The sequence below is a fragment of the Pomacea canaliculata genome, linkage group LG9 (genome assembly GCF_003073045.1).
Source record: "Pomacea canaliculata isolate SZHN2017 linkage group LG9, ASM307304v1, whole genome shotgun sequence".
In the NCBI taxonomy this organism is placed as follows: Eukaryota; Metazoa; Mollusca; class Gastropoda; order Architaenioglossa; family Ampullariidae; genus Pomacea; species Pomacea canaliculata.
Window position 1 is genome coordinate 22,067,627 of NC_037598.1, and position 70,286 is coordinate 22,137,912.

Below are 70,286 nucleotides of genomic sequence, written 5' to 3' on the forward strand. Positions count from 1 at the left end.
GGACTTGAACATTGCGGCGAAAGCATGTTAGCCACACGGCTCTTGCACATCACCGGCAACAAGTACCAGACGCCGGAGGCCATCTTGGAAGTGCGGTTAGTGATGTTGGCAGTGGGACTAGTGAGTGAAAGGATGGTTAGTAATCTGGTGATTGGGGTTAGTGATCTGGGTATTGTAATTAGTGATCTTGGATATTAATGATCTTAGAAGTGTGACTTTGTAGTGATCAGATGAGGACACACACACTCTCTCTCCCTCTTACATTCACTCACTCACCTCAAGCTTTTTGTAAATTTTTATATATATATATATTTATTTATTTTTTTTTGTGCAAAAGTTCTTGAATCGATGGATTGATTTTTCCTTCCTGTGCTTACATAAAGCTTATCAGGGTGGAGGTATCGGCTTCACGCCCTCCCTTTCTCTCCCTTTCTCTTCCTCTCTGCTCATTCGAGAGCCGGTCTTCTACCTCAGCTCCAGCACGACTCAATGAGCTGCTGATGCGAACACTGCTCACCAGCCGTGGTTTCTGTGGAATGAGGCGGTTGTTGATTTACAGTTGTCCGTGACAAGGGGACATCACTGGCGCTCTTCTCTAAGCCTTGACTTTTGAGAGTTCGTGCTTAGATGTCGCGAAGAACAAATCTCGTTATTATGGGATTTTTTAACTTGATTTATTTTAATATGTAATTAACTGCCAATAGCACATAACGTATGATGTTTTGCAGTTTTGTTTTAGCAATTTATCTGAAAAAGTAACTCTTTGTGTGTGAGCGAGTGCGCACGCATGTGTGAGTGTGTGAGTGTGCGCGCACGTGTGTTTGTGAGTAAATGTTATCCTTGCTACATAATGATGCTAGTCTGGACTATGGAATCACAATATCACTACCAGCTGCTTTGTTTTGGTGTATCTATATCATGGATTTCTACACAAAACAAACACACACGCGCGCGCGCACGCAAGTACTTTTACATTTACATTGACAGTCCCCCTCTCTAGGTCAAGCATTTTGATTAAACCTGAGGTGAAAAAAATCAGCTTTAATGTTTTTAGATAGCATCACTAATTCCCTAGCAATATTCAGAGAAAAGACAACGACTACATAAATCTTCAGATGCACTTTTATGATCTGTATCTTCACTACCATCAAAAGTTTTAAAGAAAATTTACAATGAGATTCAAGATAAGAATTGTGACCTCTTCTTCTTGCGTGATTGTCTCATCTACTCCTTTCCTTCCTTTTCTTTTCTTTGCTTAGTCCTCGGTAAGATGGCCGTGGCACGACATTTTAAGGTTTTTGTTTCTTTCACTCAGACTCAAGAAACACTAGCTATACATTAAAAGTTGAGATTATAATATTCGAAGGCTTCGCTTACACAACTTTGTAAGGGTTTCACCACATACCGAACGAAACTGGTTTTTTTCAAATACGTTGAGTTGATGGAGCATCCTTTATATTTTTTTCCAAAGATAGTTACAATGGTCGAGCAGACAGAACCGTCTTATTTTTATAATAAGTTCAAAGTCTCTTGCTTCAGAACTTCGGCTTCAAGACACGGAGGATGAACTCTGGAGAGCCGCGGAGTCTCCTGCTCAGAACTCAATTCCGGTTGCAATCTGCGAGGAGTTGACGAGGTCAGCGGTGGAGGTTGCCTTCTGATAATCCCGCAGAGACAGTGTGTACCACGTGACCCCTCCGTCTACACTGCGCATGCGCGCCAGGCCGTTGTTGGAGACGCCGTACAAAGTTCCGGTGTTGACATCGCGATAGAGAATGGCTCCGACCACCGGGGTGAGCGCTGCAAGCAAAGAAGCGGGACGGAAGTGACGTTTGGCTGATAACCCAATCGGGGCCGATGAACTCTTGCAGGCTGGGAAGGAATCGATTGACCAACCATGACTACGTTGAATGAAAAAAAGTTTGCGACGACGACGATGATGAGGATGATGATGATGATGATGGGATTTGCTCTTTGACAGATAGAGTTAAGCAGAGGAAGAGAGAGTTTAAAGAAAAAATCAAAATAAAGAATGGATTTCCAGAACAAATAAAAGGGATAGCAAGGGAGCGAACTAAGGCAGTACACAAGTTAACGATTTCAATCTTGAAGCAGATTATTTTTAAATCCAAGCAAACATATTGAATCAATCTTCCTTCTACTATAGTCTTTCATTCCTAACAAGATTTCTTTTAATCTTTGCAGTTATTTACATTTCTCCCTTCGCTGTCTCTCTCACTATTATTCTGTCTCAGTCTCTTCCTCTCGCGCTTTCCATTCACTGTCACTGCTCTCCTCTCTCTCTCCTCTCGCTTGTCGTCTTCTTTTTTCTTAACTCCTTCCTCCCAAATCCTTGCATCTTAAAAAGGGATTAGAAGAGATATCATCCTTCACCAAAAAAAAAAAGAAGCCGAAGTTAGATTCATTTTACTGTAGGCTGCTCATCTTCCGTTGATTTTTCTTTCTTCTCTTCTTTTCCGCAATCAATATTTCCCTCGAGCTAACAACCGATCACACACATTCATCAGAAAATTCTTAAGGCAAGCCAACAGTCGACACTGTACTCCAGCAAAACTTTGAGGGATTGATGAAGAGAACAAAGTTAGGTGGCATAGTTATCAAGAAAGAGAAAAAAAATCAAGACTATAAAAGCAAACAACTTACATATCATTACAAAAAGAAACCTTGGGCCTAGTGCATGAGGTGGGTTTATGATGTGGAAAACAGATCGATATCACGACATTATTAGGTTATTACGAGCGTTTGCAAGTAGAAGTTTGCTCCACATCATTATTAGGCAACACTTGACAACATCACCAAGGACACACGACCCCTGGTAGTGTACCCTTTAGAGTTACTCTGTGTCTCGGACACAGCTGGGGTCTACAAGGTGGCTTTGTAGTGGGAACACACCAGAGCTACATTTTGTGTCTGCCACAAACCCTGGACTAACTCTCCACAAACCCTGGACCAATTCCCCATAAACCCTGGACCGATTCCCCACAAACCCTGGACGACTTCCCCAAAACCCTGTACTAATTCCTCACAAACCCTGACCAATTCCGCACAAACTCTGGACCAATTCCCCACAAACCCTGGACCAATTCCCCCTCTCCTGAGAGCCCTGAACCAATTTTCTCCCCTCACATATGAGCCCTGGACCAATTGTCCCACAAACGATGGACCAATATCTACGCACGTTCCTAGAACCAATGGCCAGTATGAGTCCTGGACCAATCGACCCCACGAGTACTGGACTAATTTACCTCCTCACCCATACGAATATCATATTACACACTTTTTAGCCGAAACCAATACCTGTCCAGTTCCAGGTGTTGTCAGGAAGATGGCCTTTCTCGTAACATGAGATCCCAGAAGTCCATGGTCTAGAAATAACAAAATGTTATAAATACAAACATGAGTAAATCCTGATTAAAAGAAATTTGAGACAAAATTTCTTTTTTCATACATTTCTATCATTTCTATCATATCTACTTACAAACTTATTCTTCCTCAGGTGAACAATGAAACTTGTTGATAGTTCTAGAGTTTGCACCAAAAGAATCTGAGCTAGGAAATGCGAAACTTAATTTAAAGAGAGATCTTAGTATCAAACTTGTTTTTGTGCATCAACAGACAAGGAAGCTGAAAGTTATTTTTAGAAACATGTATGAGGTACAGTTATTGACGAGGTGAGAAAATGTTTAAACAATGGAAAAGATCGCCAACGTTAAGGCCTGGTGAAACTTTATGGGTGACATTTAGAAGTCTGTGAAGTATGTGAAGCAGGAACTCTTGAATACTTAACTCTTTCACCTGTCAGACTCAGTATCCGACACCCTAAGTGTGTGTGTGTGTGTGCGACAAGGGAAATATTGTCATTTTACAAAGTTAACTTTCTTTTGATGTCATAGATTCTTCTAGTATTTCATAGTTTGTTGACGTCGCTTGCTTTTGAAGTGAGTCATAAATAAACAATCTACCATCAACATCCGGGTATATTTTTGCACGGCTTGAAATAAAGCTAACAGTGTTTATCCTGAAAAGTTAATTTGAGTAGTCCTTGTCGTTGAAGGTAAATACCTGTCTGACGACACACAAAATACCTGTAACGGTGGAAGGGATCGCAAACGATGGAGGAGACCCCGTCAGTGAGTGTAAGTTCTGAGATAGTATCGAAACCTGGAAATAAAAGTTAACAATTCATCATAATTGATGGTGATTAATGACAAAGCATGGTCATTGTGTGTGCGTGCATTGGTTCGTGTGTGTGTGTGGTACAGAGAGAACGAGGGAATGAAACAATAAGGATACAAAAAGCAACTACTAAAACGAGGCATGATACTACAAAGCTTCCGGTTTAGCAACATTTATTGTTTAGGCTCGCCGAGACTAACAACGGAGAACTTCGCAAAGAGGCTAAGCGTTGGTCTCGGCAGACAGCAGTCCACCTATAGACATCCATGTTTGCCTTCACTTGCCTGGCAGGAAGGGTTGGCAGTAATGTGGATGCTGACAGGGCACGCACTGATTGGGGTTGACCTCTCCGCACTGGCATGCCCCTGCCACGCAACACGCGCAATCGGACCGAGTGACGTCATGGTTGCAGGTGCACTGACCTGAGGTCCGCCAGGATACGTGTCCACCTGCAGCAGGTCAATGCAGAGGAGGAAGCGGACCAGATGAGGAATCAATGTAGACAAAAATAAATAAAAATGGAAAATGGAGACAACTGCTTGGGAATGGGAGGGGAATTGTGACGTCGACACGAAATATGCTGTGACTGAAAGACATGACATGACATGGTGTCATATCACAAGAAGTAATAAATGTCATCATGACACGTCGACATGAGCAAATATAAAAACAAAAGCAATATTAAGCACATTTCTATCCGTCCACCCCAGTCATCGTCGCTGATAACTCTCTTAATCATTTTCTGCTGAGCAGATAGGCATGATGGGAAGGGGGGGGAAAGGTGAGTAGGGAGGGGAAGGAATCGCCGAAGACCACGAAGCATCGATCCTCTGAGCCACAGTCGGATTTGAGTTCTTTCTCCCCACACTCTCCTCTACCCATCCGATCCACATTCACCAAAATAAAATAAAAAAGTTCAGAAGGGTTAAACGGCGTGAACGCTCACTGCACTGTTTGTCGAAGTGGACCTTCACATGCTGCATGTCAGCAAACATGTCCGTGTCGTTGCCCCAACGGTCCGCGAAGCTGGCGTCGGCAGGGATCACGTGGTAGTCTGGCAGCGCTCGTAAGGGGTCACTGAGGTTCAGGCTCAGGGTCAGCGTGACGGTCGTGGGGTCACTGAAGGTCATGCGTGCGATCTGGCGAAGGGAAACATGTCAGCAATTTTCATCGTCCTTCCCTCGGTCATTCCCCCATCACGTCTTCTATTCATGTACCGTTATTTCTGTACCGTTATTTTTGCCGTGCACTTCCTGTGACCTTTAATAAGCATCTCCCGTTATATTTATCCTGCATCTCCCGTTTCCCATTATCTTTACCATGCACCTCCCGCTGTCATTACTCTACTTTTCCTAATATCTTTCCCAGACATTTCCCAATATATTTCATCAAGGCGCAACACAGCTTTTCCTTTTTCATTTCTTCCATTCTATTTTGGGTAAAATTTCGTTTTATTTCCTTTTATGTTTAATGTTCTTTTTTCACATTTCCTGCTACATTTTATTTGTGATTGTTGTTACATTAGTATTATATATCACCATCTCCCATTATTTTCCCCGTTATGTTTGTGCTTCACACATATATATGCATTATATTTGTATTAAAAACACTTCTAGTATATTTTGCAAAATTTTACCACACTGCAGGGAAGCTCCATAAAATTAACACATGTGAGCCAATCTTTTCAAACCGTGGTCTCATTACTAAACTATTAAAAAAAAATCAAGTCACTTTAGTGATTGGCAATATTTCTCTGCAAGTGTCATAACTTAGTTTAAAAAGCATTTTTCTAAAATTGGACTTTATGAGAAGAAAACAGTCATTGATCATGAAACAACATGTCGGAAAGTGTTAACGTACGATGACAATGACAATGACAATGACAATGACAATGACAATGACAATGACCAACATTATTTATCTCAGTGGGCAATATGAACATGGGAAGGTGCTCTAGTCACAGAAGTAAAAGAAATAAAAATAAGAAATAAAAGTTCGTTCCAAAGTGCATTGGTCATCCACATTTCTCGCGCCTTTGCCAAATACAAATATTGTCGAGAGTTGAGCAAGCGAACGACAACATTCAATATTAGCTGGGGAGGGTCACTATGTTGCACTTTCCTCCATCGACGAAGATGTGTTTAGTGAGCTGCTGTCTGGACGCATCGCCAACAGATGCTGGATGGGCGGCATCACGATGGCGGGTACAGCAGAGCTTTCGTCCAGACTGAGGACAGTGGAGATGTCTTATTGTTAAACCCCGCTGTGTAGAATCAGCATCACACAGCTGGAGATGATGATGATGATGATGATGATGATGATGATGAGGAGGAGGAGAGGAAGGAGGAGAGGAGGAGGATTGTGAAGTCTGCTTTTAGGTTTAATTGTCTGACAGTCTGGGAGATAATTAGATCGACAGGAAACGGCTAAAATCACTCAACCGCAACCTCACTTCGAGATTGTCTCGCCTTCTCGCTGCATTGAGGACAAGACGCTTCATTTCAGACGAGAGGCATTAGGTGGTGTCTATGTCGTGATGGCCGCCAGACCGGGGGCTAAGTCCTGTGGTAAGTCCTGCTTCCATTTCATCACATCCGGGGAACATCTCGCTTTATCTGCGTTAGTCGATGATATTTCATCCAGTTGAATGGTTTCGGTTTTCTTTTCTCTTTCCATGGATGATCAAATATTTAGACATCTTTCCAAGCAAACATTGTTTATGTTACCGGCTGGGTAGTTACGGAGATTAGCGATGGTCTTAAAGACCAGTCCGAGCGCAAACTATTGAGACAGGACTAAGATTCGTTCAGTGGCGTATAACAAACCTATCTTCATCAGGATTCAAAAATTCGTCTGCTTCCTTGTTGAGAAAACTAATTTTTAAAAGATCTATGTGCTGGTAAGGTCTTGCAGTTCTTTGTGCTGCGCTTCGATGACTTGGACTCAACCCTCTTCGTTGCCGAACTTTTGTTCACTTGCCACAGCCCCTGGTGCCAGACTCTGTCAAAAACCGATGAAGTTGTGACAGAAGTCCCTCTGATGATGAACCTTCTCAAGATGAGATAGTTGACGATGCTTTCAATGATGCTGATGTTTTCAAAATTCAATAGATGTTCGATCGTAGCATCGCCTTCAGCTTCAACTTGAGGCTCGTGAAGATGAAGTCATGGTCACTGCCAATGTCAGCAATAATACATCCTCTTCCAGGTCTTGCGGATTCCGGGTTTGAAGAGACTGGGCTGTACACTGCACCTCATGCCATACCATGGAGATGTGTCCTCCATGACCTTGCTGCTTCGAGTGACTGCACTGAGTGATTTACTGTGAAAGAGCTGGGGTCGACATCCTCGGAAAAGCAGGACTGTTGGTCGTGCTGCGTCTGTCTGGAGAGACTTGCGGATATTCTGGGAGCGGGCGAGGGATCGTGGTTACGGAACCAAAGCAGCATCATAAATATAAAATGTCTGACTCATGCGAGGACCATACATAATGAAGCCTGCGAAATATTTCTGGTAATATGAGTGTCTGATGAGGAGGGACACATGATATGCTTTATATATATCTGCATGGAACACAAACGGTTTAAAATGTTATAAAACAACGAGGTACTATAAATCAGACTAAATCGTCTGGGCTTCTCTGTGGAATATGACTAGGATTTTCTTGACAAAGAACGCAGTGGTGTGACAGAAACGTGGGTTTTAAAGGAACAGGTGGTTGTTTCAAGGTTTCCTTAAAAGAAATCGAAGATCGTCGCCTCAAACTACAGAAGGTACCGCACAAGCAACAAGATGGAAACATAAATAACGGATAATAACTCGTGAACGACCCCGACACGCCACCTCCTTCTTCCAAGCAGTCTGAGCAGTCTAAAGAAAGAACAGACATCTAGACATCCAGTTAGGTACTAACCGGGTATTGGTCTCTGGGTAAAGACCATAAATAATTTCATTCGCAAGATGTGGGGGAAAAAAGTTCGGAATAAGTAATTGTAACTTACTTGTAGCGTGTGGTCTCTGATGTAGTGATACAAATGGTCAATGTCAGTTTATTGTAAATGAAAAATCGACAGACATATATCTTCGAAAAATAATACGGAAAGGATAAACGTTTATAACAGAAATTGAAAAAATATATTTATCTTAAGATATTTTTCTTTCTTTGCAGGACAATGCTTTTCTTTGGATGAGGTAGGTTTGGCTGGTTTCACATGGGTCTGATGCCAGATGGTTTTGTCTTAAAAGCCTTAAATATCCAGTTATATAAATCTTCAGCTTTTAAGTATCCTGCTTAAGACATTTCTTGTAATTAGCGGCTTAATGGGAGCTGCTTTCAGAGAAAAATATGGTGAAATATGCAATTTTTTCGCGATCATTGATCAACGATAAATCCAACATGAAAAGTGCAACTTCCTTGTTGAGAAAACTGTAATCTTTAAAATGTTCGTCTGTCTGTCCATCTATCTGTCTGTCCTATCCATGTATTCAGCTTTCATCTGCGTTACTAACGAACCATTAACTGCTAACACGAAAACGTTGGAGAAACGTAGCCTCTAAATATTCATAATTATAAGTTTTAAATTTTTAAATTTAACTATATAATTTTAATTTGAAAACATATTTTTCCAAACAATCGAGGACAGCTGCTTTAATTTCTTGATCGTAAGAACACTCCAAGTGGGAATAACCTTCAAGCCTTTGTTTTGACCGCGAAAACGATTGAATTGAGAAAAATTTTCATCTAAAAAACTTGAACTGACAACAGGTGTCAATCTTTTGGGGAATAGGTCTTAGAGATGACAATTTCTGCGTACTGATGTGTGTGTGTGAGAGAGAGAGAGAGGTTCCTAAATTTCATCCTTTGCTTCATAGTTTGGCAAACGATGGTAAACTATTTGCACAAAATCCAACATGCTAGTGGGCGCATCCCTGACTGCGAGCACAAAGTCACGTGATGCTTAAGGGGACATAACAGACAACGAGCAAGGATGCGGGACAAAAAGAATTCATTACACCTGCCGCACTAACAAGAAAAATAACGATAAAAATAGTTTGATAAGCTTTTGTAAATGTGTTATGATGTTTCAAACAGAAGATTGAGCACTCGTTAGAAACATCTGGTGACCAGCTGTGGTTACCTGGACATAGGACCAGCGTCGATGAGTTTGCCATCAGTGAATCGACTACAGAATTACAGTGTAATTTTCTCTCCTTCTCACCCATACACAAAGCTATTTATTCCAAATCATGATTCTTCCTGCCATCATCAGACTGTCCTTCACCTGTCTGAACCACAAATTCCTCGGGGTTCACAGTTTCTAACGAAGTTAATTCTGATGATAACGATCCCAATAAATGACCATCGATTGGTTTTTCCTGCTTTCCTTCTTCGTTCCTTCTCAGTATTTATATTCTGTCTTGTCTTTAATTAACTTGGAGTTCCGAGTTCCTCCCAGCTTGATCTCTCTGGATGGAGTCCAGTTCCATTAGTCGCAGTCTATTTCCAATCCAAATTATCTGATTGAAGCTTTACCTTGATGTCTCGGTTGTCTTCTTTCTTTGCTTTCGTCTGACGATGACCTAACGAAGCCCTGTTGGGGCAGCAAGTTTTCTCTGTCGCAAGCTAACATATGACTGTGATTATGAGGCTGACAATAAGGCAGAGACAAGACACTAATGGCGGCCAGTTCATCTGTCTTTCATTGAAAATGTTTAACAAAATTGGGGATCTTCAGTTTTTAATAATGTGTTACTGGGCATCAGAAGAAAAATATTTTCACCATATATGGGAAATACAATTAGACAGCGAAGTCGATGGCATGAAAGTAAACAGTTAATCAAGTAGACGACATGCCAGTAGATAAAATAATTAGTTAGCCAAGTGGCGAGACAGGTAAGTATGTCTGCTGGACAATTACGGGCAAGTCTCTTACAGACAAAGCTGAGCGGACGCACCAACCGCCAAGCAGACAGTTACACTAATTAATCAAATCGAAGACAGACAGGTAGACAGACTAATTAGACGGCTACATGGACAGAAGACGAGCGAGTAAATAATTTATACTTAGTAGACAACCAAATACAGAGACTAGACTAGACAGACTAGACAGCCAACTGAACAGAAGACGAGCAAGTGGACAAACTATTTAGACAGCCAGAGTAAACAATGAAACTAATTAGATAACAAAATGGAGAGAGAATCGAGTGGTCAGGCTAATTCGGTAGCCAGCCACAACAGGCAGAGTAGACAGCTCAAATAATTAGCCAGCCTCTTGTATAGTCAGGCAAGTAGACAAATTAGATAATCAAAGGCAGAGACAGGCAGGGTAGACAATTAAACTAGACAGCCAATTAGGAGAGGACGGCTAATTAGACAGCCATTTGTAGAGACAGGCAGAGTAGTCAGTGAAAGTTAGTCCCTCGCCAAGTTGAGGCCCAGACAAGCAACAGTCGTCGACTCATGCCTGGTGTACTTACGTCGATGGTGACGACGCTGTCGTTCTGGACGACGGAGAGCGAGTTCTGACGTAAGACGCTGTTGGCGTAGGCCAGGAGTCGCATGACGTCACTGAGGTACACCCGCACCGTGATGTTGTAGGCCGTGGCGGTGGAGTTGACCCCGTGCGTCAGCGCCACGGCGACCCCTGCCCGGGCACTGCGTGACGTCATCAACAACCGTTAGTGACGAAAAAGCTTACAGCGAGATGACTGTCAGTACGATAACACACGAGACCGCGCCAACTGCTGGCAACAACTTTGAGCGACAAACGGTCGTCAAGACAACGTTCAGGTGAGACAACGTTCAAGATGTCGAGTGTAACGAGCTCTGAGACAAATTTTGTGAGAGAGAAAAAGTGAGAGGATTGTAATAACATGTCAAATCGTCATCTTGGCAGACATTACTTGTTTACTTGTAGTTTCGCACTGTGATGAGGGGAGGGAGGAGTAATAGAGTAGACATGTTTGTAGGATGTATGGTGGTGGTGGTGGGGGTGGTGGGGAACAAAGGTTACGTTAAAGAAAGGTCTAAGGTCGCAAAAACAGAATCATAACTTATTTTCAGGTCGAACCGTCTGGCAGTTCTTTTTGATGTTGTACTGTCCCAGCCTGCATCACGTGCGAGCTTTTTATTCTTTTTTATGTTTATGGGGAGTTCCTCTGTCTCTGTCTGCTTGTTCGCTAACATGTTTAGTTTGAGTTTATGATGTGGTTTACGTGGATTTTATGTTTGTCTTTATGTATTTTCTGATGTAATTAGCATATGTAGACTGAAATATTTAAAGACTTTTCACCAAAATTTTGTTCTGAAAATTGATAAAGGAAAGTTTTAATAAAAATTATCTTTCTCCTCTTGCCAGGCGACACATAGTTTGTTATTCGATTTACAAAAACATTAATCCAAAACTAAGCCGACAACATTGATTTCAAACGAAAAATGGTTGGAACTATCAAATCTTTCGAACTTTGATATTAAAAAAATTCGCTTTATTTTTATTTATTTATTTATTTTGTCATTGAATTACAGTGTCTGGAAGAGAAATTTCGGGAAACAAACGAAGGCTGTGATCGTGTTTCCGCGAAGCCACTGTCGCAAATGGCGGTAGAGGTGAAAAAGAAAAAAACTAAAAAACAACAACAATTATATATCAACGAACATCAGCATTAGAATAAGTTGTAAACGTAAGTAAACTTAATAACTAGTATATGTTGCTCGGGTGACCTGAAATTGTGATTAAGTACCTTTTCCCGACGCTTTTGCCGAACTTCAGACCGCATCACGAAGACCCCTTTTCACTCACTTGCCATCGTAGGCGCAGGAGGTTGTTTCTGTCAGCTGCAGCAGCAGCTCAGGCCGCTTCTCCCCAGGGGGAGGACACTGCAGAGTGACTGGCAGGGAGCTAACCCAGATGAGCGAACCACCCCTCGCGCCAGAGGCGTCACTGTCAGTTCCGGCAGTTCCGTCGGTGGCCACGCCCCGCCATTCGATGGCCACGCCCCTCACTCCGAACTGCACGAGCGCCCCCACGTCGACAACGTTGCCGTCCCGCAGCTGGCTGTAGTCCTCCGCGCGTGTCCCGAAACGTAGCTCCGCCTCGGCGCGAGAGAAGTTGATGACGTCACGCTGCAAGACGGGTAACCTGAGCGCCGCCACGTCACTCTGGAATGACCTGCAAAGCCAGCCTTGACCACAGCGCTGTCATGTAATTAAATGTAATAAAGAATATAAACATCTCTGCCATATAGTAATCTAAATGGATGGCAACAATGGACCTTATTCAAGCAAGCGCCATCTTGCATACCACGTCACATGCATACCGTGGATTAATTAATTAATTATTTTAACCTTATCTGAACTTTAATTCTTAGTACAGTTGGCCAACCATACTTGCATATATTATCATTTTGAACTGATTAACAGAACGGATTAATGGGAGTGAACTCACACGTAGGTGGAGCGGACAGCTGGCGTCACACTCTCGGCGGCGGACTGCGAGCGTGGCGTGACGCCTGTGACGTAACTGGTGCCGGCGCTCTGAATGGTCAGGATCACCTCACGTGACGACGCTTCAGAGGGCGTGCGCAGCTTCAGTCAAAGAGAGCAAGAGTGAGTGAAACTTCAGCAGTTGGCAAATTTGTACTGGGCTGTCGCTAGGCAACGACATACACATATACACACGCACACACACACACACACACGCACATCTTCAACAACAGTAACAGAGAATTATCATCATTATCGTCACCTTTAGTCACGTTGAACAGGTAAACTATCCTCATTCAATTTCCTGCTTAAAATATTTTCTGATTTTAAAAGTAAGTCTTCTTGATGAAGTAGTTTAAATTTCCAGACCGTTCAGTTTTAAATTACAGTTTGAAATACATTTCATATGAAAAGAAAAGTTCACATATTTTCCATTTATCAAAGAAAATTAAAACAATTCGCATCTGCCATCTGTGACAGCTTCTGGAATTACGGTTGGTTGTTCTATAAACATATTGTTTGTCGGGGAAAACTCCAAAGTTTTGTGTAAGTCGAAAAGTTTCGGTATTTAGCTGCTATTGACAAATTTTGGAAACCCTAATCCTGAATCAAATAAATATTTAAATGGAAGTGAAGAAGGAGGTACTAACCTCTATCTTGATTTTGAACAGATAAAAAGATGAATGGATGTGGAGATGGCAGGACTAACCTCTATCGTGCTTTCTGACAGATGTTGCTGCGGGTCGTCAAAGGCCAGCTTCACGAGAACAAAATATTCTCCCATCAACGGCACCGGATTTCCCGTTTCGTTGACGACGGAAATTTCCGGCGGGGTCAGGTAGAAGTATTGTGACCCTATCCTCCAGGAGCACGTGCTGTTGTCCAGGTGCACTTCCTGTATATTGGCGGTGGTTCTGACCAAGTCTCCGGCTCCTGCCGTGTCTACGAGACACAGAAGGGTGACAGGCTGACACCGAACATTTCTCGAATGTTGTTGGGAACGGAGGGAAGGGAGGATGAGTTTATGTGCAGAGAACATTCGCCGCATGAGAACTTCGTAAGTTTTGTGAGATTTGATAAGTTTGACATGCTTTTAATGGGCTTAAACTTAAATAGCGATTTTTGTCGGGTTTTGAACACATCCGCACACCACACTTACACACTGGTAGACCCTCGTAGGCTCCGTCCTTCACTCATCCATGTTCATTTTTTTCTCACTCATTCTCTACCTCTACTTCCTTATTTGGTTTTATTTGAGGATTAAATGGTATCAACAACAAATTGTGGAATCTTATCACTAAGTTCTCTTTAAGCCGATTAACTCATGTCGTTTAAAAACCCTGACGTAGCAAGAAGTTGGTTGAAGAGCTTACATCGTACACTTGTGGACATGACCTTTGACTTTTATATATATATATGTGTGTTTTGTGGCGTAAAATAGTATCGTACGAGGATCTTTACTGAATCCTTACTAAAAAAAAAAAATGTTACGAACAACTAGTCCTTTAAGTCGAGAGCAGAAGATGTATTGCCGGCTGTTACCTGTCACAATCAAAGACATCGTCCCCTTCAGTTGCCAGGTCATGCTGGAGATCGGCGAAACTCCAGGTGAAAGTTGTCGATGTATGAGAGGCTTTCCGAGAAAACCTGTTAGTGTGGGTGGAGGCAATAATTAAAATTTTTTTCTCTGAGGGTATTTTTTGTCATTTGTCGGCCTTTCTTGCCTTTTTGAGGCAAATACTGTCTGAGGAAGCAGGTCAACTTCTTTCAAGTTGTAACAATTATGATCACAGTGTCGAAATAAAGAAAACATTTATTTTCATGCCATTAAGAATAACGGATAATAATTCTGTAATGTCTTCTACCACAGTGTGCAAAGTACACCAGTTACCATCCTCCCCTCCCCAACTCCAGTTATCACCAAAGACACTCACGATGTCGGTGCTGTTGCGGCTGTACGTCTCATTCCTCCCGGAAGTCAGCTCCCAGGTGACGTCATCAACAGACGTGTTCGACGAAAACTGAAATGCAGTTAGTGAATTTGATCACACCAACGAACGGAAGTATATATACAAAATTAAAAAAAAATTGAGGAAAAGAGTTTTAATTAAACTTTTAATTAAACTTTAATTAAGCTTTTAATTAAACTTTCCATGGTTTCTCTCCTCATTAATTCTTAATTGAATTTCTTTCTGTCATTTTTCAAACTAATCTTGTTATCTACAGTCCAGACGCTTTATATTATAGTATACAGGTACTCATCACTCTTGTGATGCTACCAATGGACAGATGAGGAGTCGAGTCGAGTTTGAATTCTTTTGTTCTCTCTCTCTCTCTCTCTCTCTCTCTCTCTCTCTCTCTTTCTCTCTTTCTTTCTTCTTTCTCTCTCTCTCTCTGTTTCCTTACTCATAACCCCATGTCGGACAATCCACCCGCATGAAAAGGCAGTTGTCAGTCTCCAATATCTCTTTCTTCTCATCGACGGCGAGCTCGGCAAAATCAGATTAAGCGAGCTCAGCCGCCACAATCGAGAAGAACATCAAGAGACAGCAACGCTGCAGCTGAGTCGTGTTCAGGCAAGTCAGTCAGTCAGTCGAGGTTAGACTGCCTGCAGCTGGCCCACAGTCCCAGAAACAAATTAAAAAGGTCAACACCAGCTGCACCCAAACACCGGAAGTTGCGTCACAACAAGACTTATAGATACCGGGTGGAACCATCCTCTAACCTGTTCTGCTTTGTGGAAGGATCAGTTGAAAGTGAAAGAAGGATGAAAAATGCTGGATTTACACCAACACCAGACCCGTTAGAGACATTATTTTGGTCTTTAAAGTTTTGGTTTCTATAAGGTGTTTGTTGTGTGTGTTTTACTTATTTTATTTTTATTATGAATTCTTGATAAATGATTGTACTCCTCATGCAATTCTTATATATTCTCATAGTTTTATATTTTCAGTGACTTTAGGCCGGCTCAAGATCAAAGAATTTCAATCTTTGAATCTTTAATCTTGTATATATTCTACCGCATTGAGGTTCATCTCTAACTTTTCTATTTTCAGTTTAATTTTCATCGTTTCTGTGTCAAGGACCGACACCTACGTTGGTTACCTGCCTGCCCCAAGCTCAGATTATCCTAAATCCTTTCATTCCCCGCCATTAGCTAGAAAATGCCGGTAAGGTTGACAGTTATGTTCCCCCACCTTTCGATGATGTATAGCGGAACATGACCCACGTGATACATTACTGTCAGCTAGAGTTCTCTTTCCTGGGATTGGGCTAATGGAGTTTCCTTTTGTCGGGATTTATACAATCTTTTTCTCTGTCTTATTGAGGAAGTTAGTAAGAAGGAATTACATGGCTAGAGTCTAACTGCATGTTGAAGAATAAAATAACTTTTGTCCTTCCTGTTTGTCTTTTTAATCCTTATTTATTTCTTCCTTCATTTCTGTTCCTGTATCGATATTGAATTACGTTTTCTTTCTTTCGTTCTTTCTTTCTTTCTTTCTTTCTTCTGAAGTTTCATTTACAGGTGATCCCTTCTTACCTGCAAAGCTTCTCCGGTGATGTCCAGGTGGACAGAAGCCGTATAGGAGGAGACGTTGAATGCGAGATGAAAGTCAAAGAGAATGATGTCCCTTGGCAGAAGTGTGTCTGGAATAGTGCCTCGCATGGTCACAGACCCCAGTGGATACAGAGTACATCCTTATGGACGACAACAACAACAACAAAAAGTGCTGAGCAAGAATGTTTGTCCTAGACGGAGATTTCTTTCGAGAATTTTCTTGTCATCTTAGAGTAAACTGTATTCACATTCTTGAAGCTGCCTGACAAAATACTATGATTATTGTCTATTTATCTATCATCTGTTATCTGTTGCGCATTAAAAGGGTGGATAAAGGGTGTGATGGAGGAGTTGATTGGTTATTGTTGATTGTGCAGAACAATCTCAGGATATTTGTCACCTGCTCATAATATTACTAAATGTGTGCCGATATTCACAGAAGTGTCTCGCACAGTGCATTCTGGGATTGTTGTTCTCCCTCTCTTAGCGACATTTTTCGGCAACATTGTCAATTCTTTTGACTGTTGAGCGCAGGTATCTATATCTTGTATTAAAGTGCCATATTATATGATTTAAACCATTTCTCGGTATCCCCACTTCAATCTTTCGGAAAATGGTTTCGGTCGCTCACCTTAAAACCAAAACTTCAAGAGGATAACAAATGGTGTGATACTGAATTCTCATTTTGGACTGAGACTTAAAATGGACACTTAAAAATAATAGCTTTTAAACTACAAACTGCTGAACTGCTGTGATGTCATGTGAAAAAAATCGCTTGATTTTCACAAGCTTTTACCCCCTCCCCAATAAAAAATGAACAGGAATCATTTAGAAAATATTTCATATAATCTATGTAACGCTGTTCTTGCTGACTGAATTACCTGAAAATAAGCTAAAAGGAAATTAAAAAATATATCACAACTAAAATACTGTGGAATTACTGGATAAGGGTGACCTGAGGAGCGAAAAAGTGACATCCATTCATGTGTTTAGGATATTTTTTATCCTGTCAGATTTTCTACATTACTGTTTTTGTTATTCAGGAGCAAAATTTCCTTGCACATGTTACTGATTTTTTTAAATCCAGAAGACATCCACAAGGATCCCAACAAAGATATCCAAAAATTATATAAATATCTGTAAAAAGATAATTACTCTAAAGTGTGCGAGCGCTAGTGAATATATATGTGTGTGTGTGTGTGTTTGTATATATATATATGTTTCTTAATATAATTCTAATGATTTCAAGACGAGTGTACTTACGAGTGTTTCTGCCGAAGCTGAAAGACAAGATTTTGCTGAAAAGGAAAAACCATCTTAATAGTGACACTGTCATGATGCTGGACTTTACCCGAGCGGTGTCCACCGAGGGTTTCGACCCCGCAGACTAAGACACCAGCAGCTCGAGGTTCCTCCAGCAACTTCCAAGTCACGTGACTGGTTGCACGAGTGAAAGGAAAGATCGAAACATCACCGGCGTTTGAAGTGCGGTCGATCAGTCATCTGCATTTCGACAGGTGTGAATCGATAGCTTGGCGGGCCTACCCTGCATATTAATGAACCTTGAGGACAAGAACTGTCTCGAGTCCATTTTTCTCCTTTATCGCGCATGGCGGAGCGTTACAAGTCTGGCGTGACTTCCGTCAGGACTTAATGACGCGGAAGTGTGTGTGTGAATGAGTGAGAGAGAGAGAGAGAGAGTGAGTGAGGGAGGTATGTAGAGAGAATGAGTGCATTTTTAATAAACTATACAATATACTTTGATATAAGTTTCATTTATTACTTACTTTCTGAGTACTAATATTTGTTTCACTTTAGAAACATTTGTTCTTACATGGTCATGCCAGAAATTAATTTAGAAACGAGCGTGACGGCTCACACAAAAATGAATACATCCTTCTTTTAATTGTGAGTGAGTGAGGGTGAGAGTCAGTGGGTGAGTGAGGGAGAGAGTCAATGAGTGAGTGAGGGAGAGAGTCAGTGGGTGAGTGAGGAAGAGAGTCAATGAGTGAGTGAGGGAGAGAGTCAGTGGGTGAGTGAGGGAGAGAGTCAGTGAGTGAGTGAGGGAGAGAGTCAATGAGTGAGTGAGGGAGAGAGTCAATGAGTGAGTGAGGGAGAGAGTCAGTGGGTGAGTGAGGGAGAGAGTCAGTGAGTGAGATTATAAAGGAGTCAGCAAGGAAGTGAGTGAATGGAGGGAGTGGAGTGAGGAAGTGAGCGACTCAGTCAATCAACCATTGAGTGTTTGTGTAAGAACACGTGAACGTAGAAGAAAAAACATACATCGCTCCTCATGGTCTGCTTTCACCCGACGGTTAGCAAACGAGCTCCGTGACTCGGACAATTCTCGGTTCCTCCTCACCTAAGACCGCCATGACACGCCATCTCCCCGCGCTGATCGCAGATACAAACAGTGAATGGATTGCCTTCAAACTGATTGTATACAGTCTGTTGGTGTCTTGCTAAAGGACAGAACAGGAAGCACTGCTGGACAACAAAGAAAAGAGTAGACACATTGCCTTGAGACTGAGCCCTGGCCTCAGCTGCACAACACATATAATAAACTGTTCTGTAGAAATAAAATATAATAAAATTGTTTTTAAAATGTTGCACGTGTATTTTAAATTCCTTTTAAGAAAGTATTTATCAGATGAGATCTTCAAGTGTTGAAAAAAGAGAGTGAGAGCGATTTTATGATTAAATAAAACTACGATGAATTGTTTGAGCGGTTTTGGTTTACCTATCTGCTGATTTCTTTACAGATTGCTGAGCAAGAGATGAGGCAAAGGCTACTGACTAATCAGCGGTTCTATCCATCAAAGATAAGATTTTCTTGATGAAGGTGGTCGAGATTGCTAGCAAGATCAATGGTCGTCCACAAAGACCTCTCTGTACCAGGGCTGTGAGGTTAAAAGCTGTCAGTATATCACAGACCCATCTCACCCACTGCATCGCCATTTCCAAATGTACCCTCTTAAGATTTTGTTCATTCGAGGACGCGTACACTTGGGATTGTAAAGTCTGTTTATCTTGCGGACCGTTTTCGTTAAAATTAACATATTTAATTAGAGCCGATGACCTCTTGTCACGTTGATGACCTCTTGTCATGTTGATGACCCAACTATGCAGGCCGAGGTTTAACACAAACCCATAAAGTCCGCACAGTATACAGAAAGAGAAATAATAGAAACAAGGCTTCGATTTCCTGTATAAAAAAAACCACAAGATTCTTGCACAATGCTTCCAAGCACACACACACACAAACACACACAAACATGCAAAGAATTAATGGAGTTTCAAGACGAAGGCAATTCTGTTGCAGAAATTTCGCTCACGTGAAGTGATCTATAAATGTCAACACAAACACCAACAAACATCACATTGAGAAGAAGAATTAACACAAAACCATCATGTATTTGCATAATCCCGTGGGGTTCTTTCTTTTAGGGTTACACAAATTTTTTTGTATCGTTATCTTTGAACGAATTATTACATTTTCTATGTTGGCACCTCTGCGGTCAATATTTTTAAGCATCTTATACATTTTTTTAAATATTTTCACATATTGAATTTAGAGTTCCTTAACCCTTTCAGGACAGAAAGGATAGTACATTAGTATTTTAAACACATTTATACACTCCAAACATCTTTACTTAAAAGCGCTTTCACATAATTCTCGAAGATATAGCAAGGAACAAATAATACTTATGGCAGAAATCAAATACTTTTCAAAAACCAGTAGGAAAATACGTTAACAAGATATTAGTATGTTACATTAATGAAACCTACTAACAAGACCTGTGACAATTTGTCCTGTTCCAACATTGTCTGTTTTTTTACATTATTATTCAATTTTACAGATGGTCTTTAAGTTCAAAATTCCGAAAATTCAATCTGACAACTCGGAATACATATGAAAATGAAACTTAATTACTCGCTGAAACAGAAATGGTTCTACATCGCCAACATAGACCATGGGGATATGTGGAGACATACCGCCTCCTCCTCAACCACACCACCGCCACCACATCCGCATCCCCCGAGCAAAAGTGAAGAAGGAGGGGAGATCACTAGAGACCAACGTGATGGAAAAGATCGGTTACATTCCGAGCCGGAGGGCCTAAACAAGATGGAAAACTTTCGAACTTCGCTGCGCATTGAAGGCACCAAGCTTAAAAAGAGTTGTCTCCCTCTCTCGGGGCGTTGCCGGCGACGACGTTGAAGATCACAGACGCGCCATCAAGGCTCATCGTCGACATGATTATCTACTAGTGAGCTAGAAGAAGCATCTCGTCGGGGGACTAGGAGAGCTAATTTCGGAAGTATGAAGCGTTGTCAATATCGGAAACAGGAAAGACCCACCCAGCCACCCTTTAACCCCCTCCTTCCCAGATGGACAAGCCAAGGTTTCAAAACGAGGTTAATGATGTGGGTTGGGGGGTAGTGAATAAGGGATGGATGTGCGAGATAGTTGGAAAAGGTAAAGGTTTAGTGGGAAACAAGTTTATTTCTTATGACTGGGTGAAGCCCAGTGCAAGACGATATTTCTCTAAATTCCCACCCCTAAAAAAAATCTCTTCGCTCAGGACGTCGATTTTGTACACAAATGCGCATAATTAACATATGGTTTCAGATTATCCATTCGGTTGGTCTTTGACAACATCCGTATACAATCCTGGTGTCTGTGTTGCCGACCATTTTGGGAATTAGCATCTTGCACTGACTTTTAACCAACGAAAAGAAAAAATATATTGTACCCTGCTAAAACTTGAAGAAGGGATCTTTGAAATACAGAACTTAATTCAGGTAAAAACTTTTGATCACGATATTAAAGGAAAATTGATAAATATGATCAAGGATATATTAGAAAAAGCTAAAATCCAGTGTAAAGGCTACGGAAATCAGAGTTCTTTAAAAGTGGTCATGGTGTCAGGAGAAGGAAAGCCCTATCTCCCTTGTTGTTTGCAATTTATGTCAATGACTTGAAAACACGTGGCTTATGAGTGGTCTCTCAGAGCTAGCAAAACTAGCAACAACCGATCTTACTCCTCATGAAACAGTGTTTTTTTTTTAAAGTATTACTACTAATGTAGGCAGATGATACTGTTATTTGTTCTGAAACACCAGAAAACTTACAGAATGCTTTAGACAGCATGAAAAAATACTGTGACGATGGAACCTGACAACTAACTCAGACAAAATTAAAATAGCTATATTTTCTAGAGGTGAAAAAAAAACAGAAAGAAGCCGACTTTATATAAAATGGTATAAAACTTGAAATAGTAGATTATATTTTCTATTTTGGCCTGAAACCAAATTATAATAATACATTTTTTCTAGCTCAAAAAGATTTATATGAAAGAGCCTCAAGAGCCATGCTTGCTCTACTTACAAACTGTCAGAATTACAAAGAGATATACGTTGCTCTTGTTCTAAGAACAGGATCCACATCTCGCAGCACGAGTGGCAGACCAACAGGCTTACAGAGCCTAAATTTGGTGGAAAAAATCGAGGCTTTTTGCTGTCCCAAATTTGTTAAGTCTGGCTGTTGCTGTTATGATCTTGAGACAGAAGATTTGGGCCACCAAGCAGTTGCCACAAGAATGGACGCAGTCTGGTCGTACCCCTGCCTAAGAAATGTAACCCGAGACAGAATTATTGCTCAATCAGCCTGATCAGTCACCCAAGTAAAGTTATGAAAGTGATCCAAAACCGCCTCAAGCCAGCGGCAGAGGAGATGCTGGCTGAGGAACCGATCTTGAGTAATCGAATTCTCATCGAGAAGCATCTTCAGCAGAGTCAAGCGCTGAACCACAACTTTATGGACTTTAAGAAGGCGTTCGATAGAGGGGCTATGGAACGTGCTGCGCTCTTTCGGTGGACAGGAAAGTCTACCACCAAGGCACTGCACAACGACCTCAGGAGCTTGGTATTCGTCAATAGACGGGTGGGTAAGCTTTCTCCCACGACGGTGGGTATGCGCCAAGGATGAACACTTTCCCCAGGTCTATTCAACATCAGTAAGGTGCTGGCAAAAATCGTCCACGATACACTCCAGAACCATGGTAAAGAACATTGGATCAAGCATGAACGGGTTACAACTGAAGGAGGTGCAGTCCTGGTGGCTGTGCAGAAGACGTACCTCTCAGATCGTATTAACTGATATTTAACTTGCGCTAAATTGATATCTTACTCATTTAAAATTGATATTTGAATTGTGCTAAATTTATGACACAGATGTGCTGTTATCTGCCTTTATGTGTGACTAGATAGAAGGCTGAGTAGTTTATAGATATATTCATGAATTACTTGAACACTAAGTGTATATGTTGAGGAAGATGCATGAGATGTCAGATGTATGGATATATATATGGATAAGATGTACTCACATATATACTCACATATTGCATGTATCAATAGATTATTTAATGTACTATAGCTCGCTGCACAATCGATTCATGGAGATGGGTTAGAGAATAGGTGGACGGATACAGACCTGAACTTCTTTTAAGCAGATTTTACACTCATTACAAAAAAAAAAAACATTTGAGCCAAGCCGCTCCAAAAACCTTTTGAAGTGGACAAGCCCTCCCACACTCCACACTCATTCATCCACCTTTTCAGTCGAGCACATCTTGTCATTTGTCTCATTTGGCATTCGTTTTTTGCTGTTCGATTTCGGCCACAAACGATGTAACAAGCTGTTTCATCACGCAAAGCATCTAATTCCAGCTGGTGGTGAAAGCTACAGACGATGAAACCCTAATCTCATCTGGTCGGCTCCCTAAGCCGATTGCAGTCTCCTTAATTGAAACAGAGTTGTCATTCTTCCCTCATCCATCCCTGTGGGCTAATGGCTGCTTCCCGAGAAGAAAACAGTGAATTGCCAGGACTTTTTGGGCAAGTTCAAATACAAAGCGTTGCCTGCTGCCGGCTAGAGTAGAGGCTAGATTTTGGTTGTTATGGTTACAAAGTACTACCCCCTTTATCGTGATTTATCTCCTCTTGTCATGGATTGTTCTCCTTGGTGCAATGGCTGTCAGGAAATTAAATAGATATTGGAGAGTGGTTCACTTAGGGTATTTTACAATTATCTTATCTTCTAAGCGAAGCCTCTCTCCATCTTTCTAACACATCTTTCTTCTTTCTCTCCCGTCTTTGTGAGGGTGTGGGTGTGTAGGGGTAGGGACTGTGTCCAGTTGCTGTTTATGCTTGTCCATCTTTAAATAGTTAAGAAGAGGCTTTAGAGTACAGCGCTAACCTTGCAAGACTTTTGTTTCGAGGGTAGGAAGGGTGGCCGCGATGAGTACGCTTTCGTTGGTCTGCAGAGTGGCCACAGTGAGCCACTCACGACTGCGTCTCACTGTGTCGAGCGCTCGCGAACGCAATCTCTTTGAAGGCGGAAGAAATAAAAGTAGACTCTTTAGTATTGAGAAAGAGAGAGAGAAAGGGAGGAAGGACATGAGACTATCCACACCGTGTTTGTCTAACAGGCTTTGACTGAACGCTGCAGTGCGGCAGCGGTGCGGCAGCGGAATGGGAGCGGCAGGGGAGGCGGCGGGTAGCCGGCTGGAAGCGGGTTTCACCAGCTGCCCGCGGGGGAGAAGGGGGGTCAACAGGCTCTAACTACGGCAAGTTATTTTTAGCATGCAACTTCCTCCCTTCCTCTACCCTGCCCATCACTCCCGTACCGTTTGATCACGACCTTCAGCTGTTCACAGCCAAAACTTTCGGTCACCTCCCGCGGATCTCATACTTAAGGAGAACCTTGACAAGGATGGAGCATTACTGCGTCCAGTGACATTTCAAGATTTGCTTTCTGTGCAGACCGAACTTAATTAACAACGTGTCTTTGGACCGTTCAAAAAAATAAATTTCCGGTGCTTCTTGTAGGAGGTTCGGGGTGGCGATAGGAGAGACTATTTCTTGTGCACTAAGAGTTTCTTCCAATGAGTCAAGTGGACCACGTGTCTGTTCTCACCTTCAGCACAGGAAGTCCAGTGTAGCATCTCATTCAGCGGGAAAGAAACTGAAGACTGCATTTCTACAGGTAAGACAAGGGAACACTGTTAGTCACCGGTCTGTCTTGTCTGTAAATTAAAGGTGTCATGTCATGTCATGACAGGCCCTGCTAATGAAGCTCTGGTTACGATGTCTGGCTAGTTGAATAGCAACGACGGTGACATAGATGTAAGATCAATTAATTGGAGATAAGGTATGAGAAGGACACCTGTACTCAAATTCGGCAAGTTTCCTTTTAAAATTTGTTCGTTTGTTTGATGCCTTCCTTGCCTTGCTGTTGTTAAAGATGCCCCAGTTGTCTTACAGAAATAAAACATAATTTGACAGTAATGTGCATTTCTTTTTTCGTTGTTTGCTTGTTCACCATTAACTAAGTCCACGTTTCTATGCGCATGTATGTAGTAGATTCTCTACATAACACATTATACACAACCTCCACGTTATAGTAAACAAAATAACACAACAGCATTTTAATTTATGTTTTTACCAAATTGAGATCGATGATTTTAGCCCTTAATGTTTACACATGTTAACCAGTTCGATGTTGTCCATTTTGTAACAAGCCTGAAGACTAGATTCCCTTTCAGAATTATTGGTATGCTCCATGTAGCCTAAAAGTATCTCTAAATGATACATTCATGTCCATAAATGACTCTAACTTCTCTTGTACAAGAATTCAAAGAGGGTCATAAAACTGAAGAAGCTTTTTTTTTGTTAGTGTGTTCTAAATATCACACAGAGAGATACATATAAACTACTATATCCATGTCCACGAGTCTTCATTCTGTCAGTACATGTCCATTATATAGAACAGTACTAGTGTTGTTTATAAATATTGTTTTCCTTTTCGTTTAGAAGGGGCAGCTCTGTTTCTCTACATTTTTTTTTCTCTCTCTCTCTTCATCTAGTCTCTACAATCCAAGTGTTCTCCTCTACACAGAATGTGTGTAAAGAAACCCTTCAGATGGATGTTAAAGTAATAGGAATGCTTGCCTCTAGTCAAGATAATATTCTCTGGACTATACAAGGGCTTCTCGCTTTTGTGCGAGCTTTAGTTTAAAGACAAAGTTCAAAAGATTTGCATTATGAGATAATTACTTGCTTTTTATATCTTCTTTGAAATGGCACAAAACATACATATCCTCTCTGTCACTGGCACTGGTTTGTGATTTATGTATTTATTTGTCTTTATTGTCATGCTTGTGTCCTTTTGAGCAGAATAATCTTTATTATTCTGGGAAGAAAAATTAATTTTCCTTGATGTTGTCGTGTTCTCATTATTCTCTCTTTCGCTGAGGAAAAGAGTGTATGAACAAACCTCGGGGTTATGCTGGGGTCAAGCACATGCAAATGTTGTTTACTCTGGTTTTGCGTGACCTCTGTCATTTTGTCGGGGGACTTATTGATATCTAAAGCTCAGACCTGTAATATCTCGAAACATAGCTTTCAATTAAGTAGCGATTCCATCTTTGTCAAGACCTATGATGATGTTAAAGACGAAGACTAATAATGACAAATATATAAACGCCGTCATTCTTCTGGTTTGGAATATTCCGTTTGTCCAATGGATATTTTATCTGGGGCCGTAGTAATGAAACGAAGATAAACTCTTGAGGAGGAAGATTGAACTCTTGTTTCAGAAGTTATGAAGTGTGTCCAGACCCCGCAGGTGATGTTTTATCCAAGGATCTGTAGTTATAAGAATGGAAGCAAGGGTACCCTGAAGTACAGAATAAGGGAGTAGTGCAAGCGGGGTCTGGACACCGATTTATAACTTCGAAAACAAGACACTGCACCTGAGTTTTCCATTTCGCCCTGGGAGACGATTTATTCTTATCATATTTCATTAAGGCCCCTGAAATGTAAGTCTGAAACCTGGAACTGTATTTGTGTCTGAGCTGTACAAAAGCAAGACAAGCCTGAGTGGACGGCTTTGAGCATCCATTATTTTTGAATTCCTCCTGACGATAAAATCCTTATTCTCCTATTTTATATCTTCTTTTCGCTACAAACTCACCAGACCATTACAAACTGCAAAAAGGGTTTAGAAATAGGATTAGGTGTTGGGTGAGGATGTGGGTTTGGGTTACTTTCACATCAGAGATAGGGATTTTAGTGTGGATGTCAAGCGTCTAGGACGTCTTTGTGAGTATATCGTGAGCATTACTAAAGATGTTTTACCTTTTTCATAAAGCACATTGAGATCCTCTCCAAGCAAGAAAATGCTCCCTATAAGTACTTTATATATAAATTATTCTGAAGCATAAATCTGCGGGTCCCAAGCGATGTCTCTGATGAAGCCTTACTTGTGGCCATGAATGGTACACATTAAAGGGGACTCAACCCAACTACATCTAGAGTGTCTTTTGACCTTTTAGATAAGTTTCGCTTCTTTATATAATCTATTTATGGTTTGTTTCTGACGATTTTAACCCTACCCTTTCCTGTGACTTCATGACACGAAAAATACCAAAATTCTTGAATATCGTTTTTGCATTGAAGTATTTTCAAACTCTCAGTCAAAGGACCTAATCTTCCAAAAAGTTAAACTTTCAATAATTTATTATTTCTGATTTTCCTTTTATATATATATAGAGAGCAAAGGTATAATCCAATCAGCTTTATTCATGATATAAACGAATAAATTTATCTTTTTTATTAGGTCAACTCTGTTGAATCCCAAGCCAAAACTAGAAAAAAGAAGAGGAATAAAAAGGAAGACAGACATCAGGCAGGGGGTGGTGAGTGCAATAGAATGAAGGGTGGAGAGAGATTAGTTTTCATCTTAAAGAAGCCAGAAATGTCCCTAACCTGTAAAATCGATGCAGTGTCGCAATGTTTTACGACATTATCGCGCTGTCGCTCTGTGCTTGCGACAACGATGCAAGGATTCGATTTCATCAGTTCCATCGAGCATTGCCCTTGAGGACAAACCCTTCTCAAACCTTACCCACCTCCATTCCATCCCCAACCCCAACCCAACCCCAACACCTAACCCCTCTCCAAGTCTCGCGGGTTTTCGGTGAACTGCGCAGAAGCACCAGCCACACACTGAGCAGAGCTCATCGTCTGTTTAGGTTTTGCTGTGAATGTAGCAAACTGATCAGTGACTAGAAGATTCTCGAATGTCTTCTCTTCTCTCTCTGTCTTTCTTTCTCTTTCTCTCTCAGGGTTTGATTAAAAAAATAGACAAAGACTGAGTGATGCGTTTGCTAGGAATGGTTTACACGTATGGCGAGCAGATCACATGGTGATATTAGTAACAGCTCCAAAATTTATCTACAAAGGGAAATTTTATGTGGGTATTATAAGACAGAAATACATTAAAAAAGCCTATGCTTGTTTTTGGTGTGATGTTTCAGAAATAAATTGTCATTGAAACCGGTTTGCACAGTCATGTCAGACTTTGTCCATTTTGCCCGGATAGTTTGAAGAACGAAGTAGATGTTTTGTTTCCATTCAATCCGCACCTTCCTCCTTAAAGCAGAATTCAGATGTAAAGTATTTAGTAATGAACTACATGTACTGAAAAACAGTTTTCTTGCTAATGTCCTTGAAAGCTTTTAAGAGGTAATTTCTTTTGTAAGTAACCGTTGTGCAGGGGATGTGGGTGGGAGCTGATGATGGTGTATGACTACAGGGGCAGGGGATGGGAAAGCAAAGATAAGAGTTGGTACTTCCTTTTTGGACTCGTTTACTTTTCTTTGCTGACGATGGCCTTGAACGATTTTTTTTTTGGGGGGGACGGTTATTTTTTGTTTGTTTTCTTTCCAATTGTGTATATGTGATTGGGGAGTAAGTGGTTGAGGTGAGTGGGGCTTAGTTGCTTAGTCATGTTTTGCTGACCAATGGATTTGAGGATGTTTTTCTTTTTAAAGATGCAATGATTTTTCATCTATCTTTCAGGTAAAGGAGATAGGTGGTGAAGATGTATGAGTAGGGTCTTGTGTGTGAGGGGTAAAACTCCTCCATGCTGTATTTCGATATGTGGTCTCTAGATATTAATGTAAAGAACTCTTTGCCAGGTATATACAGAGAAGTCGATTTTAACTGGATTTTGATAATAATTATCATTTTATAATGTTTACAGTGGTTATTTAATGATGTACAATGACTTGACAGATACTGTCACCCCTGCTATTGCAGCAATAAAAAATTCAATCTTTCTCTATTTTCCCCTCTTTGGCTCGTTAGGCTCGCTCCATTTTTGTCTTCCTAGTCAATCTGGTCGTCATATTCCCCGGAGCCATGGTTTGTCGATGTTAGCAGCTTATAGAAACGGGTGTTTACAGCCTTCACCTTCGCTACAGTCATCAATGCCTGTACAGAAGGTCAAGGATGGCTATAGCGAAGGTCAAGGTTGTAAACAGTCGTGACAGACGAGTGTTAGGGGCAGCAGATAATGTGCTTTTGGCTTCACAAATGTATTTGCATAACACGCCCAGCTTCAGGCGTTGTTTAGGATTTCCGCAAGGATGGCCTCCGACGTCAGCAGCAGACCAGCCGTTATGCCCCTCCCCACCCTCAGGCATGGTCGTCTAGGAGCTGGAGGAAGCTGGCGACTTCTATCAGCAACTTCTATCGACAGAACATCTAATGAAATTTGCAAGGCAAAAAAATAAACTTTAAGAGGCAAAGGAATATTTCCATGTCGTCCAGAAATTCCCCAGGCTCAGGGGGAGACGTGTAAAAGGTCTGGACTCCTGTTTCACAATCGCTTTTGTGGACAGGAAAAGGAATAAAAGAAAGAATTACAAACGCATAGAATAAATCTGGTCCTGTCCTACACTCCCCACCCAGAAAAAAAAAACGGAATCGAAACCACCACCACAGAATTCCTACAGAATCCAAAAGTATTCTAAAAATACTAAAGAGCGGGGAGGAGGTTTGTTCCAAGCTTGTATTTCCATGATCTACCCAAAGTAAACACTACCTGCTGTGACAGATAATGAGTGTCATGAGCAAGAGTGGGGGGGAGGGCTTTGTCACACAGTTTTCTTCTCCGGATCCTATCCCTCCTGGCCATTGCTGCTGATGCTGTTGTGATCCTGATGTCGAGTAGTAGGTCATTCTTGGTTCTTGGATTGAAGGTTTACGAGTTCTTGAAGCTGTTCACCTCCTCAAGATGTATTCGTTGATGTAGATTTTTGCTTTGCTGTTGCTGTTGAGCACAACAAAAGGGAAAAATAAAAGGACAAAGTTATTTCCAGAGCAGAGCAAAAAATACTGGTCTTTAAACCCTTCACAGTTGACTGCAACAATGAGGGTCTCATTCTGAAGTTTATGAGAATGCCAGATCCTTCTTCTGCCGCATGACATTCAGAGACCAGGATGTCGGCGAGACAGGTCTACACATCGGAAAACTTTTTTAGAGCGAAGTAAATAATCAGAATTGTCGATCAGATCGTCAGGAGAATGTCCAGACGATCACAAAGGAGAAATTGCAGTAAAATGTTGAAACACGTGACTCTTTGGCATTAATGAATAATGTCTCGCAGGGACGACTTGTACAAATGAAGAAACTGTGATGCTGTGGCCAGAGAAGACTAATGGGATGGGAGTCGATATCTGGAGAGAAAAATAAAAATCCACAGGCAAGTAAACAGTCCCACACAATGCCGATGATAAAGGCAGAGGTCGGTATAACTGTAAGCACCACAAGCCCGAACAGAAAACAAAAACTCGGGGAGCGGGCCCCCTTCAGGCCTGTTAGATGAAACACCGAGATGGACAACGAGCAGATAGGAGACCATGAATATCAAGAACTAATGCTCAAGATGCCGGAATCACCATCAGACATGAAAAATCAGAAACCTTAAGAGAGGATGGAGCGTGGATCGAGCTCTGGTTCTCTCTGCTAACAAAGGGAATTAAAGTCTGCTTCAGCTTTTCTTTGAAATCCCGCGCTGGGCTCTGGTGCATGTTTTGAGGGGTTACAGTTCTCTGGAACTAGAGCAAATGTGGAAATGCCCCTCACTACGTTCAGTAGACGTGGTAAGGACGTCTGATGGCGAGAGGCAAGGACCAACTGACTGCAAGTAACAGCATCGTCACCACAACCACCAGCATCACCACATCCGCTAACATTACTATCGTTTACATTTTTTTCTCGCTTTCATCGATATACCCGTGTAGGCGCACGTGGCATACAACCTTGCACTTTCTTTTCCGGTTATGTAGTTTATGGTAACAAGAAAACCTTATGTCTTGGAGGGAGAAAGGTCAAGGAGAGATCGGATCTAATGTCACTGTTGTTGTTGTTGTTGTTGTTGTTGTTGTTGTTGTTGTTGAGGAGGATGACGATGTCAGTTTTCTAAGGGTTTGTTTGTTTGTTTGTTTGTTTGTTTGTTTGTTTGTTTGTTTGTTTGTAGAATCCACTTCATATGACACTTGCACCACTAATGTGATCTGTCGCTGAAAACTTCGTGTGGTGTCAAGTCTTTGACATTTGAGACGAGTTTCATGGCATCGAAGGAAATGTACATCCGAGTACATTCTGAATGCTTTGTTTCTAAGGGCATTTCTAGGCCAAATCTCAGATAATCATCCAAATATTTACGTTTCTTTTCCCTGACTACCGATTTCTCTAACGTCATCAAACACATTAACTTGGACAACAATTATTTTCCCTCATTTCGAACTTAAACTTTAAAGAATATTAATTAACGAAATATCATTCAGCGTCCAATCAACCACATCGGTTAATCAGTAAATCATGTGAACAGATTCCGGTGAGGTTCATTAAGTGAGTGAGCGATAATTTATTCCATTCAGAAAATAATAATCATATCATTATGAGATAATTTTGACGACTACATGATTAAAGTTTAAATTAAATTAAAATTATCGTGGAACCTTTAGGTTTGAAGGCATGGATCTTAAAACTTTCAAGTAATTATTGCAAGCTCCGTGGAGACTCTCCCCCCATCATCCTTCATGTTTGAAACAACTGCCTGAGAAGACAACATTAACCCCTCTCCTGACTTTCAACACGAGACGAAACCTAACCCCAGGGTGGAGGGCCGAGGGTCAGTGGCGGACATTGCATTAGTGCCAGACTTCTTTCTCCGGCATAAACTTCAAGGTGAAGTAGTTCAGACTCCATTTACCCACTTTTTTTATTTTTTTTTTTTTTTTGAACAGCAGCTATAATTTTCAAACTCGGCGTGCTTCGTGGAAATCTTGTTTCTGTCTCGGAGGTTAATTTTTTGTCCCCCTGACGACTAGGAGCTACTGAAGGAAGGGCGGCCAAGACTTCAATGGGCGAGCAGGAGGGTACCTGTACAGTCTAGACCGATACTTATGCAGACTTATATCCAGCAAGTCTTAACGGCTATTAGATGAAGATGAAAGGATGGTAAGAGGACAATCGTTAGGTGCACGTGAATGTAGGGCTAATGGCGCGTAGAGGAAGAGGCCGAGAGCCTGGACGTCTCAGAGCAGATAGGTAAGGAGATAGAGGAAGTATTATTTTTAGCTACCAATGCCAGTGACCTTTTAGTTACACTTATTAACACGAGGGATCAAGTTGGGAAATTGTGTCGTTAAATATAAACTAGTGTGACTTTTTCTTGTTTTTTGTTGTTGAGGTTCCTGTTGTTTTATGGTTCCTGGTTTTGTTTGTTTTGTTGATATTTTTGTTGATCTTTTTGTTCCTGTGGTTTACTTTTTTTTTGTTATTTTGGTTGCTATATTTTTGTTCTTTTTTTGTTTGTTTGGTTTTTTTTAATTGTCTATCTTCTTCCTCTTCTTGTTATTATTATTTTGTCTATCGTCTTCCCTTTCCTCATCTTCCCCCGTCTTTCTTGTTTTGTTTTTGTTTTTGTTTTTGTTTTTCTGTTGTTCGCCACCCAGATTTCTATAACCTTTTGTTTGACATGACTTAGTGAGTTTTAGATGATTATAAAAGTAAGTTAAGGCAAGATTCGTCTTTCTGTCTTCAGGTAACCCTAGCTCGTGATGTAGTTTCCCAGGGAACGGCGCAATGGCTGCCAGGTGCAGACAGGTGTTGAAGGCGGTCGTTGTCTTGTGCACCGCCAAACCTCGACACATTGTTGTCTAAACCAAGACAACACCGCCAGCATCAGCGACACCACCTGCTTGAAAAGGAAACCCACAGTGAAGTAATCCATATCACGAACCTAGTGAACAACTTTTCGTAGTTCATATTTCTCTCGTGTGTCTTTCTCGAAACTGTTTAGCTCAAGTCTACTTTTTGGGAGAGATTCTGGAATTGAAGGAAGCCTTTACTGTCGTGTGCGGCATTGGCTGACAGACATCGAAACTCGTCTGACGGGAACAACAAGTTGCAGAACTCACACACACTGACCTGTCTGGCACAACAGCCCCTTACCGGAAATCTCCATCACTAATTGCGAGAGGATTTTTCTCTACTCTGTATGGACGCAACAGACCGACCAAATTTATAACGATAAAGGATGTTTTATGGGATTTTTTTAATTTACTTTCCTGCACATGGAGCTTGTTTCCAGCGAAAACGAACAATTTTTTAAAGGAAATGAACATCGAAGCAGCGTAAAAATAAACCACTCAGCGAAAGAAAAAAACAAAACAAAACAGAAGACAAGAGAGGAAGATGAAGCCATAAGAGCCAAGAGAGACTGACTTTCGTGATAATAGAAGGGTTTGCTCACGTGTGAGTGGCTGATGGGATGCAAGGTCTTTCCCTTTTTTGAACCACTTCATCGCGTCCTCTCCTGGTTCTGTCACGATTCCGTTGCGTCGCTCTCACGTCGTCTCTACGTTGCCGCCACGTCTCGGTTACGTCTCCTGTACGTCGCCGTCACGTCGCTGTTGATGAAGATGAGCCTGGACACACTCATTGACTTGGATGCACTCCTTCCTTTCGGCAATGCGTCTGATGCTTCCAATTTCTATCTGCTAAACGCTACGCAACATCCACTGGTGCGGCTTGTAACGGTAAGTTAGTAGATATGTATATAACAAGTTAAAAGAGAAAAAGACAGATTATTTATTTGCTTGCATGTTTGTTTTTTTATTTTTTTTCTGTTACTTTTTTTTAGTTTATTTATTTGTGTATTAGCTAGTTTTGGTGCTTACTTTTTTATTTTTGTTTATGATTACATGTTCGTTTGGTTTGCTCTCTTGGGGGTTTTTTTTTTTTTTTTGCTTTTAGTTTAGTTTTGTTCATCTTTTTTGTTTGTTGTTATTTTGCTTGATCTTTTTTATCTTTGTTTCTTTGTTTTTTGTTGTTTTTTGCTTAGTTTTTTTATATTTGTTTGTTTGATTATTTTATTGCTTTTTATTTCTTTGATTTCCCTATTTTTGCTTTAATCGTTTGTTTGTTCTTTTGTTTGCTTGCTTGTTCGTTTATTTTTCGCTTGTTGGGACCTATATCACAACTTAATAGGCTTTTAACAGAATCTGTTTTGAGGGTATATGGCATGTGATGTGAAAATTCGAAGAGGGTCTCGTGGAGTTCATCGAAGTGCTGTATAAGAGCTTAACGAGCGCTGTACTGCCGGATAACGAAACGAGAGCTTTCTTCTCACGAGATAGTTAAGGATATATCCTGTCACTAGTGCTGTTAATATTTTTTGTGTGTGGATAACATCATATATGAAACCCTCCACGATGATCACACTTCTATTACCATCGGTGGAAGGCCGATGTGCAAACTAAGTTTTGCATACAACAGCGACCTGTGGTAGTAACAGAACAACAAGCAGACGGACACACAGTTCTTCCACATATGGAAAGGAGACCAGGACTGATAACAGCAAAGTCGTGATCAACAACAAATTAACATCTACATAAACAGACTACGGCTCGAAGAGGTGAACCGTTTTAAATACTCAGGAGCAGCCCTCTCCATAGACGGCAGCTCCATCTGCATCCGGATCGCAACAACAGCAGCAGCAGCAGCAGCAGCAGCAGCAGCGATGAACAGGGTCCGGCGCAGCCGCAACATCGGATTTACTACGAAGTACATTCTGTACAAATCCTCCGTAGTACCGATCCTGCTTTACGAATGTACACGTGGGCTCTGCTTACCGACACGGAGGGAAGAATCCAGGCATTGGAGAACCACTACCTGAGGAGGTTGCTCCGGATCTTGTACAGAGAACATAAAAGCAATGACTTTGTACGAAACAGGGTCGTTGCACTCGTAGGACACCAAAAACCCATTTTTTGCAAGATTTAAGCGGAACAAGCTGATCTGGTTTGGCCACGTGACCCGTCATGACACATTGTCGAAGACTGTCCTTCAAAGTATCTCGGCGATTGGTCGATGCCACGGTGGTCAGAGAAAACAAACTGGCTTAGGAACATAAAGGTGTGGACTGGTCGTCCTGTGCAGGACCATCACCGAAGACCATCACCATTGCCGAAGACAAGCTGTGGGTCTATCCATGTACTCCTCCCTCCAACCTACCCAGCGACCGATACCCGTCAAGGTATTAATGATTGATGACTGGCTGATCTCGATGGCGATGTAAGGACTTGTAATACTTGTTCTAGTTTAAGGATGTGCGTGCGTGTGACTGGGCTATTGTAGTCACAGCCATAGCTTAGAGAGAAAACAATGTTGGTAATATTCTTACTGATTGATTTGTTGATTAATTGGACATCGAGTAAACACACAGAGAGAAAGAGAGAGAATAAAAAACATAGAGAAGGACCATGAATTATGACATGATTCTACCAAGTTTTCTCACACAAGCAGTCATGCAGGTCGTGACAAAAGCATGTTGTTTATGTGTGTCCGGGTGTCTTTGCACCCTCTCTGACAGGCCATCAATCTCTACCTGATCCCGGTCATCAGCTGTGTGGGGCTGGCGGGAGGGATCTGCTCTTTCGTCATCCTCCTCTTCACCACCTTCCAGTTCCAGCCGTGCTCTCACTACCTGGCGGTCCTCACCATCTCCGACACCAGCTTCCTGGCCGCGCTGCTCCTCGGATGGCTCACTTCCCTCCACCCCGACATGGCCAGCAACCCCGGGTACTGCCAGGTAAGTAGTTTCGTCAACATTTCTTTTATTTTTGTGTCTTGATCCCATCTTTATGTGGACCAAAGAAACTTCTCTTGGTGGGTCTTTACACAGGACAGTTGAAGAATGATGGCTAGGGTTTGGGTAGGTGAAGGATGGTTGTTGTAGGGTGGAAGAAGTATGAATGGGTAGATCCGTCGAAGCTACACAGTGCAGTGCTGTTGAGAATAAACTGATGGGATTTCCGGAGGAAGAGACAAAACTGAGTGGATTTGTAGTATCAGAGATGAATCGAGGATGTTGGCCATGACAAGACAAGGGATTTACCACGGAGACCTTGATGATGCCATTAAGAACTGTCCAAACAGCTGGCGAAGGTTCTGGATCAACAAAGCAGCAACAGCTAAACAAACATTTTAGTAACACGGAGTTGTATAGCAGGAATGTTGTTCTCTATGTGTCCTTCTATCTACAATACCACTATCTTTTGATCCATTGATTTCATTTGTCTGCTTAGATAACCAAAAAGCAATCCTTATCAAGATGACACGTAACTATCCACCCACACACCTTCAAACTCCTGTCACAAATTCAAGAACAGAAGCACTTACAGACGATTTGAGCGAAGAATTGAGAACATCCACCGTTAAAAACTCGCCAAAGCAACGCGATTGAGAAGATGCTGGTACTGCGTCGACACTTCTCAGCTTCATTGTTCTCGGTCAACACTCGGATTTCTTTTTGTGTTTTTTTGTTTTTTTGTTTCGTTTTTTTTTTTTTTTTTTTGCTTTCTAGCATTTTGTGGAAGTCGGTGTCAGTGGACTGGCAAACGATTGACATCAACGACCAGGCTGAGGACATCGCAATGCACGTGGGAATGGTCGGAGAGGGCGATAGGGCGTTCCCAAACAACAAATGGGTGGGTGACGGTCGCAAACACTTTGACATGTGCCCAACAAACTGGGTTGATGTTGGTTAAAACAGTGACAGGCTAATAAAATGGATTGCCACTTCTCTTGTAATGTTCTCGCTTTTTTTTACCAGGACCAACGCCATCACACGCCTGTAACAGCGGAGCACAGGAAAGAGAGATTATCGTATGTTGGCAAATTTTTATTTGACGGCAGCAAGTCAAAAATCTGTTTTGATGGCACGTGTTTGGGAGATAAAATATGGTCCAAAGAAAGAGTTCTCGACATGATGTCACATACAGTCTCAGTTTTATCTTCGCTGCTTGACCTAGATGCAAGAAGGCAATGACAATGGAAGCCATCTTTGTCATCCGAGCAGAGTCAGTCTAAGACTCTAAGCCCTCGAGTACTCCAGGGTCAAGTTGCACGATGTGTTTTTAAAATTTTAAACTGTTTTAATAAGGAAGCACGTTTAGAAGCTTTGTTCCGACGGCAACGACGGCTTCCTCAAAATTGAGTAAAATCAGAGAATGAGCATTACCAAATACGTTGTCTAACGTTTGCAGCAAGCATATGTAATATTTTTAGTGTCAACAATTTGTACAAATGAGCCAGTCAATCTGTTTACTTGCAACGAACCTGAACTGTGTCTTCTCGTACAAGATAATGTGGAAGTTACTTTAATGATAACGAATCAGAATCAGAGGGCAAAGCACATTTCTTAACAAAGTCATGTTACAGTGAAATTGTAGAGTGGAATGATGGATGAAGTTGGATCAGATTCTGTTTTTCTATCAACAGTCAGTTGTGAAATTCTATTCCCGACATTTCTTTTGTCTAGAAAATTACAACATAATTTCCCCCCTTTTTTTTTGATTGTTTGCAATACTATCTCTCATGTTGCTCCAAACTGTCTCCGTTGACCAATAGAACTAAAAACATGATGGCTTTCACTCAGTAAGAAGACCTAGGAACGGGAGCAGTCTATAAATTATCTACCGATAGGTACACCTGTCCTCTCGTTTGCAGCTCTCGATATTTTTTTTTCTGTTTGATGTGGAGGTGGCGAGTGGGGGTCAGATACTTCATTCTACTTGAATTTTCATCTATACATCTATCCTCTAGACCCGCCCTTTTTTGTAGCTTTTGTCTCAACATTATATGTGTAAGGTTATGCTATCTGCAGATCATTAATTAGAAGCCAGGATTCGGAGTTTAAGAGAGAAAAACGTGCAAAATTTTCTCGATCTTCATATGCACTTTATCTGACAGAAGGAAAAAATTGCTTGTTAATAGAATTTTGTCGATTTAGCCTATATTCTCTTTATGGTGATAATCCGTTATAGCAAATAGTTACAGAGTTACAAAGTCTTAAAACAAAAAACAAAAGAAAAATAAAACAAATAAAAATGAAAACAACCTTGTTGGTTTTTAACTTAAAATTCCCTCGTTTACATTTCAGCGCATGCGTAGATGTCAAGAGGTTTTTTTTTCCATTTCTAGCCACGCATCCAGCATTTGGGAAGACATCATCTTCTCCACACCTTCCAACAAAAATCTTGCGAATATCCCGGCAATAGGTTTGACTGATGGAATATAATCATGGAACAATAGAAATGAAAGCGAAAAGAAATTTTATTTCAATGAAAAGGAAATATTTTCCACTGTTCTTGACATGCGTGGCACTGGGTACAGTCGAAATAAATTAGTGGTCAAAAGAATATACAAATGAAGGCCAACGACTGAAGAAATGCATTGACAAATGAAACAATGAACAAACGAACGGCTAAATAAATAAATCAAAGAATGAGCAGACAAATGAGCACATGAATGAACGAACGAACACACGAATACATGAATGAATTAACGAATCAATAAACAAACAAATGTTTGAATGATAAATGAATTAATTAATTAATCAACGAATGAATGAATTAATGAACTAGCAAACCAATAAATGAATGAATGAGTGAATGAGGAGTATTTGAACGATTGGCTGGACTGAAGCTTCCATTTCCAGGCTCCAGAAATCGTTTACCGAACTCAAACACTCTGACATGACACGCAATTTCCTCTAGTTTCTTTTTCTTCCCAAAACTGTAATTTTTGTTTTCGGGGAAGTGACGACGGAAAAGGATGGTCACGTGATGTTGAGATCTGTTCACAAAGGTGATGTAGATTAATTTCGCGAAACTGTTATCAAACGAGTGACCGAAAGAGCAGACGACATTTTAAATCACGTCCTCGTCTTGGTCTTCTTTCAAACGTTTATTTTCAGACCAGACAAGCTGAGGATTTTCAGAGTTTGTGAGCACAGTGCTGGAGTACTAACACTCATATTTATATTTGTAGTCACTGTTGTTGCTGCCGTCCATGGCGGAGACTGGTCATTGAGCCGTTTTGTTTGTTTATCTGTTTTTACATTTCGTTTCGTTCAGTATTTCGTATAAACAGAAATTCTGAATGTGGTTGTGTGTGTGAGAGAGAGAGAGAAAGAAAAAATGGGAAGGAGATAATGGAAGACAACAACGAATGCCTCTACTGTCCTCGTGGCCTCTTGTTTCTCAATAATCCTTGGGACATTTCCTGTCTCTTCGTTGTCTTAATGACATTACTTCTTTTTCTCTCCTGACGACACTTCCTGTTTCCCCTCCTTGCCCACCTTTCTCTCTCTCTTCCTGCCTACATAACGACATTTTTCTCTGTGTGTGGGCAGGTGATGGTGTACATGACCTACACCTGCAGCTTCTTGTCCGTCTGGTACCTGGTGCTGCTGATGGTCGAGCGCTACATCGTCGTCTGCCACCCGCTGCGCGCACCAGTCCTGTGCACCAAGCGCCACGCATGGGTGGCCATCGGGGTGGTGACGACCTTTGCCCTCGTGCTCTACCTCCACAGCTTCTTCACCACGGACGCTGCCGCCGTCACTACCCTCCACCCGGCCTGCGAGCAGAAGGCGCCCTACCTGCATTTCCTTGCCCTCTTCTCCTACGCTGACATCCTCATCACGTTCATCGTCCCCTTCACCACCATCCTGGTCCTCAACACGAGAGTCATCCTGGCGTTGCGCAGCTTCCGCCGACGTCACCAACCCCTGCCGCAGCAACCACAGCAGTACGCCGCCAGCAACCTCCTCCTGGAGCGGCACGTGCACCAAGCACACATGTGCGTCGTGTCGCAAGCGCAGGTGCGCGCCACCAAGATGCTGGTGTGGGTGGCCACCGTCTTTCTCGTGCTGTACCTTCCCAGCCACGCCCTGCGCCTGTACATCCTGTTGCGCATGCTCACAGAGGAGCCGACGGTGTACAGCCAGGAGCTGATGCTGGCCCAGCAGATCTGCCAGTTCTTCTACTACATCAACTTCGCCGTCGACTTCTTCGTCTTCAGCGTCACCAGCCGCAGTTTCCGTCGGAGCATCTCGCGGCTCATCAAACGGCTTCGCCACAGCGATTACTGAGCCTCCTGTGAACTTGACTCTCGAGCCCCTCCGCTCACCCTCCATGTCGACCCCTTCATAAACCTCTTATCAGCTTTTACTGATGCTGACAGCATCCTTCATAGATTGTTTGCTAATCCACGGAACGACGGTGTTAAAATGTGAACAGACATGTTGAGCGGACAGACAATACATTCACGGTATTTATGTATCAAACATTATGCGAGTGCAAGATGTCAGGAAAATAATGGTTGAGTAACCTGTCGAGGCTGGAATATTCTCCATGTTTTAATATCCTGCTTCATTATATTAATAGATATTTTTTACATTATTCATCCCGATGTTGGGGATGTGGCACTTGTTCACAGATGATTTCTCTTTATTTCGCCTCCTCCTCCCTTCTTTTCTATCCAGCGATTTGTTTTCTTCACGGCCCCACCCACCTACCCTCTCAAGTTTTACCTTCGAGATGTCACAGAAATGTTCTGGATGAGTTTCCGTTTCAATGAAGTTATTTTTGTCGTGTGTTTTAACGTTCGAACTTATTTTGAATTTTCACTCGAAAATGATGATTCCTAACCGGTTCTTTTTCGGTGAGAAATGTGGAAAGAGAGAAGAACGAAAAAAGTTGCAAGAGGGAATGAACTGAGTCTGTGTTCTAAGAGTTGTATGCAGTAGAAAGAGTGAGAGAAGGGAAGAACAATATGGCGTTGATACTGTTATGGTCGATTTGTTCTGCATGAAAAAAACTGTCATAGAAGATTGTTTGTTGTTTTTTTTTCTTCCCACCAATTTAGAAACTATAAGTATATCGCTACCAAAAAGTTCAGCCCTTTAAACGGGTACCAAATTTAGAGAAAAAAATGCTTATGTCCCTGGCGAGATTCGAACGGCTGATCCACATGTATACGATACCTGGCAGGATGGGTTCTCATGGTATGTGTTAGCTTACGTCCAAGAAAGATAAGGGTGGGTAGCTGGGTGGATGTTAGTGAGTGAATGAGTAAGACGCCAACCTTTTACGGCGTCTCATTTTAACACCTTTCACAGGAGATGTTGTTTTGACAATTAGCCAAAAAACTGTAGCCTTTAGTTTTCCCCACAAGAGAAAATATAATAAGGCTTGAGAAATAGCTATGTCAAAAATAAAATAGCGATGTTAGGTTATATACCAAATGCCAATATTTAAAGCTTGATGAAACCAATAATCATCTTACCTCTAGGCTACGTTAATGAGCACTTTGCCTTTCATGTTTGTCATAATTTGAATACAAATAAATTTTCACTGGCTCAACAGCTCATACCGATCGTAAAATTATGAGTTTGTCCTGAAAGGGGTCGTGGTCGTCAGCAAGGCAAAGACAGAAACATGAAACTCGTATTATCATAAAATATCGTAAAAAGCAGAGTGTAACAATGTTTGTTTGTTGTTCTGAATGATACATATGCAAATCGACACCGCTTGTCCGTAACTTCCCAAAGTTCAAAGAAATACTAATTTCTTCAATGGAAAGGGAAAGTAGTAGACTACGTTAAGTTTGTATAATAATAATAATAATAATAATAATAATAATAATAATAATAATAATAATAATAATAATAATAATAATAATAATGTCAACATCTAGCTCTGTACCCCATCATCAAATGTTATCTCAAAACGCTTTACAAAGGAACAAAATATAACAATAGTAACAATGACAACGACAGTGGTCTCCAAGAGCTCAGTGTGTTATCGTGTTGAGAAAAAGGTGAATGCCATCGAAATAGATGCATTCAACTGCAACAACTGAAATATACATTTCTAGCCATCTCTTATTCTCTGACAGTCTTGAGACTTGGGGCAGAAGATACAACTAAAAGCCCAGATCAGCAGTAATCAGCATACACCGAACATAACGAAACCCAATGACACTTCATGGAAAAAAGAAAAAAAAGAGAACTTTGTCTATCTGTCTGTCTGACCGACTCTGATAGAAGGACTGATTGGAAGAGTGATTGTTGTATAACTTAAGTCTCGTATTTTATTTAGACGATAATATTTATATTCTATTCAAGTATTCGCACTCTCATGTCACTGGTGCATTTCAACGCGCTAGACAGAAAGGGAGATAATTATAGTTAAGGTAAGTTCAACATTTTCGCAGTTTCCTCCCATTTTAAGCACCCACTTTTTTTTTTTTTTTTTGAAAATCGTCGGTCAAGGAATTGTTTCATATTGAAATATCATAGGGACTTCGAAATCAATGTCAACAAGTGAGCAGCAGACGTTGAGTCAGCTAGACTGATAGACCAACGGTAAAACGCTCGGAGTCATGTAACTGTGGTAATACGTTTTATTATCTGCTACTGGGTGCCGTAGCCTCCCTTGTACACCTGAAGCTTTAAAGTGTTTCCTTGTGTCATCTGCTCCAACTTTATCAATGAAAATAAGAGATGAGAAGGCTTACTACACACCTGCACTTAGCCGACCTTGGACACCACAAAACACCCTATTTTTTCCAAAAAATGTGTTATCTTCTGTGTGTCGTTCAACCGTTTCTCAGTTTCGTCATGTGCGCTGTTTCACAACTGCTTTAGTTCGTTACTGTACCGTGCACTAGACGACCCGAGTTTCAGTCGCCCAAGAACAGATGTCCACTTCCTTCATACGACGAATACAAACGTACCGCATGTGCTGAGACACACACACGGAAAGAGGTAAATAACATGGATTTATTTATATTATTTACAAACTAATTCCATTGTACTTTACCCATACCGCTTGCCACCCCGGATGGACGATGGACTACTCCAGGCATCTAATGAAAGGACATCCCACGCCTAGGAATCAGCGTCAGAGTACATCTGTGTTGACAAACAACAAGACACGCTAGTTGGATTCAGCAGGGACGACAACTGCAAAGTGTTTCGTTACATTATTGCAGTGTGTGGTAGCCTCCCTTGCCTTCCTTATGAAAACGGGAAAGCGTTTTCTTGTTCTCTAAGTAACAACTTTAACAATGACAACACACATGTAAGATAGCTTTCACTGGGTCAAACTGTTTTAGTCTTTAACTGGAAACACGTGTATCTCAATCCTGGTGTCAGACCTAAGTCTTAACTATTTAGCTGCATGTTCGGTTTTAGCAAATAATCAACTGTTGTGGCTCACTCGTTTACTCTATTACTCAACGCAACGATAGTGCTTGAATTCTTTACTTCAACTGGCATTTTATTTGCTAGGCATCTTCCATGACAGCCCTGTGATGTGATTACATATTGTGTTGTTGGCAACAAGTACAAACTAGCCAAACTGTTTCACACTTTTTGAAACCTGGACTTGTTAGGATAGTTGCAGCTTGAGTGGAAGGGTTTTTGTAAATATTCAAAAAGACTTTTTTATTGTGGTTTATACACCGATCTTGGGAGATGTCAAGTGCTTTTTTCTCCCTTCTGTCTGTCTTTCCAACTACAGAACAACAAATAAGAATTAACTCCAAAATAACCTGGTCCAGGAACAATGAGACCCATGAGGCACTTCTCTCTCTCTCTGTCATCAAATGGTTAAAAAAAAATTTAAAAGTAATTTAACTAAGCCCAGAAGTAAAGGCCCAGGCAAATAATGAAAAACGTAAAGTACATTAATGTAATATAAAATACAATAATGTCGGTCTGCCTGAATCAATCAATCCATTACCAGTCAATGCCATCATTCGATTAATCATCAGTCAATCAATCACTTGATACATCAGTCAGTAAATCAATTAATTAATCACTCACAAGAGAGCATTAAAAGACACTGAAATTCTCTTGCTCTAGCCACAACACTTGTATAAAAAAATGAATGAATTAATAACTCTTTATTGTTTAATGGAAGTGTTAAGGACAGAAATTTGTCGTAAGGCCACACAAAGAACATTTAGAAATGAAAATAAGATGTCACAAATAGATTGTGCATATATAAAGACAGACAGACACTAAACAAACTAATGTTAAAGCAATTTTCAGCTCTTTATAGTTCTTATACGGTAATTTAAAAAGGGGCAAAATGATACCCGTCGTCTCAACAGGATTCTGACGATTTTTTGTTTGTTTGTTTGTTTGTTTACCTCCAAGCTTCTCAGCAAACAGAAATTCCGAGCAAATGTCGTGGGAAAGAACAAACTCGTTATTGTTTGGCCTTGGTTCTCCTTTTATCTCTAACTACGCTTTTCGTTCACTTTCTTGAGAAAAGGCAACATGTGAAAAAAAAAATAACAAGAAAAAAATATATAAACACTCCCTTTGAGTTGAGAGTGGTTTCCACATCTGTCCAGGCTGCTCCAGTTTCTGTTGACAACGTGGCAGACAAGGGTGCCAGCAGCTGCTTGCTATTACTTAATAATGTCAGCATGGAAAGACACGAAGGCGAGCCTAGAGCTACAAGCAGATGACTGATTCTACTTGCTGCCTGCTACAGTCCCTAGTGTAGACTGAAAAAGAATGTACACATGTTTTAATGTGTGTGTGTGCGTGTGTGTGCGCGTGTCTGTGTGGGATCGTAGCTTGTGTATCTGTATAATCACATACCCATGTATGTGTGTGTGTAATGACATTTCCAGTTTTCACGTACGTGGTTGTAAGTATTTGTGTTAAAACGCGCGTTCCAAGGTAGCTAATCTGTGAAAATCTTCACATCTACACAGTTAAGTTCGTCTACGACGTATGTCCAAAAAAAATTAAGATCCAATAGATCATACATCGCAATGAACACTATCGTTGTCGTCTTCTTCATCATCATCATCATCATCATCTGCTTATTCTTCGTCGTCGTCGTCTTCTTCTTATGCTTCGTCGTCGTCGTCGTCTTATGTAGCACCTGTGTACAGGGTTAGCTGCTTTGCAGGGATATGTCCTTAATTCCTCTCCTCAGTTCCTCGTTTACTGCCTTTTTCTATACATTCGTTCACTCGCTAAACTGTTTAAATATGCTTATCGCAATGCAGCGACACATGAAGGAACAGAAGAGAAGCAGACTGATGCTATGGACTTGATGAAAGACTAACAGACAGGCATTTACACACAAAGCAACTGTTTGTGTAGGAAACTGTCAGCTCTGGGAGATCAGCATCTCTTAACACTCTCACCCCGATGTGGGAAATTGCGAAACGGAAAGTTCACATGGTTGTTGTTTACTTTCAAAACGTAGTCACCTACAAGAAGCCCGTAGCTTGCAAACCCTAGAGTTGATATTATTTGGTTGAAAACACATTTAGGCGTTTTAATCATTAAAACAGAAGAGAATTCTACAGTCAAGACAACTCCGCACCAAAGGTGTTCCCATGGTTTGGATTACACTTGAACACTTTCACAGACACGTGAGGGAGGGAGTAGTTGAAGTTTAGAATGTCAGCAAGAAAATATATTTGTAAACATCGAAATTATACTCAGCCGAAAGAGAAAAGATGCTCGCGGACATACTGCTCTCAAAGCATTGTCGATCCTTGTGTATGTCAGATGACTGCAGTGTAGAGTAGTACATGTTTGACACAACCTAAACTATTATCAGTTTTTTTTTTTTGTCTTGCACTACATACTAAAAATTATCTACAAAAGTCATGCCTTGTATATTTGAGTACCGAGGACAATTTAGAAAAACAAAACGACAACGATTTTTTTTGTAAGTTGCATATTAAACAAATAAAGGTACAAATTATTTTGAACCTACAAAAAGCTAGATGTGGGTGGCCTGCTCATCGTGTGACCAAAATCTGACCCTCATGGTTAACACGATGGTCGTATCTTTGGTTAAGTAGAATCAAATGTATACGGTATTGATAAGTATCCATAATAGTTTGCAACACAATTAGTATATGTGAACTCCATTTTCTGATTCCCCAATTCTGCTGGCTGTCGTTACTAGCTTTTACTAACACTTTCAATATAAATTAAACAAACAAACTTACTTCTGTATTCATGTTTCGTGTTCTAAAATATAAGAGAATCTATTTATTGTTATTTAATGTGAAAATGTTTCTGAGATAAATGGCAATGTTTTAACTAGTAATTTTGTTGTGAATCATTGAAAGAACAACAATTTTTAATTATGTTTGATAAAATATTTTCTAAGAAAATCAAACGACTCAACCTATTTGACTCTAACACACTGAGCTCCATCTAGATGAGGTATTTAAATCCTCTTTGTAAGGCGAGGGCAGTCATTTCAGGAGACCATTGATAGCTAATCGACATTTTCGATCTTTGACTATGCACTTGCATTTCTGCTCGGTATACTTATTCCTTGGTGCTCTCCCCAGAGTTGTATAAATATGAGGGGCTGGGAGACACTCTTCAGTGAGAAGACAACATCGAACAGCACGACTTCTACTGACTGCACAACGTGTGAACGGTAAGTTGAGCATTTTTTGCAATTAAATATTTAACTGCTGTACGCACTTTAGCATAAGGAGAGGTTTGGTATAAGGCAGCGTTGGTCTGTTAGGCGATCTGCATCCCTCGACTGTATGCAGTATGTGAGACACTTTATCACTTTTCTGGCTGGAGTGGCTGTTGACTCCATCTTTTGGTCATAAACTGTCGATACATTAATCCTTGAACTGAGATTACCCTCCCTTTTCTATGTGAGACTGAAGATAAAAATGTTCAAAGTGTAAAATACTCAACAACAAGAAAATAAAGATCCCATAATGTCACCTTCTTATCTTTTTTTTTTAACCACAAGAGGTTTTATTCACACACGGAAGCAGAAGCTCTCTCCCTCGATGACCACAATGGCGTTATTGACCTTAATCTGCTTCCTGACGTCACTTCCTGTGTTGTACACCATGAGCCTGGACACAAACGTCACAGCTGATAATTCCGCGTCGACGTCGTTAGCATCAGGCGCTGGAGGTCTGGAAATGAGGAAGTTACGTCACATCGAGGCCGAGCTCGAGGTGTTGAGGAGAACAGTGACGGAAATAAAAGCTGGTGTTCAGTGTGGGTCACAGAGGTCAGTCCAAGGCTTCGGCTCTTATCTGAATTTTATTGTTTAAGTATATTTAGATAAACTATTGTACAAAATATTACGCTAAAAAATACCTGCACGGACTAAAGTAGTTTTGGTTTATTTTTCTAAGCAAGCTGCTTTATTCGATACACTTTTGCTTTCTGTGCAACTCTCTCTCTCTTCTTGCTGTCACTCGAGCCCTTTGAAAACCGTTGTGGCTAGACTAATATTAACTCTTCAGGTTGCAATATTAATTTTTTTTTTTTGCAGAAAACATTACATATTTAGCTACAGTAATCAACGGAAATGATGCTTACAAACATAATGGTTGATACACTGTCATTATGTTGTTTATTTTTATTTCTCAGTCCACATCCAAACGTGTTGCAAGAAGTGACGAGCGAAATACAAGCGCTCCGTTCACAGTTTCAAGGTCTGCAGGTGCAAAGAGAGTTGTCCGTCCTGCGATCTGATCTTCTTCTCGCCCAGTCAGCCATGCTGGCGGACACCGGAAGTAAGCCTGTGGGCAGAACACCGCAGATCAGCAATGAGCCTCCTCGTGTCGCCGAGAACATTTGTACCATCATGAGCACAGGTTCTACGCTTCGTCCTATAAAAAAATCACATGCTAGCAATCTGATGTCTTGCGTTTGTTTAAACTAACTTATAATGCTGCCATTAACATCAGTTATTATCTTCACTGTATTCATTGTTTGTTAATCAGTCTGTTAGTGAGAGCTCCTCACCTGAAGCTAACACAAATCTTAGCGCTGACCTGATCGTTCCGACCCCAGAATGTTGATTACGTCACCGACTACGGAGGGCTTTAACTGTGTTTCTGTCTACAGGAGCCGTGTACGAGCGCTGGGGCAACAGTGGCTGTCCTAATGGCACAGAGCTGGTTTATTCAGGTACTGTCATTGTCTGTAAGAGAGTATGAGAGAGAGAGAAAGGTTGAAAGTAAAACAGGAGAGTAAGTCTGATGTCAGTATGAGAGAAAAGAGGTGGTGAAAAAAATGTTTTTAAATAGTATGCTTTTTGATGGTGATGATGATGTATAGCAATACGTATATAGAAAACATAAAAGCTACATACATTTTGGAATAATTGTGTTTAGTAATCGTTCAAACGAGGTATATTAACAGTTTATTATCGTCGCTCAACATTGCTGAGGACCTTGACCTTTCAGTACGTTGGTTTAGATTGAAGACAATAATCTTGTTCCCTGAACCATAAGACTGACTACAATGACGATGAACGAGATTTTCGTTTTATGAAGAAGAATCAGAATTTTTTTCTCTGTTCAGGTCTTATTGGCGGCTCACATTTTACTCACACTGGAGCAGCCGCCAACGCCCTGTGCTTGCCTTTGAACCCTGTCTTAGAGAACAACCCCGGCGCGAGCACTCTCACTGTTATCTACGGAGCTGAACTTGAACTCACTCCTCTTCCCAAACATAACCTTGACCCTCTATGCGCTGTATGCCGCAGCCCACGGGCGACAATCCTCATGGTACCCGCTGCCAGCGCTTGCCTCCCTGGATGGACAGTGGAGTATTCCGGGTACCTCATGGCAGGATACTACAGTCACACTGCAGCAACAGAATACATTTGTGTCGACAGAGAGCAGCACACGCGCACTGGGTCCGACAAGAACGACGACGGCAAACTGTTTTATTACGTCACTGTTATGTGCGGTAGTCTCCCTTGCCCGCCGTATGAAAACGGGAAAGTGTTCCCTTGTGTCGTCTGCTCCAAGTAACGACCATACACATACAGGATAGATGTCACTGGGTCAGATATATATATTGTATACTTCAAACTCGCTCTTAACTTAGCAACATTTGTATTTCTGTCCTCGCCAAGCAGCTTGAGTCCTGAACCTTCTTCTGTTTCCTTTTTTATTAGCAGATATCTAAATATTGTAGCTCACTCATTTACTTTAACATTCACATACACGTGTTGACATGACTAGCTGGCAATGGCATTTTACTCACTATGCATGGAAACTTCTATTGACAACGCCCTGAAGTTCACACTGGCCGGGCTGCTTCAGACTCTGTACTAAATATTCACCTGTCTGGCTTGTTAGTAACTGGAGTTTATGATTAGTTTGGGAAACGTCAAACAAAATTTTAATTCTGAACGATTTTACGCTTACAGAACAAAAGTAAACAATTAAATTCAAAAATAAGCTAAGCTAAGACGAGAGATATCAATGGATAAAGATGTGTATCAGATTGTTTGTGTATGCGACTTAATCACTCAATCAATCAATCAATTAATCTGTTAGAAGGTGGACAGAAGACATTTCTACATACTATTTTAGAACTTCATTGCTTGTTAAGATAATAAATATTTTCCAGCTTTATCCCTCTAGCACTGCAATAGCCAAAAGAACAAAATGATAGCAACGCTTCTGTACAGAACTGCCATTTCACCTTTTTCTTTATTTCCAAGCCATTTGCCAAACTTTTATGTACGACCCTGTTTCCCAGGCCTTGTGTTTCTCCTTTTTACATTCAACTAGCATCTAGTTTTCTTGTCGAGAAAACCTCAAATTCACATAAATCACAAGGACACAGAGTGTAAACACACAGCAGCACAATCACATCTTTGATACAGTAAACGGCTTCTTGTGTTATCCAGGCTGGTCGTGGCCACATCATGACAAGAATGACAACAGATATTATCAATGAATAATGTCAGCATGGAGAGACGCAGAACCACGATATCAGGAGAAGCGAAAACAAATTTTTTATTGTTGTTGCTTATTACAGTCCTTTGTGTTGATAATAAAAACGTTAAAAATAGTTTACACATGTGTGTGCCTGTGTGCACGTTTATGTGTGTGTGTGAGAGACAGCGTGCATGCGGGTGCAAACGTGTCTATGTACTGTGCATGTGTGCGTTTGCGTGTCTGCGGACATGTTCGTGTGTGTGTTGGGAGGGGGATGGGAGGGGAAGCATCTGACACGGTAGAAGCTTGGAAGTGCCGGATGTCTTCTCCTCCTTTCCTTCTCTTCTTTTTTCTTTCTTCTTTCACTAACGAATTAGTCTGTGAAATCATTTGTAACCTCGACTTTTGTGAAAGAAACCTGGATTTCACTAAGGTCCTGTCCCTTTACTCAGGGACTTAAGGGACGAGTAAACTGCAGTTTATTCTAAAACCACAACATTGTAACAACACATTGTGCTCTTAGTATTTCTTAACAAGACATTCTCTTTACCTGTCTTTAGAAGTAACCTTCTTTCTTTTATTTAGGACAAAAGAGCTCAGACCGTTATGTTTTATTCGTACAAAAAATTAAAAGGAAAATGAAATTGTATTTTTTAGTTTCCTTCTTGTTATAATTTTGTTCATAACATATTTTCGCAAACAAACAAATTAGCATAATGTTCTATGGTTTAAAGACTCATGTAAAAGCAATCGTACAAGCAGTAGAATATTATACATTCCACATTTCTCCACTGAGCAATAAAACCTCACACAAACAATTTTTTTCTTGAACGAAGTGCCTAACGGCGAGTTTTATCAGTCTTGAATATTTTCCCACGCTGACTCACTGGAGTGTAAGTGTTAAAGGTCAACACAAATTTTTCCCTAGAAGAGATAGTTGCAAACATCAAAACTACACTTAGTCGAAAAAGAAAAGTAACACATAGTGAAGTATTTAATCACCAGTCGTCATTAACTGTTACCAAAATTAGTATCTGAGCAAACTCTTCTGTTGCACACAATCTACAGAAAACATTCTCAGTATATGTTATAAAATGTCTTGTTAAGTAATGAAAATTCAGCTCTACTTTTGTCATTTGTAACTGATAAAGTGGTTCGACCTTTTTAATTGACTAAGAGATTGTGCTTCATAAAATGTTTAAATACCAGTTCAACTGACGTTTGCTGTTTAACTCTCGCGCTCTCAGTTCAAGATGGCTGAAATATTTTAATCGTCTTTTCAGTCATTTGGATTTCTATTTCGCAATCTTAGACTATGCATTAGCATTTCTGCTCAGTATTCTTTTTACTTGCCTTCCTGTCCTGGACTTGTATAAATTAAAGGTCGGTGAGACACTCTTAAAGAAGACACTGAGCGTTCGCTACTTCCATCGTCTGCACAGCGAATAAACGGTAAGCTGAACAACTTTATTTCGGAAAACTCAATCAGAACATTTTTGGTAGAAATGTGAAGAAGGGCTTTTTCACTTTCAGAGACAACTAATTGATCTTTTCGCTTGGTCATTATCTTTAGTTCGTTTAGTTTAGTTCTTCCGTCATTCCATTACATCAGTTCAGAGAAGTGTCTTCTAATGTCTACACTATACCAAGATTCCAGATACAAAGTCACACGGTGTAAAGTGTCTCAATACAAGCTATGGAGTATATGATCACCTTGTATTATTCCTGTTGTTCTTCAGAAACCTCACTACACAATAAAGTAGAAGCCTATCACCTTCATGGCTTTAATGGCGTTGCTGACGGTTGTCATCTTACTGACGTCACTTCCTGTGTTGTACACCATGAGCCTGGACACAAACGTCACAGCTGATAATTCCGCGTCGTCGTCCTTAGCATCCAGCGCGGGAGGTCTGGAGATGAGGAAGTTACGTCACATCGAGGCCGAGCTGGAGGTGTTGAGGAGAACAGTGACGGAAATGAAAGCAGGCGGGCAGTGCGGTGCACAAAGGTCAGTGCAAGGCTTCGGCGCTTATCCCAATTTTATTGTTTAACTATCTTTAGATAAGCTATTGTGCAAAATATTAGGCTAAAAAATACCGGCACTGACTAAAGTAGTTTAGGATTTTTTTCCTAAGCAAGTTGCTTTATTCCAGTGATGCACAACCTTTTACGGCCTGCGGGCCATATTCCCTTCCGACACGCGTGTCGCGGGCCGCTTCACCGCAAAAATTACCAAAAAAAAAAAATAGAACATACCATTTTTATTAGAAAAAAGTTTTACTTAGTGGGATATTAAAGCTGCTTTTCCGAAACCAGCTTCTGAATGTCTGGCTGCATCGAAGAAACACCAAGTCTGAGCACTGAATCGAAATGTTCGTCCGCGAGGCGATTACGTAAGAGGGGTTTCGCCCGTTTCATCACTGAAAACGTTTGTTCACACACATAAGTGATCTGTGTTTAATTAAGTTTGGTTGTTTTGTTGGAAGAACAAAGGAAAGAGTGTAGTATTGTTTTGGATGTGTGTGGTGTGATTGGTTTTTTTTTTTTTTTTTCTTGACGGGAGAGGAGCGGACGGGTTTTTCTATTGCAAACAAGTCTTGAACGACTTGTGGTGTAGTCCTGAATTTGCTACTTATCTAAAGATTGGTTTTGTTTTTCTCTCCAGGTTTTCTTTGTGTTTTTATTTCCCTTTTGGTTAATTGTTCTTCGTCTACTCGCCTTATCCGCCTGGGGTTCCTGACCAGCGCTGAATTGAAAATAATTTCAAGAAGATTCCTCGTCTGAAAGGCACTGTAGAGTGCAGGTGACATACTAGAGGCCCCGAAAGGTGTTGAGGGTCAATTTTGTGCAGTTTGACTTTTCTTTAAAAATTGATTCCTTGGTTATTGAACTAATAGGAAAATACACTGCTATGTTAAACTAAAAGTTAGAAATTGTCTTAAAATACATTTTAATCGAGGTACCCCCAGGCGATCAGTCCTGATTTCCACAGGAAAATGATGGAATTCAAACGCTGTTTTGGTATTGTTTCCCTGTAAGAACCCCACTGTTTTATACCTTGCTAGAAAGCCCGGAGTCTGTATTTTCAATCTGTTTAACGACTGATTCAAGTATTAACCAATCAAAAGACCACTAATCCCCTGTGGAATGCGGCGTCCCTCGTTCTCAAACACTGGTTTCCTCCAAAGACGAAAATCAAGAATGAAATCCATCAAAAGATTGAGAGACTCCCCTACGTAGAGATAAATACTTCTTCTTCCCTTTTTTTTTTTTTCGCTTTTTTTTGGGGGGGGTTCATTATTATTACTAACATGCCGATTTCCTGTACTGTGGCCAGAAGCTTCGCGGGCCGGATATGGCCCGCGGGCCGTAGGTTGTGCATCCCTGCTTTATTCGATTCACTTTTGCTTTCTGTGACACTCCCTACATGTTGTCCCTTTGAAAACCCTCATGGTGGCTAGAGTAATATAAACTCCTCAGGTTGCAATATTAATTTTTTTTCTCGAAATAAATTACATATTTTACTACATTAATCAACGGAAATGATGCTAACTAACACAATGGTTGATATACTGTCATTATCTTGTTTATTAATATTTCTCAGTCCACATCCAAACGTGTTGAGAGAAGTGACGAGCGAAATACAAGCGCTCCGTTCACAGTTTCAAGGTCTGCAGGTGCAAAGAGAGTTGTCCATCCTGCGATCAGATCTTCTTCTCGCCCAGTCAGCCATGCTGGCGGACACCGGAAGTAAACCTGTGGGCAGAACACCGCAGATCAGCAGCGAGCCTCCTCCTGTCGTCGAGAACATTTCTACCATCATGAGCACAGGTTCTACTCTTCGTCCTGTGAAATAATCACATGCTAGCAATCTGATGTCTTGCGTTTGTTTAAACGAACTTACAAATCTGCCATAAACATCAGTTATTATCTTCATTGTATTCATTTTAAGTTAATCAATCTGTTAGTGAGAGCTCCTCACCTGAAGCTAACACAAACACTAGCTGACCTTATTGTTCTGACCCCAGAATGTTGATTACGTCACTGACTACGGAGGGCTTCAACTGTGTTTCTGTCTACAGGAGCCGTGTACGAGCGCTGGGGCAACAGTGGCTGTCCTAATGGCACAGAGCTGGTTTATTCAGGTACTGTCTTTGTCTGTAAGAGAGAGAGAGAGAGAAAATCTGGTGTCAGTATGAGAGAAAGAAGTGAAAAAAAGATGTGTTTGTATAGTATGCTGTTTGAGATGATGATGTGTCAGTGATTTTTACGGAAAGTCTACTCCAAACCTAGGACATGAATAAATTACAATTTATATAACATTTATTTCGTATAACATTACGTATTTAGAAAATATTTGAACTACAGAAAGTTAAAATGTTTATGTTCACTAAAACGAAGTATCTTAACAGTTTATTATCGTCGCTCGACATTGCTGAGGACCTTGACCTTCTAGTAAGTTGGTTTAGACTGAAGGCACTGACCTCGCTCCCTGAACCAACGAGACTGACTAGAATGTCGATGAACAAGATTTTCTTTTAATACAGACGAATTGGAATTTTTTTTTCCCCCTCTGTTCAGGTCTTATTGGCGGCTCATTCTACAGTCACACTGGAGCAGCCGCCAACGCTTTATGCTTGCCTTTCAACCCTGTCTTGGAAAACAACCCTGGTGCAACCTACGTGGCATCCATCTACGGAGCTGAATTGCAAGTGGAACCTCTTCCCAAACATAACCTTGACCTCCTATGCGCTGTATGCCGCAGCCCACGGGCGACAATCCTCATGGTACCCGCTGCCAGTGCTTGCCTCGCTGGATGGACAGTGGAGTACTCCGGGTACCTCATGGCAGGAGACCCCGGTGACAATGCAGCAACAGAATACATTTGTGTCGACAGAGAGCAGCACACGCGCACTGGGTCCGACGAGAACGACAACGGCAAACTCTTTTATTACGTCACTGCTGCATGCGGTAGTCTCCCTTGCCCGCCTTATGTAAGCGGGAAAATGTTTCCTTGTGTCGTCTGCTCCAAGTAACGACCATACACATGCAGGATAAGTGTCACTGGGTAAGATAGATATTGTATACTTAAAACTCGCTCTTAAGTTAGTAACATTTGTATTTCTGTCCTCGCCAAGCAGATTTGTTTTATTTTTTTAAAGCTGGGGATCATCTGCCATTTCTTGCAAATATAAAACTCGTGTAACTCGCTTACTTCACTCTTACACGTGTTGACAAGACCAGCTGGAAATGACATTTTAATCACAATACATCGAGACGTCTATGACAACGCCTTGAAGTACACACTGGCTGGACTGCTTCAGACTCTGTACTGGACCTTCACCTGCCTGCTTGATAGGAACTTGAGTGAAAGGACTTTATGATTATCAAAGAAAAATAAATGATATACATATAATGTCGAAAGATCTTGCGTTCACTGCTACTTTGTTTCGTTTTGCGATTTCTCGTTTTGATTTTAACTTTTTGAGAAACATTCAAATAAATTACAAACGTATTCAGTGGATATATGTGTGTGTTTGTGTGTTTGTGTGTGTGTGTGGAGGAAAGCATTAGATCTGCTAGAGGCTGGTGAGTGTCGAATGTCTTCTTCTCAGTCTCTCTTACCTTTCCTATCATTAATGAATTAGAAGCAAAATCATTTGTAACCTCGACTTTTCTGAAATCAACCTGCATTTCACTAATTTCAAGTCCATTTACTCAGTGACATAAGGGACGAGTAAATAGCAGTTCATTTTAAAAAATGGATAACGTCCTATTGGGTGTTACTCTCTTTTTCCTCATACATGATTACATTCTTTCTTCCTGTTGTTTTATATTCTTCGTTATTTCTCTCATTTTTCATGCTTATCTTTCACATTTTTCCTCTTTTTTCCCGTCATTCCTTTCTTCCTTTCTTCCAATCTTTCTTGTTCACTGGCTTCCCTTCTCTTCTTTATTCTTATCTTACATTTTATATCTCTTTTTTTCTCATTTTTCTTTTCTTTCATTTAATTTCGCTTTACAAACCAATAAACCTCTGCGTTCATGTCATTGAACTCATGTTATTGATGGCTCTCACAGTCTACAATGCGGTGTCAAATTCTGAAATTCAATTAAACTTGACAATTTTGAGATTGGCAAGACTTCCTTCGCCATCCAATAGACAATAGGCATAACAGTAAAAATACTAGCATCTTTCTTTCTCAGATTTCTGATGACAGCAGTTGATTCAGCCTTAAATAATTAGGAAAAAATATACAAAAGGTCCACTTTACTAATACCACGATTTTACATCATATTTTTATGTACTAATCTACTTACACAAATTACAGTGTACGGCGACTAACCCGCGGTGATTGGGGTCAAACTTCTAGTATAGTGCGAGCCTTCTGTGTTCACCTAATTTCTTAATGATAAAACCACAAATTCAAGCAATAAAGCAGCCTTACATTTGAACACACTGACAGTAAAACTATTCAGGAACTTTAATAGCTTACAGCAGCTTGCCACCAGTCACAACAATTCTGCTCTTAAAAACACACAAAAAATTACTTGAAACAATCATATTCTATTCTACAGACTCGTGAAATTGCAACCAATCTGTGTCTGGTTTTGGATTTGTTTGGGGTTTTTTTTTATTTTTAGTAAGCATTCGATAAAAAGAAACTGTTGATTGCAGACACGATGGTATTTGATTTATAAACAAGAGTGAATTCCATACAAAGGGCCTCTGATGCTATAATGGGTTTGAATGCAAGACTTTGTATAACCAGAGACAACGACTGTCTTTGTTGTCAAGCATTTACATCCCGAGGTGTATCTTTGAATGTCAACAGACGTCCACACAAAAATAATAATCGCAGCCTTGAAATTATATCGAGTCGAAGAAGAAAAGGCGCACATGGACGAAACGGTGTTGTCTGTCTTGTAACGGTTTGTTTTTATTTGTATTTTTATGTTATTGATGAAAGTTAAGGTGGTTGACACTAGAGGTCGCGTTCAGTAGTAGACTCAAAATAAATACCGACAGTTGGTAATATTACATGATGTTGTCAGATAAAGGCAAGCTATTTACATACAAACACTCATCAGAGTTTCTAAATAAAACATAAAAGTTCTCAAAATCTTCACACATGTCTTGCGTACCTAGAATACTTACAGAAACTCTTCAAACCGAGATTTACATATTTCTGCATTTGAAGTGATGTAGACCAAGCAACTGCATACTGAGCACCCAATAACTTAAATTTAACACCAGATTTTGTTTGTGGATTTTGTTGAGAAGAAAAAACGAATAGCTATGCTGAACTTTTGATCTCCATTATTTTTTTATTTGAAATAAGCGATAAAATACATTAGTAAAAGCATCATCGTTGATTATTTTTCTTTCTCTGAAATATCCACATCTGTAATAATTGTGATCGAATTTCAATATAGATTAGTGAATGACACTTTCTTAATGACACTAAGCTTCATTTAAAAGTAAACTATTTCTTCACATTGTATTTTAAATCTTTGGGCCCTCGGGTCACTGGTGCATTCAAGCCCTCAACCAGCGACAGTTATTTTATGAAAGTAGATGATGCATTTGCATTTCTACTCCGTGTTCTACTTCACCCATCTTCTCCTCGGGACTGGTATAAATAAAGCCATCATCACAAACCCTTGACAATCTTCCAAGAGACTGTTTCCACGCCTACCGACTTCATTGTGTACACGGTAAGTGACTTATATAAGTTCTGCTTGAAAAACATTAACTGACTGTAGAGCAATTTCTAAAGAAAGGCAAATGCTACAAACGTCTAAGAGGTGATAAAAGGCAGCAAAGGAAAGCCAAGCGCATTATCTGTATATAGGAAAGATTTTTTATCATTGTCAGTAAGAGACAATATGGGGTCGGTCACCAAAAGCAGACACAGATACAATACTAGGCTGTATATATAGATATATTCACTGAATGGCTTTTGGCTTTATATTGGTGTCAGCAGATACCTTAGCATAACAATAAATAATCTCTCTTTTATTTTGTTTCTGTGCTGTGTGTGTCTTTCAATTCTAATATCTGTTAACGATAGTATTGTCAGTTGATGGGATTAACTAAAAGACTTTCTATTTTGGTTTATTTTTCAGTCATTTTTTCACGTATGTTTTCGAGCAATGCTTTGTTGCCATGTTTCATTATCATTGTCAGAAATATGATGTCCGTCGGTTTTATATTACTTTCTTAAAATCTCATTCCAATTCAAGAAATAAATTATTTGCGCCAGTTTTTTTTTAGCTGACGTGACAGATTGATTTTTACCATCTCTACACGATCCAAAGGGAGCGAGTAAAATTTCTCGTTCACAAGCTCTAACGAGTTAACGTGTTTATCCAAAGTGAAGTAAAAACAAAAACAATTTCCAGGGCTACCCATAAAAGCTTTTGGTAACTAAAATTAAAAAATGAACGCTTTCTTTATTTCCTGTCAGGAATCTTTCCCCACAGGACAAAGAGGACCTCTTATCCTCGATGGCTACAAAAACGTTGCTAACCTTTATCTGGCTCCTGACGTCACTTCCTCCCTTCTTCACCATGACCCTGGACACAAACGCCACAGCTGATAACCTCTCACCGACATCGTTAGCATCAGGTGCCGGAGGTCTGGAGATGAGGAAGTTACGTCACATCGAGGCTGAACTTGAGGTGTTGAGGAGAACAGTGACGGAAATAAAAGCTGGCGGGCAGTGCGGTGCACAAAGGTCAGTGGGGGTGGGTGGTAATGAAACTCTATGCACGCAAAATATATAAATTTTCAAATATCAGAGAGAGAGAGATGATGATGATGATGATGATGTAGTTTTATAGCGCGCCAGTATCCGCATCACAAAGATGCGCTCAATGCGCGGTGATCCCAGCAGCCACCAAACTGCAGGTCAAATGAAAACTTCAAAGTTTAAACAAGTGAGTCTTCAGATTTTTCTTGAAAGATCCAATACTATCAGACTCCTTGGTCGAGAGGGGAGCGAGTTCCACAAAAGCGGGCTACATTGGAGAAGGATCTGAAACCCGCAGTCTTCTTATTAGCATTCCCTGACTGAACACTCGGTCGTTCAAGTCTGAAGTGTGCTGCTGAACGAAGGTTCCGCTGGGGTTGGTAACAGCGAATGAGTTCTTGCAGATAGACAGGCGCAAGGTCGTGAAGACCTTGAGAGAGAGTGTGTGTGTGTGTCATATTTTTTTTTCTTTTCCTGCCTTTCTCTCAGTGCTTGGGGACGCACCTGTACTAGAAAGGTAGCTCATAGCAGTCGACGGTTGACTTTTTTATTCAGGCTTTTCTATTCGGTTCACGGGGAAAGGTCAAGGCCTTCTCCCGCTGACTCTAGAGGCGCCTGACGTCACGCTCTTGCTACGTCACGTGACGTCTGCTTGAGTGCTGTTTGCTGCGGGTTGTAACTATGGGGGGGGGGGTGCACTGTTCTGGGCCCCTCCCTTCCCTATCCACGGTTTAGGCGTGAAAAGTATTCACGCGCTTTGGCGTGGCTTGGTGTCGTGGGCGCTGGCCATTGGTTGCGGCCCCTGAGGGACTTGTAGTGACCACAGAGCGTAGCGTCCCTCGTGGCAGTTTTTTTTTTTCTTACCAAGGCGAGAGGGAGTGAAGGAGTGAAGTCTACCCAATAAAGCACTAGTCTTTGCTATTTGAGATGGAAGGAGAGTAGAGCACTGATCTTTATAATTTGAGATAGAAGGGGAATAGAATGTATTTAAATGAAACTTCACAGACACAGGTAAGACAAAATTATAAAACTAAAGACACGCGCATGCACGTTGTGCAGTCAAATCAACAAACATTAATCCGAATAGAATTACAAGAAAGCCATTCTCTGTTTCTTCTTTGTTTCAGTCCACATCCAAACGTGTTGAAAGAAGTGACGAGCGAAATACAAGCGCTCCGTTCACAATTTCAAGCTCTGCAGATGCAAAGAGAGTTGTCTGTCCTTCGTTCCGATATTCTTCTCGCCCAGTCAGCCATGTTAGCTGACACCGGAAGTAGGCGATCCGCCATGCTGGAAGACGATGCCAGCAAATCAGTGTCTGTGGGCAGAACAGCGGAGTCTGAAAATGGTGTCGCCCAGAACATTCCGTTCACCCTAAACACAGGTACAATGCGGTATCCCACACTGCATTTCTTAGTGTTATTTTATTCATTTTGCCCAGTATTTTAGTCTCTATTCTCATGGATGTATTATCGAAAATACATTAATGATAATCTAAATCATCGCATTATGACGATGACATTGACACTAATCAACTTTGTTAATTCTAGTGGGCAATTATACTCGGGAAGTGTGGTCAGTAACCCTCAAAAAAAAAAAAAAAAAAAAAAGAGAGAAAATAAATGTTACAAGATTAAGGTAAGTGTCGCCATTGTCCTTGTGTCGTTCCTGACCATGTTTATAATTATATCTACTCTCTTGAGTGGCTTGGTGGTCAGTGTTGACTTTATGTCTCTGACGACACATGTAGCATGAATTCCCGCATCCTTCATAAAGTAGTTTTGTATTCACCTCTATGTTTTTCCTTTGTCTACAGGTTCCCTGTACGAGCGCTGGGGAAATGAGATGTGTCCTAATGACACAGAGCTGGTGTATTCAGGTGAGGATATGAGTATTTTTGAGGGTAAAACTGAGCGAAGCAGAGGTGTTTTTTTTTTAAGTAATCTATCTTTCTTTTTGTGGGGGATGACCTTTTTGTGTGTTTATATGCTTTTTTGGTTTCTATTTTTATTTCTTGTTTACACATAATTGCAAGTGATGCTTTTCGAAAATAAAGTCTACATTTTATGTTCTTTGGTTGTGTAATGCGAAGTCGGTGTAAGTGTGGGAACAGCAATGTACTTGACTTTAAATAGTGTTAAGTTGAATAAGAAATAGCCGTTGTTATGAGCGAATAGTGTATTTTACATTCGAATGGAAAGAGGCCAACACTTTCCTTTCGCGTCTGATACTTGACAAGGACTTTTGTTGCGGCCCAGCAAACTGTTTAGAGGACACCGTGTATTCTGCTATGACTAAAACAAAATGCATAATATGTGATGACAAGAAGTCATGGAAAATTCAGTGTCTTTGTGGAAGGCTGGTTGGAAATACTTTGTTTAGTGGATGTCGGTATAAAACATTAAAGGGAGACAACCCTCGCTAAGCAGTCCCCCCTCCTCTTTCCGCAGCACACATTTTTTTTGACAGTCAGACAAGCAAAAGTAGCAGACTGAGTGAATCAATGCAGTCAGGTGACCATAGTGACTTCAGATGAAGCTTTAACAATTTATTTTTGTCCAGGTATTATCGCTGGCTCTGAGCATCAACATCCTGGAGCAGCCGCCAACGCCCTCTGTTTGCCGTTGACCCCTGTTTTAGAAAACAACCCTGGTGTGGGTACTGTAACTGTTATTTATGGAGCTGAACTCCAGGTGGCTCCTCTTCCAAAGCATGACCTTGATCCTAGATGCGCCGTGTGCCGAGCTCCACGGGCGACAGTCGCCATGGTGCCCGCCGCCAACGCTTGTCATCGCGGGTGGACGCTGGAGTACGCCGGGTACATTATGGCAGGACATCACACTCATCCTGCTGCAACAGACTTTTCTCTGTGTCGACAAGGAGCGACACGCACGCATTGGTTCCAACAGTGACGCTAACGGCTTTCTTTTATATTACGTCACCACTGTATGTGGTAGCCTCCCTTGCCCACCTTACGAAAACGGGAAAGTGCTTCCATGTGTCGTCTGCTCCAAGTGATAACGAAGGAATAGTCGAGGAAAGGTAGTTTATGCTACAGCCGACTTGATTATATTATTATTTTTGCTTTACGGCCTTTCTCAACTGTTTCAGTCTTGTAGAAATCTGTTCTGCAAAGGCGGCATCTCGCTTGGTGAGCACACACCTGTACCTTGTATTAAAAATGTACAAGCATTGATGTATAGTTGATACGAACTGTTTAATAGCAAAGTATAAAGTATAATTCAGAATGAAGCATTTTGTTTGTCGTTTTCTATGAGTTGATGACTAGCTTGGAGAGAAGCAGTCACAGTACCAGTGAACAGTCGTCACACATGTTGCCTTACATAGCGGACACACTGTAAACCAAAACATCATGGTGGTGGTGGTAGTGGTCTGTTTCTCATTCATCTTTCTACCTATCTTTCTTCCATTTTCCTTCCTTAATCCTTTCATTTTAAATACTTCTTTCTTTCCCTTTTTCTTTCTATTTTTTTTTTCTTCTTTGCTTCCTTGTTTTTTTCTTCGTTTCTTGAAGTCTTTCCTTTCCTTCTGTTCACTATTTTTTTCTTCTTCTCGTGTCTCAGATAAGCATTATCACAGAAGATATAACCATGCACCACAGAACAAATAAGTGCAAGCATATGGTCTGAAACAATAAAAGATTTTGTAGGAACTAAATCCTACATTGTTCGCCGCAGTCTGCAACTGTTTCGCACGTGACAAAGCGGGTTGTGGGTCAAAGGTTGACATCTGTGTCCCCCAAACTAACCCAAGCCAAAAAACAAGAAATTATACTGAGTCGAAACAGAAAGGATTTAACAAAAGTTGCTGACCTATGTCTTTGTCAAATCTGACATAAAGATATATTTTAAGTGATTGTTCACACCAGGAGTTGGCATGTCGGACACTAAAATAAAGACACGAACTACACCCACTTACTCATCAGCTGCTTACGTTTGCATCGAAAGCAAGGCCATGTGAGCACAATAGTAGATTTCTGGATAGTGAAAAGTTTTTACAAAGTTAGTGTATGCTCACTTGTTTACATAACTCATAACTGAAAAAGCTATTTACTTACAGAATACATACGCACTGCTTTCCAAATTCAATGGTCTATAGATTAATCATAAGAGTACTTCGCACCCAGGTGAGAGTAATCGTTGATATCTGTACGAGCATTTAGCTACCTCTTGACAGCTTAGAGCTGTTTGTTCATTCGCTGAGTAAGTATTTGTCAAGTAGACAAGTTTATTTAAATTATCAAAACCTAATGTGTAGCAAAGTATTTTGACTACAGAGACTATAAAAGTAATTGCTCAATAAGTTCTCAGCTGAATACGTTTAAATTCACCATTTCTGTGGTCAATGTTGACGATTTTATTGGAGCTGTGCGGCTACTCCAACATTTTTTGATCCCAGATGATGCTTTTATAGTTCTGCTCGATATCCATTTTCCCTAACACTATATTAAGGGTCGGTATAAATGACTCTCCTACAGTCCTACATTTTACAGAAAGAAGACTGCATAACGGGCGAACGGTGAGCTGAAGTATTTTTTAACATTAACACAGTCCAGTATAATATTGTAAACTGTGGTTTAGTCTGCAGTAGAGGTTTAAATGTTGTCAGCAGCAGACGGCGACACCGAAACCTCCAGAGACAAATGTACGATCAGAAAACTGTTAAATTTTGTTTGTTTGTTTACTCCATTTTAGAAACCTCTCACCAAAGTAGAAGCCCTTTCCACCAATGGCTGCAGTAGCATCGACAGCTTTCCTGTGCATACTGACGTCACTTCCTGCGTTGTACACCATGAGTCTGGTCGCAAACGTCACAGCTGATCACGCCGTGTCGTCATCGTCAGCACCAGGTGTGGGAGGTCTGGAGATGAGGAAGCTACGTCAGATCGAGGCAGAGCTCGAGGTGTTGAGAAGAACTGTGACAGAACTCAAAGCTGGTGCTCAGTGTGGTTCACAAAGGTCAGTGTGGTTCACAAAGGTCAGTGTGGTTCACACAGAGTGGAAAGGGGAAACGACAATTAACTGAACTATAGTGTTTATAAGACAGGGCGGTTTTGTAAATAACACAAATAAGCAAGAAAGTGTAAAGCTAATCTCGCATAAAATATTCTAACAATAAACTGTGTATGGCATTTGTTGTATGTAATAACTGTAAGAGGAAACCTGGTTATGGAATCTTATTACCAGTCTGCCACATTATCCATTCTGGTATCAGTGAAATAATTATCAAATTTTACAGTTTTAGCGTCGTACGCGTGTTTGCAATCATAGTGTCTGCAATGGCACCAGACTAAATGCGAGCAAATAAGCCGACCTAATTATGAGAGGAGAAACAAGATTGCAATTTATGTTTAAAATTCCAAAGACACCCGTGGAGCAAAATGTCTGACATATCTTAAGATACGCATGTTAAAGTAAACACGTCACGACCGTCTCTTTTCATTCCCCATCTTAATTATATTTCCAGTCCACAGTCCAGCCCACAGTCAGAAGAACTCAAAGAGGTGACGGCCGAAATACAGGGTCTCCGCTCGCAGTTTCGTGCTCTGCAGATGCAAAGAGAATTATCTGCCCTTCGTTCCGAAATTCTTCTCGCTCAGTCAGCCATGTTACCCGACACCGGAAGTAGACGCTCCGCCATGCCGGAAGACGATGCCAGTCAGCCGGGCTCAGAGTCTGCTGGGAGAAGAGTGGAGGATGGCAACGAACGACCCGGTGTTACCCGGAACATTCCGTCCACCCTGAGCACAGGTAAACGTTATGTCTGAATTTAGTAAAAAAATTTCTTCTGACATCATCTTCAACATCAGCTTTAGCTATCTAATAAAATAACCAGTGGGTGTCGGAATCATCCATATTTATCTTCCGTGTAGTTTTATGTGGACGCATTATACTTGTAGTCTACTGACCAGTATGACAATAAGAATATAGTCCATTGATCAACATGACTGAGAGTCCTCATTATTTTAAGGTGACCTGGATATCTCTGAGGTTAAGTGGTTATAGCCAAACTGTGGACTAAGTCACGTGGGCTTTAACATCTGTTTGTGTCTTTTAGGAGCTGTGTACGAGCACTGGGGCCACGAAGGATGTCCTAATAATACGGAGCTTGTTTATTCAGGTACCTGTGTGTGTGTGTGTATGTACGTGTACGTACGTGTGTATTATGTGAGCGTGAGTGTGTGTTTAATTGAGTGGGTGATGCATGTGTGTGCGTGCATGTAGGTGTGCTACATGTCTACGTATTTCGATCTCTCTGTCTCTTTAGGTGTCATCGGTGGCTCGAGTCACGGGCACACTGGAGCAGCCGCAAATGCTCTCTGTCTACCTTTGAACCCTGTCTTAGAGAACAGTCCTGGCTTGAGTGCTAATGCTGTTATTTACGGAGCTGAGTTCGAGGTGCAACCTCTTCCCCAACAAGACAATGACCCTCGCTGCGCCGTGTGCCGCGCTCCACGGACATCAGTCGTGATGCTGCCCGCAGCCAGCAGCTGCCACCCGGGATGGACGCTGGAATACTCCGGATACATCATGGCCGGACACCACACGCATCCCGCAGCCACAGAGTTCCTCTGTGTCGACAAGGAACAGCACATGCGCATTGGATCCGACAAGAACGACAACGGCTTTCTCTTATATTACGTGACCGCTGTATGCGGTAGCCTCCCTTGCCCGCCTTACGTAAGCGGGAAAGTGTTTCCCTGTGTCGTCTGCTCCAAGTGACAATGGTAACGACCAAAACATGCGTAACAGCTGGAGACGACTGAGTAAAAAAAAATTTTTTCAAAAGTATTCCTAGCTATCGTTGATTGTAGGAGAAGTTATTGTAAAAAGGGAAGCAAGCAAGCATTCAGTCAAACTTTGAAGAACATTAAAAATAAAATGTATTTCAATATAAACTAAAGATATTTCATTAAAAACTGTAATCATGTAATTTAATTGTAAATGATCTTGTACTTCATAGTTATTTATCCCGTATTTTGATTGCATTTACTTCTAACGTATTTTTATTAGAAACTGTCATGTATCTCATTCTTGCTATGCTAGTCCTTCATTTTATTTTAATAAAAAAAGAATTCAGATCAGCTTTAATGAAGTTTAACTCTGCTCATTAGTTAATAATTTAATTTTTTAATAAGTAAAAGATATAGATATACTTACTTTGTCAAAATGAGTTCAAAAGCAGAAAATTCATAGTGAACATCAAATTTTTGAGTAGATTGATTGATTTTTCCCTTTAAAATTATTTTTTCAGCATCTGTGCGCCGGAGTCGAAACGTAAGCAAATGTATGACATAAGATTTGTATCCGCTTCCTACAACCACTCTGCTGACATTTTTGTTTCTCTGGGGCTGTATTAGCAAGTTCATTGTGTCGTACCTTTGAAGTAAAATGATTTTATTTGTGTGAGTATTGGAAAATGTCTGTTGCATATGTGAGTGAATTCTGGACATTTCTTTTTAATCTTGACGTTCGTGTAATGATAACTTTTGACTAGAACGGGAAGGTCTTCATGACATTTTATACATATTATTTAATGCTAATGCACATCCACTGATGCCAGTATTATCGACCACCTCAGTTCTCCATGGATGCATTATCAGTTTCAAGCACGAAAATACTACTTGGCAATATAAAACTGGAAATAATTATTATCATGCAAACACCACATAAAAACTGTCTCTTAAAGCTCAGGATATCTTGTATAATACCTCACAAGTATCTAGTGAGCGCGTCTTAATAGCACTAACCAGTAACAAAAAAAAAGTCCCAAATGCCCACAATGCTTCACAATACACGAAGAATACGGAGGTAGGTGGGTGGGTTGAGGGGCAGAACCGTGAAAACCTTTCGCCGCACGATGTGTGCTAAGTCCTGATGGCGCTGCACGTGTCTTGGACTGTGTTAAGTGCACTGACAGTTCTGTCACATTTTGATTCCAAGTAGGTTCGTTGAAATCAAACCGATTTACATGCAAAATCCAGTCCCACACTTGACTGTCAAATACAATTGTGTCACACCATGAGCAGTCACAATTGTTGCAGTTGGTTTCTGTGAGTTTTTATCTGGCCATAAACTTTTTTAATACATGTTCACCACAAAGTAAATGAAAGCGCAGTCACTTCCTGACTGCCAATGGGCTGTACGAAATTCCATCTCTCTTTTAAACAGTGCCATCTTTGTAAAGTGTGGACCCGCATGTATAGAGACCTCTCCTCACTGTACAGCTGACCAGCTGACATCATCTTGAAAGCAGTCCCCCAACTTGCAGCCAGACACAAGCAAGCTTTGAGCTTTTCTCCCTGATAAAAGCCCTTTTTATTCTCTCCTGGGAGCAGACATCTCAGGGATGCCTAATTTTAGGAGGTCTCCCTCGCTTTTTAGGGGGATCTGGCATTCTTCATTCGGGATCTCATCTTTCTCCAAGGCATGTTCGCTGGCTGATTTTGCACAAGTGCGAAAAGTTCCACACAAAGTTTAATTTTTTTTTTTTTCGCAGTATTTTTCAGCTCGGTCCTTTAGCAAAATTTCCTACTGCCAGGACTGGAAAATTAAAAAAGTAAACATTAAACAATCTGACGGCTTTGTAATTACAGAAAATAGGAGTTAGAAACTGACAGGTTGCTATAGACCGAGATAGGACAGAATAGCTATTGTCTGATTTAGTTGTTCAAGTGTTCCATAGCCACAAATTGTCAACGATACACGTAAATAACGTGTACTCACTGACACGCTATCGATGAATAGTCTTACTGAATAGAGGATAAAAATAGACACTCCTAGATGCAAATAAAGGTTCAGTCAAAATGTACGTAGAGAAATAAATAAATTAAATAAACTCAAGCGGTCACAGTTCACAAAAAACTGAAAGAAGGAGAGGCTGATACTTTAAAAGTTCTCATGCTGTAGTTTGTTACTGTACAGATACAAAATACATGTTTCGAATTCTCAAATGCGGTAGACAGCAAGAGTGAATAAAAAAGGGACGAAACTCAGTCTAACTAGACCCTCGTTGTAGTTTTGAATTCTTTCCCTTTGACCGCTTTTCGCCGTCACATTATTTTCGATGAAGTCGTCGGATAAAGACTATTACTTGTATTCGGGAATAGTGTTTAACTGATGAGAGAAAAGCTATTTTTCAATTTTTGACTGGTAACTCAATAAATTTTGATAGCTGTTGTGAGTTCTGTTTTCTTACTCACATCAGTTAATTTTAATCCTGCTTTACAGGATGTAAAAACGTGGACTCGGAGAAGAGAATCCAGGCATTTGAGGACAAATTTTTAAGAAGTTTGCTTCGGATCTTGTCGAGAGAATATCAAACCAATATCTTTGTACGAAGCTTAGTCTCAAACTGTAATGTCAGGTTTATTATTGTATCCAGACTGATTTTGCTCAAGAATTTCTGAACTACTGGCGGCTATCAATAGCCATATAGGTATAGTCATAAACTGCTCGCAGCCTATGGCCTCGTACGAACTGTGGAGGTCAGTGAGACACACCTGTCTGCTAGCTGAAATGCAGCTAACATAACTTGTACGTAATACGTAACTTGTAACATGCAGGTAATATCATCTGAAGATCACTGCACAAGGCGCATAGCAAAAGCTAAAGGTCGTCCCATGACCTTTGTCAGGTCGATAGGAAGTGAGGAGACTCACTTTCCTCGGGGCCAGCTGTACGTGAGGGCGGTGGGCATCTCGTCTTTCTCGCTGCCTCACCTCCCCAAACCCCTTTGGAGTCAGGCACCCTTTTCCGCAAACTAGTTGACTAGGGAAAGGGAGCTACACTACACTATGGAACCGGCACACAAAACGAGAGCTGAACAGTAGCGCATGTTAATGGGACGTAACAACTGCTGACATTTCTGTTTGAGGGCAGCAGAGTAGCGGCGCTTGAACATGAAGACTGTATCTGCTAGCAAGTAGTATCGTAACAACATTCATATAGCAGAAACAGATCGAGATGTGTCACGCAAGGATCTTCTGCTGGTGGAAAAGCCAGGAACATTACTATCAAAAGAAAAAAACATAAAAATGCAGCCAAAGTAAAAAATAAACCAACTAACAAATTAAAATGGCTTCTAGTGACTTCGTCTTTAAAATTTTGCGCACAGGAGAACAAAACAAACCAAAAACAAAAACAAAATAATTCCATGCGCTACTGTCAGTGACGTGTTAATAGGGCTATGAAGGCCCTATCTCAATAGACAGCAGGCCCTCATAAACAGTGTTAGTAGATACTGAGCAAGATATTGATATTGAACAAAATAATGTTAGCAGATACTGGACAAGATATTGGGAAAGCAAGACAGTGAGGATACAAACAGTTGATCATATCGGAATCACAATAACACCGACATTTTCTGCTTAGAAGATTGAGTAAGGCGTCTTGCACGTTTGCTAACAACTTGATGCTTCAAAGTCTCTTTTTAAACAAGTGTAATACAATCCCATCTCCCCATGACACAGAAAGCTCGCACCTCTCTCTCTCTCTCACAAACACACACATGTACACCGAGAGAGAACAAGAGAAATTGTTTCCTATAACGGGTTTTTATTTTTATTTGTTTTTTTTTTTATTTATTTATTTTTTTTTTTTTTTTGCTTGACCAATCAGTGAACAGCTGTGAAATCCTGAGCATGACGCTTCCATTACGAAAGTGGTCCATCGTTTCTACAGAAGAGCGACATGTATCTATATCTCGTTGCTCTAGTTCGTATTATGCATCCAATTCCTCGCCGTCTTTGTCGTCCGGACAGGAGAAGGAAAATCACTGATTTGCTCTCACATGGTCATTAAGGATACATTTATAGGTGTCGTTTGTTCCTATTTTTTGTTATCGTCTGCTTACATCCTTTATTACTGTTTGTAATGGACACGTTCTTCCACCTGGGGGAGGGGTATATGGAAGAGATGAGGATGGAAAGGAAGAGAAGGGGAAGGTGGGTTAGGAAAGTCCTCGCTGTGTTGGTTGCTGTTGCTTCTAACGACAGTATAGTATGTCTTATCCCTGTGGGTAGGTTGAGACAGCTGTTAAAGTTTATTTCAACCTTTATTTGTCTAAGACCTGTCTGAATTTTTTCCCATCTTGAAGAAATATAATTGTCTATTGTATAGATATAAATGCATATTCGTTATTATCATATTTCTATCATCAGTTTATATTTTTTTATCATCATCTTTCCATATATCATCGTTTCTCCATATTCGTTATTATCATCCATCTTCATTCATTATTATCGTCTGCTCATATTATTTATTATCGTCTGATCATATTCGTTATTATCGTCCGTTTGGATTATTTATTATCGTCATTGTTCTTGAGTTAGACGTCTTTTCCATTATCGCCAACAGTAGCAGCATGAGAGGGAGTGATCAATCCACCCAAATAATTTCTTTCTCGACCTAAAACCTTGCTGTCGTTCCAGACAACAGCGATTTTGTTGTCGCGTCAATGACCATCATTTTGTCGTCATTTTCTGTAATATCCGTTATTTTACCGTTATACAGACAGAAATTATGTCGACTTAACCACCGTCTCCTGAACACTGGTTAGGGGGCAGGTAGTCAATCGTTGGTGATGGCAAGGGTCAGCAAATTTCCCGGATAATCAAAGCCTGGACTACGCTGCTACACAACCGGAAGCTGGGAGAAGCTGGGATGGTGGTCATGGTGACTGGTAAATGTACACACAGTACACTAAGGTCCAGATTGGTGTAGTTGACGTGTCAATAGCTGTACATATATTAGATTGGTGGTTGTGATATGCAAAATTGTTAGTAGTTTACATTTTGTAGACAGACTGTTGCGATATGTAATAGCTGTACATAGAGTAGACAGACGGTCGTGATATGTCAACATAGACTGACGGTAATTTAATGATTATACATATATTAGACAGACAGACGATCATGATAGTTATATAGCTGCAAATATAGTAGAAGGACAGGATATTGTAACAGCTGTACATATAGTGTACAGAAATAAGAATGCATACAATGTCACAATGGTCATCAGGTCATCAGTACGGTGACACAGCCAACGACAATACGTAACGAAAACACGCCAAGAAACGTCACACATCGACCCCTCCTTGACCTTCACACCGCTAAGTTCAAAGGATACCATGACCTTTTTCTTCTCTCTTTTTTTTTTTAACTTCTTCATTTGAAGGAATGGTTGAAATAGATGGACAGGCATGAACGCAAAAAAGCGCATCAGACATTAGACTCTCCCCGCCCTTCACAATCAGTCACAAAATCGTCGAAATTACAGAGCCA

General features: G+C 40.8%; 6 protein-coding genes across 9 annotated transcripts; 5 read left to right on the forward strand and 1 right to left on the reverse strand.

The window, feature by feature from the left end:
• Positions 1-1,076: 1,076 nt before the first annotated feature.
• LOC112572082 lies at positions 1,077-16,369 on the reverse strand. 2 transcript variants are annotated; one of them, XM_025251609.1, is made up of 12 exons: positions 16,220-16,369; positions 14,613-14,699; positions 14,221-14,325; positions 13,388-13,620; positions 12,641-12,780; positions 11,996-12,364; positions 10,674-10,851; positions 5,144-5,336; positions 4,482-4,646; positions 4,107-4,182; positions 3,319-3,386; positions 1,079-1,800 (listed from the first exon to the last, which is right to left on the reverse strand). In XM_025251609.1, the coding sequence occupies exons 3-12, from the start codon at positions 14,261-14,263 to the stop codon at positions 1,595-1,597; spliced, it is 1,671 nt and encodes a 556-aa protein (XP_025107394.1). In that variant the 5' UTR covers positions 14,264-14,325; positions 14,613-14,699; positions 16,220-16,369; the 3' UTR covers positions 1,079-1,594. The 2 variants fall into 2 exon arrangements, with proteins under 2 accessions (XP_025107393.1, XP_025107394.1); XM_025251608.1 differs by lacking the exons at positions 14,221-14,325; positions 14,613-14,699; positions 16,220-16,369 and having other exon boundaries at positions 1,077-1,800; positions 13,388-13,746.
• A 16,363-nt stretch (positions 16,370-32,732) lies between these two features.
• LOC112572845 (thyrotropin-releasing hormone receptor-like) lies at positions 32,733-40,860 on the forward strand. The gene is made up of 3 exons (XM_025252751.1): positions 32,733-33,196; positions 35,032-35,250; positions 38,857-40,860. Exons 1-3 carry the CDS (start codon positions 32,924-32,926, stop codon positions 39,595-39,597), a joined length of 1,233 nt encoding a protein of 410 aa, XP_025108536.1. The 5' UTR covers positions 32,733-32,923; the 3' UTR covers positions 39,598-40,860.
• Positions 40,861-45,851: 4,991 nt separating this feature from the next.
• On the forward strand, positions 45,852-49,360 carry LOC112572846. Of its 2 annotated transcripts, none has more exons than XM_025252752.1 (5): positions 45,852-45,946; positions 46,280-46,549; positions 46,915-47,141; positions 47,395-47,457; positions 47,854-49,360. In XM_025252752.1, exons 1-5 carry the CDS (start codon positions 45,867-45,869, stop codon positions 48,306-48,308), a joined length of 1,095 nt encoding a protein of 364 aa, XP_025108537.1. In that variant the 5' UTR covers positions 45,852-45,866; the 3' UTR covers positions 48,309-49,360. The 2 variants fall into 2 exon arrangements, with proteins under 2 accessions (XP_025108537.1, XP_025108538.1); XM_025252753.1 differs by having other exon boundaries at positions 46,915-47,086; positions 47,391-47,457.
• A 1,256-nt stretch (positions 49,361-50,616) lies between these two features.
• On the forward strand, positions 50,617-54,742 carry LOC112572830. The gene is made up of 5 exons (XM_025252731.1): positions 50,617-50,678; positions 50,966-51,234; positions 52,831-53,057; positions 53,309-53,371; positions 53,808-54,742. The coding sequence occupies exons 2-5, from the start codon at positions 51,005-51,007 to the stop codon at positions 54,260-54,262; spliced, it is 975 nt and encodes a 324-aa protein (XP_025108516.1). The 5' UTR covers positions 50,617-50,678; positions 50,966-51,004; the 3' UTR covers positions 54,263-54,742.
• Positions 54,743-56,908: 2,166 nt separating this feature from the next.
• Positions 56,909-61,401, forward strand: LOC112572831. Its single transcript, XM_025252732.1, has 5 exons — positions 56,909-56,945; positions 57,698-57,967; positions 59,110-59,366; positions 59,799-59,861; positions 60,545-61,401. Exons 2-5 carry the CDS (start codon positions 57,738-57,740, stop codon positions 60,892-60,894), a joined length of 900 nt encoding a protein of 299 aa, XP_025108517.1. The 5' UTR covers positions 56,909-56,945; positions 57,698-57,737; the 3' UTR covers positions 60,895-61,401.
• Positions 61,402-62,469: 1,068 nt separating this feature from the next.
• On the forward strand, positions 62,470-65,415 carry LOC112572886. 2 transcript variants are annotated; one of them, XM_025252865.1, is made up of 5 exons: positions 62,470-62,521; positions 62,698-62,961; positions 63,470-63,753; positions 64,061-64,123; positions 64,271-65,415. In XM_025252865.1, the coding sequence occupies exons 2-5, from the start codon at positions 62,732-62,734 to the stop codon at positions 64,723-64,725; spliced, it is 1,032 nt and encodes a 343-aa protein (XP_025108650.1). In that variant the 5' UTR covers positions 62,470-62,521; positions 62,698-62,731; the 3' UTR covers positions 64,726-65,415. The 2 variants fall into 2 exon arrangements, with proteins under 2 accessions (XP_025108650.1, XP_025108651.1); XM_025252866.1 differs by having other exon boundaries at positions 63,482-63,753.
• The last annotated feature ends 4,871 nt before the right edge of the window (positions 65,416-70,286 follow it).

Coding starts and splice junctions, on each gene's coding strand:
- LOC112572845 (XM_025252751.1), top strand. CDS start 32,924: ATGGGATGCAAGGTCTTTCCCTTTTTTGAACCACTTCATCGCGTCCTC. Junction 33,197..35,031: donor CACTGGTGCGGCTTGTAACG/GTAAGTTAGTAG, acceptor CCTCTCTGACAG/GCCATCAATCTCTACCTGAT. Junction 35,251..38,856: donor GCAACCCCGGGTACTGCCAG/GTAAGTAGTTTC, acceptor GTGTGTGGGCAG/GTGATGGTGTACATGACCTA.
- LOC112572886 (XM_025252865.1), top strand. CDS start 62,732: ATGGCTGCAGTAGCATCGACAGCTTTCCTGTGCATACTGACGTCACTT. Junction 62,962..63,469: donor GCTCAGTGTGGTTCACAAAG/GTCAGTGTGGTT, acceptor TTATATTTCCAG/TCCACAGTCCAGCCCACAGT. Junction 63,754..64,060: donor TCCGTCCACCCTGAGCACAG/GTAAACGTTATG, acceptor TGTGTCTTTTAG/GAGCTGTGTACGAGCACTGG.
- LOC112572831 (XM_025252732.1), top strand. CDS start 57,738: ATGGCTACAAAAACGTTGCTAACCTTTATCTGGCTCCTGACGTCACTT. Junction 59,367..59,798: donor TCCGTTCACCCTAAACACAG/GTACAATGCGGT, acceptor CTTTGTCTACAG/GTTCCCTGTACGAGCGCTGG. Junction 59,862..60,544: donor CACAGAGCTGGTGTATTCAG/GTGAGGATATGA, acceptor ATTTTTGTCCAG/GTATTATCGCTGGCTCTGAG.
- LOC112572830 (XM_025252731.1), top strand. CDS start 51,005: ATGGCTTTAATGGCGTTGCTGACGGTTGTCATCTTACTGACGTCACTT. Junction 53,058..53,308: donor TTCTACCATCATGAGCACAG/GTTCTACTCTTC, acceptor TTCTGTCTACAG/GAGCCGTGTACGAGCGCTGG. Junction 53,372..53,807: donor CACAGAGCTGGTTTATTCAG/GTACTGTCTTTG, acceptor CCCTCTGTTCAG/GTCTTATTGGCGGCTCATTC.
- LOC112572846 (XM_025252752.1), top strand. CDS start 45,867: ATGAGGGGCTGGGAGACACTCTTCAGTGAGAAGACAACATCGAACAGC. Junction 45,947..46,279: donor GACTGCACAACGTGTGAACG/GTAAGTTGAGCA, acceptor TTTAACCACAAG/AGGTTTTATTCACACACGGA. Junction 47,142..47,394: donor TTGTACCATCATGAGCACAG/GTTCTACGCTTC, acceptor TTCTGTCTACAG/GAGCCGTGTACGAGCGCTGG.
- LOC112572082 (XM_025251608.1), bottom strand. CDS start 13,726: ATGCGGCGAATGTTCTCTGCACATAAACTCATCCTCCCTTCCCTCCGT. Junction 4,183..4,481: donor CTGCCAACCCTTCCTGCCAG/GCAAGTGAAGGC, acceptor TTTTATTTCCAG/GTTTCGATACTATCTCAGAA. Junction 3,387..4,106: donor GATCCCTTCCACCGTTACAG/GTATTTTGTGTG, acceptor TGTTATTTCTAG/ACCATGGACTTCTGGGATCT.